This window comes from Oryctolagus cuniculus, chromosome 2 (genome assembly GCF_051225735.1).
Source record: "Oryctolagus cuniculus isolate XC-2025 breed Fujian yellow rabbit chromosome 2, ASM5122573v1, whole genome shotgun sequence".
In the NCBI taxonomy this organism is placed as follows: domain Eukaryota; kingdom Metazoa; phylum Chordata; class Mammalia; order Lagomorpha; family Leporidae; genus Oryctolagus; species Oryctolagus cuniculus.
Window position 1 is genome coordinate 115,647,501 of NC_142868.1, and position 57,377 is coordinate 115,704,877.

The 57,377-nt window shown below is 53.1% G+C and overlaps 1 protein-coding gene across 5 annotated transcripts; it reads right to left on the reverse strand.

Annotated features, from left to right (window-relative positions):
• Nucleotides 1-29,962: 29,962 nt before the first annotated feature.
• ZAP70 (zeta chain of T cell receptor associated protein kinase 70) lies at nucleotides 29,963-56,385 on the reverse strand. 5 transcript variants are annotated; one of them, XM_008253649.5, is made up of 13 exons: nucleotides 56,201-56,385; nucleotides 44,833-45,282; nucleotides 44,241-44,401; nucleotides 36,142-36,280; nucleotides 35,965-36,052; nucleotides 35,838-35,884; nucleotides 35,602-35,665; nucleotides 34,633-34,825; nucleotides 33,988-34,194; nucleotides 31,975-32,167; nucleotides 31,743-31,883; nucleotides 31,544-31,656; nucleotides 29,963-30,373 (listed from the first exon to the last, which is right to left on the reverse strand). In XM_008253649.5, exons 2-13 carry the CDS (start codon nucleotides 45,232-45,234, stop codon nucleotides 30,250-30,252), a joined length of 1,872 nt encoding a protein of 623 aa, XP_008251871.3. In that variant the 5' UTR covers nucleotides 45,235-45,282; nucleotides 56,201-56,385; the 3' UTR covers nucleotides 29,963-30,249. The 5 variants fall into 5 exon arrangements, with proteins under 5 accessions (XP_008251871.3, XP_089182165.1, XP_017195309.3 ...); XM_089326039.1 differs by having other exon boundaries at nucleotides 56,111-56,243; XM_017339820.4 differs by lacking the exon at nucleotides 56,201-56,385 and adding an exon at nucleotides 55,921-56,086.
• Nucleotides 56,386-57,377: the final 992 nt, after the last annotated feature.

The following is a 57,377-nucleotide window of genomic DNA, read 5'->3' on the forward strand; positions in this document are numbered from 1 at the left end:
ACAGCACCACCCCACACCGGCTCTGCCACTGGCACCAGGTGCCCTTGACCTGGGCCCCATCCATGAGCGCACCCTGCAGCAGCAAGCCTGGTACAAGTTCCTTTTTTTAGTTAATCAATGTTCTCATTTGAGAGGCAGAGAGAGAAAAACAGATGCAGATCTTTCATCTGCTGGTTCACTCCCCAAATCCTGTGAACATCTCGGGGGCCAAAGCTGGAAACTGGGAACTCCATCCGGGTCTCCCAAGTTGTTGGCGGGGACACAACCACTTGAGCCACCTGCTGTCTCCCAGGGTGCCCGTTAGGAGGAAGCTGGGATAGGAGCAGAGCTGGGACTCGAACCTAAAACTCCAACCCAGCACTCCCCTGTGGGAGGAAGATGTCTTAGCTGCACCAAACACCTGCCCAGGCAAGTCTTTAAAGGGCTTGAGTTTCGCTAAGTTGGTCCACCCGGGGCCCGATCATTCCTGCTGGCCAGATCTCTATGTCCACAAAGCACCTGCTCCTTTTGCCAGTAGCCAATGTGGGGTTGCAGGTTTTCATGCATCTGGTGCCCTTCTGCAGTTAATCCTCTTGCCCTTGCTCACCTCCCCATTTCTCCTCTCAGGCACACCCACTCCTGCTGGTCACCTGAGTTTCATCACCCACTCCTTGAGCATTCGTTACCAGCTGCCCAGGAACTGGCGAATCTCACACTCAGTGGTTTCCATACCTGGTGCTATGGTTGCAATGTGCTTTGTCCCTGCCAAAAATTATAGTGGAATCTCTTCATTTTAAAACAGCAGAAAGACAACTCTCCCAGAGGCCCACAAGGACCAGGACCAGGGCCAAGGCCAAAGCCAGGAGCTGAGAACTCAATCCAGGTCTCCCACAGTGGGGGCAGGAATCCAATGACTTGAGCCATTGCTGCTGCCTGCTAAGATCTGCATTAGCAGGAAGCTGGAATTGGGATCTGGAGCCAGGACTGACACCCAGGCTCTAGGATATGGAAGGAATGCAGGCATCTTAACCACTAGACTCAAAACCCATCCCCTCATGTTGCCATGTAGAGTGGTACAGAGAGGCTCTGTCTCCCAGGGGTGGATCCTGGTGAAAGAATTACTGTAGTTCCCTCTAGAGTGGACCAGCTGTTGAAGAGTGGGTAGTTCCTTCCCTCCTCTCTTGCACGTGTGCCTGTCAGCGGCACATGCCCACTTGCTTTCCCATGTCCTGCCCTGAGCTGTAACCACTGTGAGGCCTGTAGCAGAAGCCAAGAGGATGGCAGTGCCATGCATATGCCATAGCAACCAGAAACAGACTAAGACTCCTGGGTTTCACAGTCCAGGCAAGCGGCTGCAAGACTCATTGCAAGGACTAAAAGTCGTTTTGTCCCTGACAGTTGTCTCTCTTGGAGAGGGCAAGACCTTCAAGGCAACAGAGCCACCAATGCTGCAACATGGGTTCAAGAACTCAGCCGATGGCCACAGGCAAAAGATGAGCCCAAGTCAAGCACACACCATGCCTAACAGCCACTCTTGTGACCACAGCTCCCTTCTTTAAAGAGATCAAGTTCACCACTCGTACCATTCTAAAGGCTACATCTTGGGGGGCTGGCATTGTGGCATGTGGCAGGTTAAGCTGTATCCTGCAACACTGGCATCCCACATCAGAGTGCTAGTTATAGGCCAAAAGGCAGGCGGTAAAAGGGATAAACAGGCAACCAAGAATTTTATACCCAGCAAAACTGTCCTTGAGGGGTGGGCATTTGGCCTAGCAGCTAATTCACTGGTTAGGGTGCCTGAGGAGCTTATCAGAGTACCTGGATTCAAGTCCCAGCTCCACTCCTGATTCTAGCTTCCTTCTAATGTGCACCCTAAAAGGCAACCATGCTGCATTAAGTAGTTGGGTCCATGCCATCCATGTGGGAGACACGTGTTGAGTTACTGGCTCCCAGCTTGAGCCTGGCCCAACCCCAGCCATTGTGGGTATTTGGGGAGAGAACCTACAGATGGGAGGTCTCTGTATGTCTGAAATCACTCTGTCTGCCTTTAAATAAATAACTGTCCTTCAAAATGAAGAAGTTGGGGCCAGTGCTGTGCTGTAGCAGGTGAAGCCGCTGCCTGGAGTGCCAGCATCCCATACGGGCACCGGTTTGAGTACTGGCTGCTCCACTTCTGATCCAGCTCTCTGCTGTGGCCTGGGAAAGCAGTGGAAGATGGCCCAAGTCCTTAGGCCCCTGCACCCACGTGGGAGACCCAGAAGAAGCTCCTGGCTCCTGGCTTCAGATTGGCTCAGTTCCAGCCATTGCAGCCAACTGGGGAGTGAACCAACAGATGGAAGACCTTTCTCTCTCTGCCTCTCTGTAACTCTGCCTTTCAAATAAATAAATAAATCTAAAAAAAAGGGGGGGGGGGGAGGCAGGCAGGCAGGATCAACAAGAGTTCCCAGTGACTGGTTCATACCCCGGATGCCTGCCATGACAGGGGCTGGCCCAGGGGAAGCTGGGACACAGGCTCTCAGTTGGGGCCTCCTACACGGGTGGCAGGACACACTACCTGAGCCATCACTGCTGATTCCAAGGGTCTGTGGTAACAGGAAGCTGGAACTGGGAGCAGAGCTGAGATGTGAAGCAGGCACTCCAATACTGCATCCATTTATCTTGACAATCCCCAAACTTAGTTTTCAATTTCATATTTACATGAACTTTTTGAAGTACCCTCATACTGGGAACCATTGGTACTTTTCGATATTGGCAGTCAGAAGATCAGTAGGAAAGAGAGGACTCGAACACCACCATAGAGGTAGTGGACCTACAGGTAACTGGGAACATTTCACTCCACAGCAGCAGCAGAGTCCTGTCAAATGCAAGTGGAAAATTCTCTAGGACTGATAGTATGTAGCCCATACAACAAGGCTTGACAAGTGGGAAAACAAGGAAACAAAGTGTCTTTGCCAGTCACCATGGAAGGAAACCAGGAGTCAACAGCAGAAGAACCAGAAAATTCATCAATATGTAGAAATTAAACATATTCTTAAACAACCAACGAGTCAAACAAAAAATCACAAAGTAAATTAGTAAATATCTTGAGATAAATGAAAATAAAAAAGCAAAATCAATGGTAACAATGACTCTCACAGCCATAAATGCTTACATTAAAGAAGAAAGTTCTCCATTCAATGAACCTAACTTGATATCTTAACAAGAAAAAAAGAAACCTAAACCAAAAACTAATAGAAGGGGTGGGCAGCGCTGTGGCATAGCTGGTAAAGCCACCGCCTGCAGTGCCAGCATCCCACGTGGGTGACAGTTCAAGACTTGGCAGCTCCACTTCCGACCCAGCTCTGTGCTATAGCCTGGGAAAGCAGTGGAAGATGGCCCAAGTCCTTGGGCCCCTACACCTGCGTGGAAGACCCGGAAGAAGCTCCTGGCTCCTGGCTTTGGATCAGCACAGCTCTGGCCATTGTGGCCAATTGGGGAGTGAACCAGTGGATGGAAGATCTCTCTCTCTCTCTGTCTCTGCCTCTCCTTCTCTCTCTGTGTAACTCTTTCAAAAAAAAAAAAAAATAAGTAAATCTTTAAAAAAAAAAACTAACAGAAGGAAGGAAATAATATTAGAACAGATGAAAATAATAATTGAAAACAGAAAAACAATAGAGAAAAATCAATGAAACTAGGCATTGATTCCTTGAAAAGATCAACCTAGGGGCTGGCACTGTGGCATAGTGGGTTAAACATCTGCCTATGATGCTGCCATCCCATATAGGCACCAGTTTGAGACCCAGCTGCTCCACCTCCAATCCAGCTCCCTGCTAATGCAGCTGGGAAAGCAGTGGAGGATGCCCAAGTCTTTGGGGCCCTACACCCACGTGAGAGCCCCAGAAGAAGCTCCTGGCTTCAGCCTGGCCCAGCCCCAGCCATTGTGGCCATTTGGGGAGTGAACAAGAGGATGGCAATATCTGTCTCTCCATGTTTCTCTTTAACTCTGCCTTTCAAATAAATAGATACATAAAAAGATCAACCTCAATGACAAACCTTTAGTTAGACTGACAAAGAAGATTCAAATAAATAAAACCAGAAAGGAGAAATGACTATCAATCGTAAAGAGGATTACAAAAGGGGGCTAGCAACAATTTTATACCAACGTTCTCAGATAAGCTAGATAAAATGGACAAAGTCCTAGAAACACACACTCTACTAAGTGAATTGTGAGAAACTAGAAATTCTAAATTGAATGTGACTAGGAAAAGATTCAATCAGCAATCAAAAACCTTCCAAAAAGGAAAGCCAGGAGCAGATGGCCTCACTGGTGGATTTTACTAAACATTTAAAGAAGAATTAACACCAAATACTCCCTCATGCTATTGCTGCAAAAGTCCTGAACAAAACAATAGCAAACTCAATTCAACAGCATGTTCCATGGATTGTACGCCCTGACCGAGTGGGATTCACACCTGCAACGTGAGGATAGTTCAACACATGAAAGTCAGCCGACGTAGGACACCACATTAATGTAACAAGGCAACGCAGCCTCTCCTGGTGCAGAAAGAGCATCTGACAAAATTCAAAAACCTTTGCTAAAAGGTAAAAACAAAAAAAAGTTGCCCTAAGCATGTAAGGCAATGCATATGTTAATTATCTTGATTTAACTGTTCCACAATGTGTGCAAATTTCAAAGCAACACACTGTATACAATATACATCATTTCTGTCAACAAAAGATTAAAAAATACTCAAACTAGCAATAGGAAATTACCGCAATGCGATACACACACGTGAAACACCCACAGCTGACACCCCACTCGGTGGAGAGGAACTGGGGCTTCTCCTCTAATATCAGGGATAAGACGAGGCTGTCCACTCTCACCACTTCTATGCAACAGAGTTCTAGAAGTCCTAGTCAGAGCAATTTAGGCAAGTAAACAGAAGTAAAGGGCACCCAAATGGGAAAACAATATCTGAGACTATATAGTCTAGCATGTTTTTTAAAACCTTTAAAATTCCATCAAAACAAAAACAGCCTTTAAGACTGATAAGCAGGGCCTGGTGCTGTGGCACACGGGTGAAAGCCCCAGTTCGCGGCGCCAGCATCCCATGTGGCACTGGTTCGAGTCCTGGCTGCTCCATTTCTGACCCAGCTCCTGAATGGCCTGGGAAAGCAGTAGAAGGTAGCCCAAGTGATTGAGCCCCTGCACCCATGTGGGAGACCTGGAAGAAGCTCCTGGCTCCTGGCTTCAGATCAGCGCAACTCCACCCAGTGAACCAGCAGATGCAATACCTCTCTCTCTCTGTCTCTACCTCTCTGTATAACTCCGCCTTTCAAATAAATAAATCTTTAAAAAAAGAAAAGACTGATAAGCCACAGCCTGTGACTCTGGGATCCCATATGGGCACTGTTTTTTTTGTTTTTGTTTTTGTTTTTTATTTTTTGTTTTTTGACAGGCAGAGTGGATAGTGAGAGAGAGAGACAGAGAGAAAGGTCTTCCTTTGCCGTTGGTTCATCCTCCAATGGCTGCTACAGCCGGCACACCGCGTCCGGCACGCCGCGCTGATCCGATGGCAGGAGCCAGGTACTTCTCCTGGTCTCCCACGGGGTGCAGGGTCCAAGCACTTGGGCCATCCTCCACTGCACTCCCTGGCCACAGCAGAGAGCTGGCCTGGAAGAGGGGCAACCAGGACAGAATCCGGCGCCCCGACCAGGACTAGAACCCGGTGTGCCGGCGCCGCAAGGCAGAGGATTAGCCTAGTGAGCTGCGGCGCTGGCCGGGCACTGTTTTATGTCCCAGCTGCTCCACTTCCAATCCAGCTCCCTGTTAATGCACAGAAAGCAATAGAAAATGGCCCAAGTGCTTGGGCTCCTGCACCCACATGGGAGATCTGGTTCCTGGTTACAGCCTGGCCAAGCCCTCGCTGTTGTCACCAACTGGGGTATGAACCAATGGATGGAAAAATCTAACTGCACTTCAAATCAATGAATTTTATTTTTTTGAAAATCAAGAGATACAAACAGTTGTGCTCCTACATACTGACAATAAATAATCTTAAAAGGAGTCATAAGATTCCACTTACAATAGCCCAAAAAGTAATAAAATACTCAAATTTAATGAAAAATGTGAAAGATTTTTACACTGAAAACTCAAAATGCTGCAGAGAGAAATTAAAGAAGTCATAGACAAATCAAAGATGACACACATATAGAAAGACATCTGGGGTTCACAAAGTGGAAGACTTCATAGCAGTAAGATGACAACATGAACCAACGCGATCCGTAGATTCAATGCTGATCCCAGTGATGTTGTCAGTAGAAACTGCATCCTAAAACTCTCATGAAACCTCAAGCTACCCCAAATAGCTTGAAAAAGAAAAAAAAGTTGGGGCCAGCACTGTGGCTCAGCAGGTTAAGCTGCCACCTGCGATTCCAACATCCCAAATGAGCACTGGTCCGAGTCAGGCCCATTCCATTTCCAGTCCACCTCCCTACTAATGTACCTGGGAACACAGCGGAGGATGGCCCAAGGCCTTGCACCTCTGCCACTCATATGGGAGACCCAGATAGAGCTCCAGCCTCCTGGCTTCCGTCTGGCCCAGCCCCAGCCACAGCATCCATGTGGGGCATGAACCAGCTCATGGAAGACCTCTCTGTAACTCTGCCTTTCAAACAAGTAAATCTTTAAAAAGGAGGAGGAGGAAGTTGGGTCTCAAACTTCCCAATGTTGAAACTCACTGCAAGGCCTCAGTCATTAAGGCAATGTCCTTCTGGTATAAACTGAGTCACACAGACCCATGGAATGCATAGGGAGCTTGAAATGAATCTTCATGCACGTAGAAGACTTCTGAGAAGGATGCCAAGACCGCTCAGTGGGGAAGTGGCACCCCACGTTCAACAAATGGTGCTGGGATACTGGACGTCCACACGCAGAAAAACAAAGCAGAGGCCTGACTTTACACCATATCCAAAAAGTAACTCAAGGGGCCGGTGCTGTGGCGTAGCGGGTAAAGCCACTGCCTGCAGTGTCGGCATCTCACCTGTGTGAGAACCAGCTGCTCCACTTCTGATCCAGCTCTCTGCTGTGGCCTGGGAAAGCAGTAGAAGATGGCCCAAGTCCTTGGACCCCTGCACTCATGCGGGGGACATGGAAGAAGCTTCTGGCTTCAGATCAGCCCAGCTCCGCTTATTGCAGCCATTTGGAGAATGAACCAGCAGATGGAAGATCTCCCTCCCTCCCTCGTTCCCTCCCTCCCTCCCTCCCTCCCTTTCTTTCTCTCTGCCTCTGCCTCTCTGTAACTCCACCTTTCAAATAAATTCATTAATTAAAAAAAAAGTAACTCAAAATGAATCAAAGACCTAAATATAAGAGCTAACACTATTAAACTGTTAAACAGAAGGAAAAGGCTTCATAACATTGATTTGAATATGATCTCTTTGATCTGACACCAAGCACAGGCAACAAAAGATAAACTAGATTTCATCAAAAGTAAAATCTATTCATTGAGGGACAGTAACAGAGTGAAAAGGCGATTTACGGAATGGAAGCACATTTTGAAAATTATCTCTGTTAAGGGATTACTATCTAGACTGTATAAAGAGTTCCCACAACTCCATGATAACAAAATACAACTTAAAAATGGACAAAAGGGACAGGTGCTGTAGCACAGTGGGTTAGGGCAGCCCAATCCCATTGTTAGGTAGAAATCAGCCTGTGTGTGGGAGAGGGGCCTGGGAGGAATGCAGAGCCCACCTGCTAAGTCCTGCGCAGACCCTGAAACTTCCCAGGTGCGCTCAGCCCTTCTCCCCGGGGAACACTCCCCAGGAGAATTCTCTCTCCTCAGCATAACACCACATAAAACCATCACATCCTTCATCCAAGCGCTTCTCCAGGGCGCCAGGTGGGCTACCCAACCTGTTACATTGGGCAGTAAATCCAAAGGAGGAATTTTCCTAATTGACACTCAGCCAAACCCTTTGTCTTGGAGGAGAAGCGGGGTGGGGGTGGGGGGCGGAGAGAAACCGTGGGAATGACCCGACCCATCCCCTGCAAAGACCGTGCGCTCCACACTCAGCTCTCTGCTGAGCCGCCCACCTGGCCTCCCAGGTGTATCTGCTCCATGTAACCTCAGTTGCCCCAGTCTGAGTGACTGGGCGCTCTCTCTCTGTCCTTTCTGTTCCCACGGATACCCTGTCCCCAGTAAACCTTACTACCGTGCTCTCCACCTCATGCCTGAATTCTTTCTTGCACAAAGAAGAACCCCACACACTCATCTCCGTAAAACCACTGTCAGAGCACCATGTTGAGTCCTAGCTGCTCTGCTTCTGATCCAGCTCACTGCTAATGCACCTGGGCACACAGTGGATGATGGCCCAAGTACCTGGGTACCTGCCACCCACATGGGAGACCTGGGTGGAGTTCCTGGTCAGCCTGGCACGGCCATGTGGGGAGTGAACCAGCAGATGGAAGACCTCTTTCTCTCCCTCTCTGACACTCTGCCTTTCAAGTAAATACAACAAATCTTTAAAATATACATGTGTGTATACATATGTATTTAAAATATATATATTTTAAATCTTTTAAACATCTTTTATATATATATGTATGTATATATTGGGGCCGGTGCAGTGGCACAGTGGGTTAACACCCTGGCCTGAAGCACTGGCATTATATATGGGCGGCAGTTCGAGACCCAGCTGCTCCACTTTCCATCCAGCTCTCTGCTATGGTCTGGGAAAGCAGTAGAAGATGGCCCAGGTCCTTGGGCCCCTGCACCCACGTTGGAGACCTGAAAGAATCTCCTGGCTCCTGGCTTCGAATCGGCGCAGCTCCGGCCGTTGTAGCCATCTGGGGAGTAAAGCAACGGAAGGAAGACCCCTCTCTCTGCCTCTCTCTCTCACTGTCTGTAACTCTACCTCTCAAACAAATATTTTTAAAAACAAGATGCAGCTGGCACCGCAGCTCAATAGGCTAATCCTCCACCTGCAGCGCTGGCACACCAGGTTCTAGTCCTGGTCGGGGCGCCGGATTCTGTCCCGGTTGCCCCTCTTCCAGGCCAGCTCTCTGCTGTGGCCAGGGAGTGCAGTGGAGGATGGCCCAAGTCCTTGGGCCCTGCACCCCATGGGAGACCAGGAGAAGCACCTGGCTCCTGCCTTCGGATCAGCGCGGTGCGCCGGCCGTGGCGGCCATTGGAGGGTGAACCAACGGCAAAGGAAGACCTTTCTCTCTGTCTCTCTCTCTCACTGTCCACTCTGCCTGTCAAAAAAATAAATAAATAAGATGCTAAACTTCTCCCATCATTAGAGATGTGCAAACTGAAACCATAATGAGATGCTGCCTCACTCTTACTAGGACGACTATGACTTAAATAAGAGAAGGGAGGGCAGAGGGCTCTGCTGAGGGCTTGGGAGGCCGGCGGGCCCGTGCGCTGCTGGGGGGGGGGGGCTATAAAGCGGTGCGGCCGCCGTGGAGACCGATGCGGAGGCTCCTCACATAGGAAAAGCAGCATGGCCCGTGAGCCAGCCACCCCACGTCGTCCTACGTACCCCGAAGAACCGGAAACAGGGGCTCCCAGGCGTTTGCACCCATGTTCATAGCAGCGTTACTGGCAGCAGCAAGGTAGAAACCAGCCAAGCGCCCATCAACACGAGTGCAAGAACAAACTCTGATAGCAAAGCACAGAATATTATTTAGCCTCTAAAAACGAAACCGATCCTTGCTAGGAGCGGGTGATTTAGAGACATTATGCTAAATGAAATAAGCCAGCCACGGAAGAGTGACTTTGACACGATTCCCCTTCTATGAAATATGTAAGTTAAGAGGCTCTCACAGCCGGGAGCAGCAGCTCGGGAGGGAGGGGCGAGCTACTGTTGAACAGACTCCGCTGTCCGCTGAGGCCAGGCAAGGAGACTGGAGACAGCGGGGATGATGGTGGTGCTGTATGCAGAACACCCCCAGCAGTCCCCACTCAGCCCCGGACCCCGGGGTCTTTGCTGCAGAAGCCTGCAGCCCTCTCAGGCCCTGAGCTGGGTCTGGGGACTTGCACTGCCCTGGAGCAAGAGCCGGGCTCGCTGTGCACCTCACCACCACCCTCCACTCCACCCCTGCTCCCGGAAGTCCCCTGGGGACCCTGCCCGCTGAGGAGCCTGGGAAGGGCTGGGTCGCTGCCCACAGGCACTCAGCTACCCTGGCCCTGCAAACCGACAGGTGGCCCCACCCTCCTTCACAGGCCCAGGAAGCACCTGGACAGCCCGCCCCAAGCAGCTCCACCTGCAGAGGCCCCCAGGGAACATTTGGGAGTCCCACACATACCCCCACCACCCTGGAAATGCCTAGGCAGCCCTGCCCTCTCCTGCCACCCCAGGTCTCTTGTTTGGCCAGGGGTCCAAGGGGTCAGCCAGGGGGTGCTGTCCATGCTCCTGTTACCCCAGCTCAGGTAGGTAACCCCTGCCCCCTGAGAACATAGCTGGGGGGTTGGTGATGTGGCATAGTGGGTAAAGCCACCTGCAGTGCCGGAATCCCATATGGATGCTGGTTCTAGTCCCAGCTGCCCCACTTCTAATCTAGCTCTCTGCTTTAGTCTGGGAAAGCAGTAGAAGATGGCTCAATTCCTTGGGCCCCTGCACCTGCGTGGGAGACCTGGAAGAAGCTCCTGGCTCCAGATCGGCACAGCTCCGGCCGATGTAGCCATCTGGGAAGTGAACCAGTGGATGGAAGATCTCTCTGTCTCTACCTCTCTCTGTAACTCTGTCTTTCAAATAAATAAATAAATAAATCAAAGAAAGAAAGGAAAGAAAGGAAAGAAAGGAAAGAAAGGAAAGAAAGGAAAGAAAGGAAAGAAAGGAAAGAAAGGAAAGAAAGGAAAGAAAGGAAAGAAAGGAAAGGAAAGGAAAGGAAAGGAAAGGAAAGGAAAGGAAAGGAAAGGAAAGGAAAGGAAAGGAAAGGAAAGGAAAGGAAAGGAAAGGAAGGAAGATGGCTGGGCGGCCTGGCCTGAGGAGTTCGGCCCACAGAGAGCCTGGGAAGCAGCTGAGCAGGTCTCCCCAAGTGGCTCAGCCCACAGAGGCCTCTAGGAGGCGACCAGGTGCCCAGCCCACCAACTGAGGGGCCTAAGAGGCCACTGCGCAGCCCAGGCTGCCAAGGCCCTGAGAAGCAGAGGGTCATCACCCGCTCAGCCACCCTCTAGCCCGGGAAGCAGTTGAGCAGGTCCCGGGAGCAGTCTCCCATTCAGCCAGCAGACACGCCCAGCCCGCTGGCACAGCCTGGCCACTTTGGGACCCTCAGACTGCTGGGCACCCTGTCCTGCTCCCGGGGTGGCTGCGCCAGACCCTCCTGGGTCCACCAGGGTATCCCTGCTCCCACACGATTCATAGAGCCTGGTGGGTGCCCCACAGCCCCGGCTGAGCACACCACCTGAGAGAGCTGCACCCTGGCTCGCAGAGCAGTCCCACGCGCCCTGCAGCTATCACAGATGCTGATTATGAGTGAAGAGGCCAGCACAGCCTCCCGCAGCTCCCCCGACACACAGACAGCCGGGAGCCTTTCACTATGAAAGTGGTAGAGGCACCTTACCCACGTGACACACAGATACCCATGTAGGCACCCCCCAAAAAAACATGGACAAAACAGGCAGCCTGACACCTCCCAAGGAAAGTTAACTTTCTAGCAATCAACCTCAAAGAACAGGAAATCCACGAATCACCTGGAAAAGAATTCAAAGTAAGGATTTTAACCACAGAGTAAGATACAAGAGAATACAGGGCCGGCACCGCGGCTCACTAGGCTAATCCTCCGCCTTGCAGCGCCGGCACACTGGGTTCTAGTCCCAGTTGGGGCTCCAGATTCTGTCCCGGTTGCCCCTCTTCCAGGCCAGCTCTCTGCTGTGGCCAGGGAGTGCAGTGGAGGATAGCCCAAGTGCTTGGGCCCTGCACCCCATGGGAGACCAGGAGAAGCACCTGGCTCCTGCCTTCGGATCAGCGCAGTGCGCCAGCCACAGTGGCCATTGGAGGGTGAACCAATGGCAAAAGGAAGACCTTTCTGTCTGTCTCTCTCTCTCACTGTCCACTCTGCCTGTCAAAAAAAAAAAAAAAGAGAGAGAGAGAGAGAGAGAGAATACAGACAGGCATTTCAACGACATTACAAAATTCATCCTGGGAAGCAGGTGGGTGGCCACACCCAGCCGCTGATGACAAAATGCAACATATTCAGGATAGGAATGAGAGATTCAGGAGACTTAGGAGCAGGCACCACCACCGCTAGCAACTTTGTGAGCGAGTTCAGTGCCTGCCTGAGCCAGTGAGCACAAAGCAGAGCTAGTGGTAGACAGGGCGGGACTGGGAGGCAGGGCAGAGCCGTGAAATTCACACTTGAAGCTCCTGCAGTGGTGACTGCAACCTGACTCCCAAGATTTGTATACAAAGAATAATAATAATAACCACCTGTACTTTCAGCACAGTTATAGGGGAGATTCCAAGATGGCTGAACAGGGAAGAGACATGCTGATTTTGCCCAGGGGAAGAGAGCAGAAGCCAAGCGGAGGAAGTGCACTCCCGGGAGAGAGTAGGAGAGACGTTTGCAGTGGGAATTCTACAGGAAGAAGACGGACGCCATGGAGCAAAGAGCAGATGAGCAGCCGCAGGCGAGGACCCCACCCCGACTCCCACAGCCGAGGGCTGGAGGAGACACCAGATCCTGAGAGCAAGGCGGGGGCAGACTGTGGTATCTGGTGCCACCGCAGATACGACCCAAGGGAGAGCCCTGCCGATTGCGCTGTGGTTGAGTCTGGCCTGGAGTCCCGGGGTGGGGGCCGGGGGAAGAGTACCCACCTGATCCAGTGAAGGAAACACATTTCTTTCTCCCCATCTGCCCACAAGGGCGCCTCGCAACCAGCAGGGAGAAGGCGCCATCTTGGCACTAATAGAAGCTGCAGCTGCTCTTGTTTGCAAGCATGACCCTGGGATTATACCAGAAATAAATCTCTGCATCCCCCACTGACTTTGAGTCTGGCTGGGAGGATCGACCAGGGACGCGGCACCCAAAGGGACTGTGAGGTGTCCCCAGGCTCTCAGCATATCACAGCCTCCAGGGCTCAAACTGCCCAAGCAGAGCACCTATAGACAGCTGGCTCCGGGAACAGCTCTGCTCTCTCCTGGACAGGGCAGGCTCACGGGGCTCAGGGGGGACCCTCCGCGCACCATGACTGTGGGAGCCTTATGCATTGTGGCTGTGGGGATTTGGTGACTGCACCATAGGGCACAGGGTGTAGCTGGGTCTCTGGGCAATCACTGTGCCTGTGGTAGAGGCTCAGAGCTCCCAGACTGCCTTGGGTGGGTCACTGCAGAGGGCTCCATGCGTACACTCAGGGCCACACAGATCCTTTGTGCAGTTCATGTGCCAGCATGGATGAGAGCTGTACCCACTCCAGGCTAACCCTGGGCACTGATCGCCTTGGAAGAGAGGAGGTGAGGGTATGATTACACCAACAGGCATGAGCATCCCCTCTCCCTCTGCTGAGGGAGATCTACCAAGCCCAATGTGGGTGCCACCCTGGATTCTCGCCCCACACTTGAGCACTGACCAGAGGTCCATAGCCCCACCCAGCACTTGCCTCTAGGTATTCACTGAAGGAGCAGATGCTCCACTAAGCCACAGAGCAAGAGGTCAAAGATAAAACCCATCAGAGGAGAAAACCAACCAGTGTTGCCACAATTGCCTAAAAAGAAATGCAGAAATGCAAGAAACAAGAACAAGGAAGACAACATGACTCCCCACAAGGAACAACGGGCGCTGCACAATTAGAATGTGAAGGCAGAGAGATTGATGAAATGACTGAAAATGAACTCAAAAGAGTGATCATAAATTACTCAAACACAGAGAAACAAATTCAGGAGATAAAGAAATCCATCTACAATATGAGTGAGAAATTGCCCTGAGAGATGGAAAATCAAAGTGAAATGTTAGAAATGAAGAATTCAAAGGCCGGCGCCGCGGCTCACTAGGCTAATCCTCCACCTTGTGGCGCCGGCACACCAGGTTCTAGTCCCGGTCGGGGCTCCGGATTCTGTGCCGGTTGCCCCTCTTCCAGGCCAGCTCTCTGCTGTGGCCAGGGAGTGCAGTGGAGGATGGCCCAAGTGCTTGGGCCCTGCACCCCATGGGAGACCAGGAGAAGCACCTGGCTCCTGCCATCGGATCAGCACGGTGCGCTGGCCGCAACTCGCCGGCCGCAGCAGCCATTGGAGGGTGAACCAACGGCAAAGGAAGACCTTTCTCTCTGTCTCTCTCTCTCACTATCCACTCTGCCTGTCAAAAAAAAAATAAATAAAAAATAAAAAAAGAATTCAATATGTCAAATAGAAAATACAGTGGAAAGCCTCAATAACAGACTTGGAGAGGCAGAAGAAAGAATATCCAGGCTAGAAGACAAATCCTCAGAAATATGTCAGTCCTACAAAAAAAAATATAGAAAAACTGAAAACAGGGAGTTGGCACAGTGGCATACTGGGTTGGACTTCTGTCTGAGGTGCCGGCATCCCATGTGGGCACAAGTTCCAGTCCCAGATGCTCCACTTCCAATCCAGCTCCCTGCTGATTACCTGGGAAGGCAATGGAAGATGGCCCAAGTACCTGGGCCCCTGTGCCCATGTGGGGTACCTGGAGGAAGCTCCTGGCTCCTGGCTTCTGTCCGGCCAGCTCTGGCAGTTACAGCTGTTTGGGGAATGAACCAGCATGTGGAGGATCTCTGTCTGTAGCTCTGTTTCTCAAATAAATAAATCTTCAAAAAAAAAAAAAATTAGGGGCCGGCACCATGGCATAGCGGGTTATGCCACTGCCTTCAGAGCCAGCATCTCATATGGGTGCTGGTTTGAGACCAGCTGCTCCACTTCCCATCCAGCTCTCTGCTATGGCCTGGGAAAGCAGTAGAAGATGACCCAAGTCCTTGGGCCCCTGCACCCATGTGGGGGACCTGGAAGAAGCTCCTGGCTCCTGGCTTCAGTCATTGCAGTCATTTGGGGAATGATTAAGTGGATGGAAGACTTTCTCTCTCTCTCTCTTTGACCTCTCTCTCTCTAACTCTGCCTTTCAAATAAATAAAATAAAATCTTTTTTTTTAAAGAGACAAAGAAGGACATCATGTAATGAATAAGGGATCAATTCAACAGGAATGTGACTATAATAAATGATTTTGCACCCAATGCCAGGGCGCCTGGCTATTTAAAACAAATGCTAATGAATCTAAAGGGAGACAAAGACTCCAATACAGTAGTAATGGGAGACTCAAACAGTGCACTGGATCAAAAGACAGAAACAGAAGATCAGCAAAGAAACAACAGAGCTAATCTACACTATGAACTAAATGGACATAACTGGTATCTACAGAACCTTGTATCTCACAATTGAAGAAAACACATTCTTCTCACCAATGCATGGAACTTTCTCTAGGATAGACCATATGCTAAGCCATAAAGCAAGCCTCAGCGAATTCAAAAAAAGTAAAATCATACCATGCATCTTCTCTGACCACAATGGGATGAAGCCAGAAATTAACGACTTAAGAATCCCTAGAAAATATGCAAACAGATAGAGACTGAACAACATGCTCCTGAATGAATAGTGGGTCACAGAAGAAGTCAAAAGAGAAATCCAGGGGCCCCTGCTGTAGCATAGCAGGTAAAGCTGCCACTTGCAGTGCCAGCATCCCATATGGATGCCAGTTCGAGTCCCAGCTGCTCCTCTTCCAATCCAGCTCTCTGCTATGGCCTGGGAAATCAGTATAATATGGCCCATCCTGTACCCCCATGGGAGACCTGGAAGAAGCTCCTGGCTCCTGCCTTCAGATTGGCCCAACTCCAGCTGTTACAGCCATTTAGGGAGTGAACCAGCGGGAAGAAGACCTCTCTCTCGCTTGCTCTCTCTGCCTCTCTGTAATTTGTTGTTTTTAAAGATTTATGCATTTATTATTTGAAAGGCAGATTTTCAGAGAGGCAGAGAGAGAGAGAGAATCTCCCATCTGCTGGTCCACTCCCCAGATGGCTGCAATGGCCAGAGTTGGGTCGACCTGAAGCCAGGAGCTTCTTCTGGGTCTCCCATGTGCATGCAGGGGCCCAAGCATTTGGGTCAACTTTTTTTTTTAAGAATTATTTATTTATTTATTTATTTGAAAGGCAGAGTTACATAGAGGCAGAAGCAGAAACAGAGAGAAATGTCTTCCATCTGCTGGTCTACTCCCCAAATAGCCACAACGGCCGCAACGGGGCCAATCTGAGGCCAGGAGCTTCTTCCAGATCTCCCATGCAGGTGCAGGGGCCCAAGGACTTGGGCCATCTTCTACTGCCTTCCCAGGACATAGCAGAGAGCTGGATTGGAAGTGGAAAAGCAAGACTCGAACCAGCACCCATATGGGATGCCAGCACTGCAGGTGGCAGCTTTACCTGCTACGCCACAGAGCCAGCCTCTCTCTGTAATTCTGCCTTTCAAATAAATAAATATTTTAAAAAAGGAAATCAAGAAGTTCCCATAAGTGAATGAAGATGACAACACGACATATCAAAACTTTTGGGATATAGCAAAAGCAGTATTAGGAGGGAAGTTTAGGGGCCAGCGCTGTGGCACAGCGGGTTAAAGCCCAGCCTGCAGTGCAGGCATCCCACAGGGACGCCGGTTTGAGTCCTAGCTGCTCCACTTCTAATCCAGCTTCTGCTATGGTCTGGGAAAGCAGGAGATGGCCCGAGTGCTTGGGCCCCTGCACCCATATGGGAGACCCAAAAGGAGCTCCTGGTTTCAGATCAGCTCAGCTTTGGCTGTTGTGGTCATCTGGGAGTGAACCAGTGGATGGAAGCCCTCTCTCTCTCCCTGGCCCTACCTTTCTCTGTAACTCTGTATTTCAAATAAATAAAATAAACCTTAAAAAACAGAAGGAAGTTATGACAATTAGTGTCTACATCAAAAAATTGGAATAGCATCAAATAAATCAGTTATCGATGTATCTCAAGGACCTAGATAAACAAGAACAAACCAAACCCAAAATCAGGATGAGGAAAGAAATAATAAAAAATTAGAGATTTTAAATTTTAACTGAAAAGTGATCCCTGTTAGGAATTTGGAAAACATTATGCTGAGTGAAATAAGCCAATCCCAAAGGGACAAATACCACTTGTTCTCCTTGATAGGTGACAACTAACTGAGCACCAAAAAGGAAACCTGTTAAAGTGAAATGAACACTATGAGAAACGGTGACTTGATCAGCCCTCACCCTGACTGTTGATGAGCAACTTAATATGTTATCCCTCTTAGTATTTTTTTTTTTGTTTGCTCTACTTAATACTTTTGGTTGAATACTGTAATCAATACACAATTCTTCTTAAGTGCTGAAACTTAAATGAAAAGTGATCGCTGTTAAATATAAGAGTGGGAATAAGAAAGGGAAGAGATGTGCAATTCGGGACATGCTCAAGCTGACTTACCTCAAATGGTAGAGTTAGAAACATACCAGGGGATTCCAATTCAATCCCATCAAGGTGGCATGTACCAATGCCATCTCACTAGTCCCAGTGATCAATTTCTGTTCACAATTGATCATAATGATAGGACTAAGAGTCAAAGGGATCACATAAACAAGAATAGTGTCTGCAAATACTAGCTGATAGAATAAAAAAGGGAGAGAATGATCCAACATGGGAAATGAGATACACAGCCGACCCATAGAATGGCAGATGTCCTAAACAGCACTCTGGCCTCAGAATCAGCCCTTAAGACATTCAGATCCGGCTGAAATGCCCATGAGAGTATTTCAGGCATGGAAAGCCAAGACACTCTGGGGGGAAAAAAAAACCTAAATGAAAGATCTCCGCGAGTGAGATCCCAGTGGAAAGAACGGGTCATCAAAGAAGGAGGTACCTTTCTCTGAAGGGAGAACTTCCACTTTGACCATGGCCTTGTCTAAATATGATCAGAGTCAGTGAACTCAGGGGGCTTCCATAGCCTTGGCAGCTCATGACAAGAGCCTAGGGTGATTACTTTTGCCATAAACAAGAGTGTCAATTTGTTAAGTCAACAACAGGAGTCACTGTGCACTTACTCCTCATGTAGGATCTTTGTCCTTAGTGTGCTGTACATTGAGATTTAATGCTATAACTAGTACTCAAACAGTATTTTTCACTTTGTGTTTCTATGTGGGAGCAAACTGTTGAAATATTTACTTAATGTATGCTAAACTGATCTTCTGTATATAAAGAGAATCGAAAATGAATCTTGATGTGAATGGAAGGGGAGAGGGAGTGGGAAAAGGGAGGGTTGCGGGTGGGAGGAATGTTATGGGGGGGAAGCCATTGTAATCCATAAAATGTACTTCAAAAGATCAGCGAAGAGCTGCTTTTTAGAAAAATAAACAAAATTGATATACCCATGGCCCAAATAACCAAAAAAAAAAAAGAGGGGGAAGACCCAAATTAATAAAATCATATGAAAAAGAAGATGTAACAACAGATACCACAGAAGTAAAAAGAATCATCAGGAATTACTACAAATAGCTATATTCCAACAAGTTGGAAAGTCTAGAAGAAATGAATAGATTCCTGGACACATACAACCTACCTAAATTGAACCATGAAGACACAGAAAACCTAAAAAGACCCATTACCAAGATAGAGATTGAATCAGTAATAAAGACCTGCCAACAAAGAAAAACCTAGGATTGGGTGGCTTCACCATTGAATTCTATCAGACTTCTAACAAAGAACTAATTCCAATTTTTCTCGAACTATTCAAAGCTATTGAAAGGGAGAAAACCCTCCCAAAACCTTCTATGAGGCCAGCATCACCTTAACTTCAAAACCAGAAAAAGATACGCAAAGAGAAATATATACCAATACCACTGAACATAGATGCAAAAATCCTCAACAAAATACCAGCTAATCGGGGGGCCAGCACTGTGGGCACAGTGGGCTAAGTCTCCATGTGGGGTTCCAGCATCCCATATGGGTGCCAGTTTGTGTCCCAGCTGCTCCTCTTCTGATCCAGCTCTCTGCTATGGCCTGGGAAAGCAGATGGCCCAAGAATGTGGGCCCCCGCACCCACATGGGATACTTGGTAGAAGCACCTGGCTCCTGGATTTGGAACCACTCAGCTCTGGCCATTGTGGCCATTTAGAGTATAAACAGTGGATGGAAGACCTCTCTGTCTCCCTCTCTGTTGTCTCTCTCTGTGTAACTTTTTCAAATAAATAAATAAATATTTTTTAAAATTACCAAGGACATTTTTCTCAGATCTGGCAAAAATGATGCTAAAATTTATATGGAAACACAAGAGACCCCGAATAGCTAAACAATCTTAAGGAACAAAAACAAAGCCAGAGCATCACAATACCAGATTTCAAGACATGCTACAGAGCACTTATAATCAGAATAACCTGGTATTGGCACAAAAATATACATGTGGACCAACGGAACAGAACAGAAACCTCAAAATCAATCTATGCATCTATAACAGCCAATCAATCCCTGAAAATCAATCCCTGTTCAATCTCTGTTCAAAATGACGCTGGGGAAATTAGATCCCCCATGCAGAAGTAAGAAACAAGACTCCCACCTTACACCTTACACAAAAGTGAAATAAAGGCCTTCCAGGCCGGCGCCGCGGCTCACTAGGCTAATCCTCCGCCTAGCGGCGCCGGCACACCGGGTTCTAGTCCCGGTCGGGGCGCCGGATTCTGTCCCGGTTGCCCCTCTTCCAGGCCAGCCCTCTGCTGTGGCCAGGGAGTGCAGTGGAGGATGGCCCAGGTGCTTGGGCCCTGCACCCCATGGGAGACCAGGAAAAGCACCTGGCTCCTGGCTCCTGCCATCGGATCAGCGCGGTGCGCCGGCCGCAGCGCGCCGGCCGCGGCGGCCATTGGAGGGTGAACCAACGGCAAAGGAAGACCTTTCTCTCTGTCTCTCTCTCTCACTGTCCACTCTGCCTGTCAAAAAAAAAAAAAAATAAATTAAAAAAAAAAAAAAAAAAAAAAAAAAGGCCTTCCATAACAGAAATTCAAAGAATTTGTCACCACCCATCCAACACTACAAAAGATGCTTAAGGATGTGTTGCACACAGAAACACAGAAATATGGTCATCACTACAAAAGAAGATAAAGGAAGATAATCTCCCAGTAAAAGATCAAAGGAAATTCAAAGTATAAATTAGGAATATTTTTGGAAAAATGACAAGGCAAGGTCATTACTTATCAATAGTTACCTTGAATGTAAATGGCCTCAACTCCCCAGTTGAAACACACAGACTGGCTAAATGGATTAAAAACAAAACTCATGTATTTACTGCCTACAAGAAACACATCTCACCAACAATCAAAGCAATTTATGACAAAGCCACAGCCAGCACCATACTGAATGGGGAAAAGTTGGAAGCATTCCCACTGAGATCCAGTACCAGACAAGGATGCCCACTCTCATCACTGCTATTCAATATATTACTGGAAGTTTTAGCAAGAGTCATTAGACAAGAAAAGAAATCAAAGGGATACAAATTGGGAAGGAGGAAATCAAACTATCCCTATTTGCAGACAATATGATTTTTTTATATAGGGGGTCCAAAGAACTCTAAGAGACTATTGGAACTCATAGAAGAGTTTGGTAAAATAGCAAGATATAAAATCAATACACACAGTTTGGCACATGCTCACTCGGACTTACCCCTAATGGTAGAGCTAGAAACGTGCCATGGGACTCCAAATCCCATTAAGTTGGCATGTACCAATGCCATCTTACTAGTTAAAGTGATCAATTTAAGTTCATAATTGATCATAAAGATAGGATTAAGTGTCAAAGGGATTACATAAACAAGACCAGTGTCTGCTAATAATAACTGAACAATCAAACATGGGAAGCGGGATACCCAGCAGACTCATAGAATGGCAGATGCCCTAAAAAGCACTCTGGCCTCAGAATCAGCCGTTAAGGCATTTGGATCTGGCTAAAAAGCCCATGAGAGTTTCTCAGGCAGGAAAGCAAAAACACAGTGACAAAAAAAAAAAAAAAAAAAACCTAAATGAAAGATCTCTGTGAGTGAGATCCAGCAGAAAGAAAGAGGTACCTTTCTCTGAAGGGAGGAGAGAACTTCCACTTTGACTATGGCCTTGTCTAAATAACGTCGGAGTTTTTAAACTCAAGAGGCTTCCATAGCCTTGGCAGCTCGTGTCAAGAGCCTCAGGCGATTATTGACTTCATAAACAAGAGTGTCAATTGTTAAATCAACAATGGGAGTCACTGTGCACTTACTCCCCATGTAGGATCTCTGTCCTTAATGTGTTGTACTATGGGAAATAAAAACTAGTATTCAAACAGAACTTTATACTTTGTGAGTCTGTGTGGGTGCAAACTGTTGAAATCTTTACTTAGTATACACTTAAGTTGATCTTCTTTATATAAAGATAATTAAAAATGAATCTTAATGAAGAATGGGATGGGAGAGGGAGTAGATGGGATGGTTTGCAGGTGGGAGGGTGGTTATGAAGGGAAGAACTGCTATAATCCAAAACTTGTACTTTTGAAATTTATATTTATTAAATAAAAGTTTTTAAAAAAATACACAAAAATCAAGAGCCTTTGTATACACAGACAATGCCATGGCTGAGAAAGAATTTCTAAGATCAATCCCATTCATAATAGCTACAAAAAAATCAAATACCTTGGAATAAACTTAACCAAAGATGTCAAAGATCTCCATGATGAGAATTATAAAACCTCAAAAAAAAAAAAAACCCAGAAGATTAAAAAAATGAGAAAGTCTTCCATGTTTGTGGATTGAAAGAATCAATATAATCAAAATGTCCATACTACCAAAAGGAATTTACAGATTCAATGTGATACCAATCAAAATACCAAAGACATTCTTCTCAGATCCAGAAAACAATGATGCTGAAATTCACATTGAGGCACAGAAAACCTCAAATAGCTAAAGCAATCTTATACAACAAAGCCAGAGGCATCACAATACCAGATTTCAAGACATCCTACAGGGCAGTTATAATCAATATAGCCTGATACTGGTACAAAAACAGATGGATAGACCAATGGAACAGAATGGAAATGCCAGAAAACAATCCAAGCATCTACAACCAACTTATCTTTGACAAAGGTGCTAAAATCAATCCCTGGAGCAAAGACAGTTCCAACAAATGATGCTGGGAAAACTGGATCTCCACATGTAGAAGTGTGAAACAAGTTTCCTACCTTACACCTTACACAAAAATCCACTCCAAAAAAAAAAAATCAGTTAAGAAATGGACAAATGACTTAAAAAGGCATTTTTCAAAAGAGGAAAATCAAATGGCCAACAGACACATGAAACTATGCTCATAATCACTGGCTATCAGGAAATGCAAAAATAAAAAAAAAGACCATGATGAGGTTTCACCTCACCCCAGTTACAATGGCTTACATTCAGAAATCAACAAACAATAAATGCTGGGGCCAGCATTGTGGCATAGCAGGTAAAGCCACCACCTGCAGTGCCGGCATCCTACATGGGCACCGGTCAATTCCCAGCTATTCCTCTTCTGATCCAGCTCTCTGCTATGACCTGGGATAGCAGTAGAAGATGGCTCAAGTCCTTGGGTCTCTGCACCTGCATGGGAGACCTGGAATAATCTCCTGGCTCCTGCCTCAGATCACCACACCTCCAGCTGTTGGGGCCATCTGGGGAGTGAACCTGCAGATGAAGAACTTTCTTTCTCTCTGCCTCTGCCTCTCTATAACTCTGCCTTTCAAATAAATAAGTGAATTTTTAAAAAAACAAACAGTAAATGCTGGTAAGGAGGCTGGGGGGAAGGTACCCTAATACACTGTTGGTGGGAATGTGAACTAGTATAGTCATTTTGGAAGACAGCATAGAAATTCCTCAGAAACATGAAAATAGATCCATCATATGATCCAGCCATCCCACTCCTGGACACTTATCCAAATGAAATGAAATCAGCTTACAAAACAGTTATCTGTACCCCTACATTTATTGTCAATTGACATTAGCTAGGATATGGAACCAACACAGATGTCCATCAACCAATGACTAGATAAAGGAAATACAATACATATACACCATGGAATATTACTCAGCCATAAAAAAATAATGAAATCATGTCTTTCACAACAAAATGGATGCAATTGGAAACCATTATATTTAATGAAATAAGTCATTCCCAAGAAGACAAATATTTATGTTTTCCCTGAGTTAGAAGACAAATCTCTGGAAATTTTACAGTCAGACCAAAAAAAAAAAAGAAATTAGAAAACTAAAAAAACAGTGTTGGAGACTTATGGGATACTATCAAATGACCCAACATACAGGACTTAGATTTCCTGAAAGTGTGAAAAGAGAAAATGGATTAGAAGGCCTTTTTAGTGAAAGTAATTATAGAAAACATCTCTAATTTGGAGAAATAAAGGGATTTCCCAGTACAGAAAGCACATAGAACTCCTAATAGATATGACCAAAAAAGATCTTTACCATGACACATTGTAGTCAAACTCTCCACAGTAAAACATAAAGAAAAGATTCTAAAATGTGCAAAAGAGAAATGCTTGATTACTTTCAGAGGATCCCCAGTTAGACTCAAGGCTGACTTCTCATTAGAAATATTACAGGCTAGGAGATCATACATAGTATTCTTAATATATATAGTAAGAGAAAAAACTCAAATCAGAATACGGTACCCTTCAAAGCTCTCATTTATGAATGAAGGTGAAATAACATCTTCCGGAACAAACAGAAATTGAAAGAATTTGTCACCACTCATCCAACTTTAACAAAGATGCTTAAGCATGTGCTACACACAGAAAACAGAAACATAATTATCACTATGAAAGAAGCTGAAGGCAGAAAATCTCCCAGTAAAAGTACAAAGGAAATACAACATATACAATAGGGATGTTTATGGAAAAACGGCAGGGCCAAGCCGGTACTTATCAATAGTCACCTTGAATGTAAATGGCTTTAACTCTCCAGTTAAAAGATACAGACTGGTGAATGGATCAAAAAGCAAAACCCATCTATTTGCTGCCTACAACAAACACATCCCACCAATAAAATACACTCAGACTGAGAGTGAAAAGGATGGAAAAAGATATTCCATGCTAACAGAAACAAACAAAAAAAAAGAGCTGGTATAGCCATCCTAACATCAGACAAAATTGACTTTAACACAAAAACCATTAAAAGAAGACAAAGGTCACTATGTAATGATTAAGAGATCAATTCAACAGGAAGATGTGACTTTTATAAATGTATATGCACCTAATTACAGGGCACCTGGCTATTTAAAACAAATGTTAATGAACTTAAAGAGAGACATAAACTCAAATACAATAGTAATGGGGGACTTCCATACCCGTCTTTCAGCAATGGACAGATCAACCAGACAGAAAGTCAGCAAGGAAACAACAGTTAATCAACACTATAAGCCGGCGCCATGGCTCACTAGGCTAATCCTCCGCCTAGCAGCGCTGGCACACACGGTTCTAGGCCTGGTCGGGGCGCCGGATTCTGTCCCGGTTGCCCCTCTTCCAGGCCAGCTCTCTGCTGTGGCCAGGGAGTGCAGTGGAAGATGGCCCAGGTGCTTGGGTCCTGCACCCCATGGGAGACCAGGAGAAGCACCTGGCTCCTGTCATTGGATCAGTGCGGTGCGCCGGCCAAAGCGGCCATTGCGGGGTGAACCAACAGAAAAGGAAGACTTTTCTCTCTGTCTCTCTCTCTCCCACTGTCCACTCTGCCTGTCAAAAAAAAAAAAAAATTAAAAAAAATCAACACTATAGACCAAATGGATCTAACGGGTATCTACAGAACTTTTCATCCTACAGTTGCAGAATACACATTCTTCTCACCAGTGCATGGAACTTTCTCTAGGATCGACCACATACGAGGCCATAAAGCAAGTATCAGCAAGCGCCGGTCGAGGAATAGGGTTTTTTTAATACTATTTGTTTAACTCTTTACTTAGTATGGAATTCATCATATGTGTATAAAGTTAATTGAAAATAGCTCTCAAGAATGGGAATAGGAGAGGGAGGAGGAAGAGGGGTGGGAGGGCAGGTACAGTGGGAAGAATCACTGTGTTCCTAAAGTGTGCATTTATGAAATGATGAAGCTTGTATTCCTTAAATAAAAGGTTTCTGGGGGAAAAAATTAAAAGAATAAGAAAGGAAGGAGGAAGGAGTGTAGGTGTGTGCTAAGAGGTAGCATAGGGTAGGGTAGGAGGTATCACCATGTTCCTAAATCTGTATCTATAAAATGCATGAAATTTGTTCACCTTATATATATTTTTAAAAATGAGAGAGGGCCAGCGCTGTGGCTCAGGGGGTTAACGCCCTGGCCTGAACTGCCAGCATCCCATATGGGCGCCAGTTTGAGACCCAGCTGCTCCACTTCTGGTCCAGCTCTCTTCTGTGGCCTGGGAAAGCAGTGGAAGATGACCCAAGTCCTTGGGCCTCTGCACCCACGTGGGAGACCTAGAAGAAGCTCCTGGCTTAGGATCGGCACAGCTCCAGCCATTGCGGCCAATTAAGGAGTGAACTACCGGATAGAAGACCCCTCTCTTTCTCTCTGCCTCTCCTCTCTCTGCCTCTCCTCTTTCTGTGTAACTCTTTCAAATAAATAAATAAATCTTTTTTAAAAATGGGAGAAAAAAGAAATTCAGCCAAGAGCTAGAAAAAAGAGAATCAACCGGAGCACAACTTTGTGGTGCCAAGGGTTAAGCCACTGCCTGGGATGCTGGCATCCAACAGGGGTGCTGGGTTGTGTCCCAGCTGTTCCACTCGCACTCCAGTTCCCTGCTAACACACCTGGGACAGCAGGAGAAGATGGCCCGAGTGCTTGGGCCCCTGCACCCGCCTGGGAGACCCAGATGAAGCTCCTGGCTCCTGGCTTTGGCCTGGCCCAGCCCCAGTCATTGTGGCCATCTGGGGAGTGAACCAGCGGATGGACGACCTCTGTCTTTTTCCACCTCTCTCCCTCCCTCCGTCTGTCCAGCTCTGCCTTTCAAATGAACAAATAAATTTTGAAAAGAACCAGCCAGAAATATTGGAGCTAAAGAATTCGATAAACAAAATTAAAATATAGCAGAGAGCCTCAACAGAACAAATCAGGCAGAAGAGAATTTCTCAGTTTGAAAACAAGTCTTTTGCAATAACTGGTGAGACAAAAAATCAAGAAAAAAGAATGCCCCTTTAAGACTTAATGACCACCATTAGGCCGGCGCCATGGCTCACTAGGCTAATCCTCTGCCTTGCGGCGCCGGCACACCGGGTTCTAGTCCCGGTTGGGGCGCCGGATTCTGTCCCGGCTGCCCCTCTTCCAGGCCAGCTCTCTGCTGTGGCCAGGGAGTGCAGTGGAAGATGGCCCAGGTGCTTGGGCCCTGCACCCCATGGGAGACCAGGAAAAGCACCTGGCTCCTGGCTCCTGCCATCGGATCAGCGCAGTGCGCCGGCCACAGCGCACCGGCTGCGGCGGCCATTGGAGGGTGAACCAACGGCAAAGGAAGACCTTTCTCTCTGTCTCTCTCTCTCTCACTGTCCACTCTGCCTGTCAAAAAAAAAAAAAAAAAAGACTTAATGACCACCATTAAAAGCTTCACATTATAGATATTCCAGAAGGAGAAAAGAAAAAAAAATCCATAGAAAACCTATTTAACAAAACAATTGCTAGAAACTTTGCAATAAACACAACCAGGTTCCAGAAGCCCAAAGACCCCATAAAAAAGGTGCAGCAAGCCAAGATCCTGTCTGAGGCATGCTGCATGCAAACTGTCACAAGTCGAGATAGACAATGCAGTTGATCTCGGAACTCGGCTTAGACGCTGCCTCCTACAAGAAGCCTCCAAGGTTGATTCTCTCTCGGCTAGACCAGGAGCCTCTGCCGGGTCCCCAGGACCCCGTGGGCAGCACCATGCCACTGGCGGTGATTCTGGGTCTGTGTCTCCATGACTCAACTATCTGGAGAAGCCACACAAGAGACACAGGAGGAGTGACTATTTGGAGAAACAGGCGTGCTCTGTGTGGTCTCAGAACCATGGAGGAGGAGGAGGTTCGTGCCATTTAAAGCTCGCCAAGAGGCCTGGCTGCCTGTAATGGTAATGAGTGAGCTGCCCATCAGAGGAGGTATGCAAGTGCCCAGGGAGCCCTGGCCGAGGCTGGTCCTCCCTTTAGGCTTCTATCCAGGGTCCAGTGGCCTGAGCTATCCCACGTCCCTCTAACGTCGCATTCTGGCCCAGAGGTAGAGCAGGCTGCTCTTCCCACTGCTGCGGGGTGCCGGTGCTACGAGCCCTGGCCAGCCTCAGGGCCCCACACGCTCCGTGAAGGGTTCCTGGCACACGAGCCCCTCGGGCCGTGTCCCTGGGACTCCGCTGATGCTACAGCTGCCCGGAGAGCAGGCACCTCACAGAGACTGGGGGGGGGGGGGTGTCAAGCTCCATCTGTGCAGTCCCAGGTGCTCACACCTTGCTCAGAGCAAAAGCCCCAAGGCCCCTGTGTGACCCGCAGAGAGCCCCCGCTGCGCAGGGACCACGAAGCCGCCAGGCCCAGTGGCCGGAGCCCCTCCGGCACGGGCTCCTCTGGGAGACGGGGAACACCCTGAGTAGGCTCCCCTCCAGGATCAGCTAGCTAGGCTCCCGGTGCGAGGTGGGTGGGGTCCCAGAAGCCACACCACATGCGCACCCCCCACCCCACCCCGCGGCCACTAGGCTGGGGCCCCCCTCTGCCCACAGGGCCCCTCCCCACTGCTTCCCAGCCAATCCCAAGTGCGTCAGCCCAGCCTCTCAGGGCCTCCGCCTCCTGCCGGAGGCCCCGCCTCCCCTCCGGGGCTGACGCCCCCAACCTGGTGTGTGCTAAGGGATCGCAAGCCACAGGCTGGCCCTGCAGGAGTCACCCCAGAGCTGACAGACAACGCCCCAGGGAAGACAGCAAGGAGACGCTCTGGGCCAGCCACTGGCGACCCGCGCAGAGGGTCCCTAGGCTGACCCAAGCGACAGCCTCCTCCTAATCCCCAACACCCCCAGAAGGCAGAGGAAGGGGAGGACTTCCTCTCCTTACCTCCTAGGGCACTCTCCCGCTCAAACACCCTCTGTGGCTCCCCACTGCCTTCCAGATTTTCTCATGCCTCGCCCTGGATTTACCTTCTCTTTCCAGCCAACCAATCCAAAGAAACTGAAGCACACGGAGTGTAAGCAGCTTGTCCCAAGGGAAACCAGGGCTGAATCTGCAAGCTCAGTACAGGATTTCCTGGTGGACATTAGCAGCAGGGACAGGAAAACCATCCTGGGCATGGCTATATCTGGAGAACCCTACAGGGGGGTATAGGACTTGGCCAGAGCTGCTAGCGGGAAAAATCCTGCAATTGTTCCTGCAGCGAACGTGGTACAGGGACAAACTTGCGGGCCTGGGGATGCGGGAGCAGCCAGAGGTCCTGCTCCAGGCGGGAGAGGAGACCTCCCGAGGTGGGGCTGAAGGCGAGGCCGGAGTTGAAGGACTGAGTCGACCTTGGCTTGGGGAACAGCGCCACCTGGTGGCTCATTGTATAACTGCGCCCTTGGTTCATTCACGATTTACTGTGTGCCTGCGTTTATTCCCAACGCAGGTGACTCCCAGAGTGAATCACTTTTTAAACGCTTCCTTCCTATAAAATACTACTACTTTCAGCAATAATCATGAAATGAATCAAAATAATTGTGTCCACAAAAGAAAGTCAAAATGTATTCACCGCCTGATATATTTTATGCGATAATGTAAATTATTGCCCAGTATGTACATTTTAATAACATTGAAACACCTGCAAACAGCACAGCTTAGGAATCCATAAGATCATACCACGGATGTAATTTCTTCCTGATTCGTTTAGTTCTAAAACAATTAATTTAAAGACAACGTTTGGATTTTAACGCTATTCAAATTCAGTAATACCGTTCATGTATGAACTAATTTGCTCATTTTTCAATTAAAAGAAAAGATCATATCGCATCATTCTCAAGGCCATTGCAGCCTCGCTCTCACAGCAAACGCACAGAGCCCAGCGCTGACGATGCTTGGGGCTCTCTGAATTAACTCGCATGCTGGTTACAACCTTAAGGGACCAGTGGTAAAACACGTGCATTTGAAGCTTAGGTATCAGTTAAGAAAACTCCACCTCGCCGGCGCCGTCAGAGCCAGGTGGTCTGAGCCTGGCGGTCCCAGGGCCAGCCTCCCAGCGGGACAGGGTACTCACACGTCCGGGCTCCCGGCTCTCCTCCTCTCTGCAGCCACCAGCCTGGCCCTCGCGCTCCCACTCTGCGCGACAGCCCCTGCCCGCGTCCCACGGAACGGCCACCCGCACCCCAGCCCCGCCGGCTTCAGGCTGCGACGAAGGAGAAACTCCTGGGTCCAGAGGCGCCTCCGGTCTTGCCCACGCCCACCCCGGGACCTGCGCTGGGGCCTGGGGACGGGGCCAATCACAGCCCAGGATGGCGGGGTCGGGGTGGGGGCGTCCGGCTTCCATTCAGCTCACCTGTTAAGTCCGGCCTGCCCACACCCCAGTACTCCCCGCGTGGGGCCTGTTCTCGGGAGTAGGACCGAGCCGGCACTCGGGTCGCCCGGGGCTGCAGGGTCCAGCTGTGGCTGTGCGGGCCCTGGACGGCTGGGAGGTGCAGCTGGGGGTGGGGGCGGGGGGGGGGCTGGCTGAGAGCAGCAGGTAAAGAGAGTTGAAAACGCACCTGTGCATCTCGCGTGGTCGGCGGGGGCCCGGCGCTCCGTGCAAACTTCTCCAGGTGCACCCAACAGGCAAGCGGCGCCAGCAGGACCCTCGGCCCCGCATCCACCCACCTGGACTCAGTTTCCCCCTTCGTCCTCACAAAGCTGCGTCTGGGGCGGTGCGGTAGGAGAAGCAGCCGCTCTCCGGGGCTCGCTTCTGGGTTCGGCCTCCTCCCACCTCCCACCTCCCACCTCCCATCTCCCATCCCCGGCTGCTGCCCTGCCCGGGATAAAATGAGGGAGCGCCCACGACAGAGAACTGAGTTTATTTTATGACAAACACCTTGCCCCCCCGGCAAGGCCCAGTAGAACGAGGGTTCCCTCCTGACGGGGCCCCCAGTGGATCCCGGGCCAGCACCAGGCCCCCTCCCAAAACCTCCCCTCCTCCCGTGGCCAGGCAGGGGACCGCATGGGGAACGCTGGGGCTGGGGTGTCCCTGGTGGGAGGAAACGACCTGCCGCCGGCCTCAGCTGCACTGCGCGGGTCCTGGGAGCCGGCCGAGGGCCCAGCGGTCTGCAGTCCACGCTGGGCACGAGCTCAGGCACAGGCAGCCTCGGCACCCTGGCCGTCCGCCGGGGCCCCCTCCGCCTTGCTCGCCAGGCTGTAGTAATAGGCCCGCATGCGCTGTTCCACCGCCTGGAAGTCTGGACGGTCCTCCCACCTGTGGGCGAACGCTAGCTCCAGGCCACTGCCCACACCCCCAGAGCCCAGTTTCAGCGCGGGGTGGGCTCTCGGTGGGGTTGCTGGGTCATGGAGAGGCCTCGCGGGGGTGAGGTCCCAGAAGGCACTTGAGTAGCACGTGCTGACCAGAAGGGCTCAGGCAATGGAGGTCTCTGGGCGTCAGAGTCCCCAGGCCGCGCTTGTGTGGGCGCAGGTGTACGGCCAGCAGTCAGACCCAAGACTGGAGTCCTGGGAGTGGTGTGGCGGTGGGAGCTGGAGCTGTGTGGGGGCTACCCCTGCCCAGCCGGCTCTCGGCCCACGGGGGATCGGCTCCGGGATTCCCCACAGGTGCGGGAGATCTGTGGGTGCTCCAGTCCCTTATGTAAAATGGTTAGAGTATTTGCATCCCGTTTAGTTTCAACTCATCTCTAGATGGCTCCTATGCCTGCTACAATGTAAAAAATACTGGGTAAACAGTCCCTATACTGTATCATTTGAGATTAGGGACGGGGAAAGGAGTGTGTACAAGTTCCTGGCACAATTTTGCAAGCCTTATTTCCACCCTGGGTGGGTTGAATCCAAGGGCGAGGAACCCACGGCCACAGAGGGCGATTGTGTCCTGTCGGGCACTTGGGTGCCGGCCTCTCTGGTTGGTGCACCGGGTGCCTCCCCGTGGAGACTACACTAGGATGGACTCCCAGGCTTGGATGCTGTTTGCTGGCTGCCGTGGGTGTCTGGGTGTCAACGCCAGTGTTGGCTGGGGGGCTATCAGATGCCGGGCTGTCTCACACTGCTTCAGTGACAGCTCCACGTGCCTGATGGAGACTTGGGACCACCGTGGGGTTAGCAGGCGGGATGGTGAGTGTTGGGCTTCAACCAGAAGGGGAGGGGAGGTTGAATATATTGAGGGCTCAATCCTGGGAGGATTGACCCGCGCCCTGAGTACTGGCATCAGAGCTGGGTAACAGGTGTGGCGCTGAGAACTGCTGGATCAGTGTTGAGCATTGGCTGGGGGGAGGTGGTAGGTGTTGGGTCTGGGTGTTGGGTGTTGGCCCTTGGGAGCCCTATAGTGTCGGTAGGGGTAGGGGGGCTCAGATCACAGAGGTGAGGGAGGCTGTGGGCTGGGGGAGCGTCCAGGGGCAGCCCAACCACGGAGGCCCCCAGCACTCACTTGTAGATCCAGCAGTCGCTCATGAGTGCGTACATCTCAGGTGGACACTCCGGTGGGCACTCCATCCGCCGGCCCTGCTTGATGAAGTCCAAGACCTCGGGGCCCTTCATCTTCTGCGGAGCCAGGGCCGGGGGTCAGCGTGCGTGGCCAGGCCTCCTCCCCCGCCCGCCACCTGCTGCCCGCCGCTGCCCACGCCTGCCTTGTAGGGCTTCTGGCCGTAGGAGAAGGCCTCCCACATGGTGACTCCGTAGCTCCAGACGTCGCTGCGGCTAGAGAACTTACGGAAGTTGATGCACTCGGGCGCGTACCACTTGAGCGGCCACTTCCCTGCTGAGCGGGCCTGGGGAGGGGAAGATGCTGCTGGGCAGAGCTCAGGGACCCTCCAGCCCCCCGACCCGCCTCTGCCTGGGCATCGCAGGGCAGGGGCGCACCGTGTAGTAGCTGTCGTCGGCACCCAGTGCCTTGGAGAGACCAAAGTCGCTGATCTTGGCGTAGTGCCGGTTGACCAGCAGGACGTTGCGGGCCGCCAGGTCACGGTGCACAAAGTTCTTCTCTTCCAGGTACTTCATCCCCATGGACACCTGGTGCAGCAGCTCGGCCACGTTGCTCACGGGGATCTCCTCCCTGGGGTGGGGCCGGGGGGGGCAGCTGGGAGAAGACAGCCCAAGTGCCCCCTGGGACCAAGCCCACCCGTCTCAGACTATCAGATCAGAGGCCAGAGGAGCACCAGCTGTGTGCCAGGCCTGGGGCTGGGGTCACAGTGCGAAGAAGGCTCCAGGCTGAAGTGTCACCCTATGCTGTGACCCCCCCAAGCTTGTCCCTCAGGCTCCTCAAATGCAGCCAAGGCTGAGCCCCCCCCAGCCACGTCCCATCTTCCCCAGGCGCTCTGCCCTCCATCACCTTTCACTCACAGCAAGCCCCGCAGCTCTGTGGTCAGAAGTGCTCCGGAATCTTCCCACTGCTTCCAACAGCCTAACCAGCCCCTCATCAGCACCGCCTGGACTAGAACTGTCAGCTCTGCCCAGGCCTCGCACAATCTTGTCCAGTCCCCAGCTGCATCAGATCCTGCCCCTCCCAGAGCTCCCCCCTTACTCAGGGCAAAAGTCCAAGTCCCCCTGGTAGCCCACAAGGCTTTGCATCATCTCCCTGCCCACACTCTGTCTCCACTGTTCCCACAACAGTGGGAACTGGAGCCCACCCCAGGGCCTTTGCACAGGTAGTACCCTCTGCTTGGAATGTTCTCCCATGGATCTGTGCTTAGCTGCCCCCCCCAGTCTGCCCAAACCTCCCATTCTCCCTGGGGCTCCCACCCCGGCACGCCCGTGCCCCTGGCCTGCCCTACTCCCTTCTCTCCAGTGCCCCGCTCTGTTTTATCATGATCGTTTACTGCTTCGCTTCTCCAACCAGGGAACAGGGCAGGCATCTTTGCTCTTGTATTTGCTGATGATCCCAGGTGTTGGCACCAGTTACTCCTGCCACAGAGCAACTGCCCAACAGATACCCGCTCCAGGACTGATTGTGAGCAGGGCGCACCATGAAGGCAGGTGCGCCGCAGAGAGCGTGGAGCACTTCAGAGAGCGTGGAGCGGCACAGCGTCCCCCAGGGAGCACAGAGATGCCTGGCCATGAGGGCAGGAGTCCGGAGCCCCAGGCGGCACTAAGAAAAGGCTACAGCCTTTCAGTGAAGGGGCAGAGAGTGAATATTTTCACCTATAGATGCCATCTATGGGCTCTCTTCCGTATTCTTGTGTTTAACCTCTAAGAAATGAACTATAGGAGCTGGCGCTGTGGCATCATAGGCAAAGCCTCCACCTGTGGGTCCTGGCTGCTCCACTTCCAATCCAGCTCTCTGCTGGGCCCCTGCACCCGTGTGGGAGACCCAGAAGGAGCTCCTGGCTCTGGGCTTCAGATTGGCCCAGCTCTGGCCTTTGCAGGCATTTGGGGAATGACCCAATGGATGGAAGACCTCTCTCTCTGTCTCTCCCTCTCTCTGTCTGTAACTCTGCTTCTCAAATAAATAAATGTTAAAAAAAAAAAAAAAACTAAAAACTATAGCACAAGACCAAGCTGCAGGTTGCAGGCTGCTCCAGGTGAGAGACCACCACCCCTGCACTTTCCCAGCAGTGAGGAAGCTGGCCTGAGAGGCTGGGTGCTACTGGTGCAGCCCTCCCTAGCAGTGCCGATGCTGGTCTAAGCCGTTCCGTCTTCAGAGAGCCCCTCGGGACAGGTACTGTTATCGCTGCAGTGATACAAATGGGGGAACGGGGAGCTGGCAGCTCCCCCTTGTGGACACATGTGGGTGTCCCCGAAGTGTGAACCTGCGTGTGGTGTGTGCACAGCCCTAGCAGCAGCGTGAGTGCTGTCCCACCCGGGGCTGCACGGGATGAGCCCCACACACCCTCGCCCACAGCCCCGACCCACAGGCCTGCCCCGGGGGGAACTCACTTCTTCCCCAGCAGGAACTTGTGCAGGGGCCCGCCGCCCGCCATCTCCATGACCAGCATGAGGGCCTCTGCCTGGCACACGCCGATGAGCCGCACGATGTAGGGGTTGTCCAGCTGGTGCATGATCTGCGCCTCACGCATCATCTCGTCCTTGTCCGCCTTCTCCGTGCTGTGCTTCAGCACCTTGATGGCCACATCGATCTGCTTCCTGCCACGATGCACAGCCAGGCAGGACACACAGGGCTGAGCCAGCCCTGTTCCCACGCACCCACCTCTCTTCTCCCCTGCGCGCATGATGCTCACCGCCCCGACTGAGGCCAAGGCATTCACTCCTCCAGTGGTCAAGAAGACAACTCATAGCCAGGGCCCTCACTGAAAACCACCCCTGCCAGTGACAACCTCCCCAGGGTGACCTGGATCCCACCAGCAGCAGCAGAGGCAGGGGCCAGGGGAGGCAGGGGCTGTGCAGCTCAGCCCAACCCTTCCCTGGCCCAGACCTCCATCTGCCGCTCCCCAAGTGCCTCCAATCTGTCTCGGGGAGGCCTCCAACAAGCAGTGTCCTGTCCAAGAGTCTGTCTCTAAGACAGACAGACATCCCAGCTCCCACTGCCCGCCCCCACCCCAACAGCTGCAGGGGTGGCCATACTTGCGCATGCGGTAGACGCCCTGGCGCACGGAGCCAAAGTTGCCGCAGCCAAGTTCGATGTCAGCCACAAGGAGGTTCTCACGCTTCAGGAAGAGCTTCTTGTCCTTGAGCTCCTCGGGGTCGCTGTAGGGGCTCTCATACACGCTCGTGTCCATGGGCATCGGCCGCGGCTTCTCTGGGGAAGCTAGGCGCGCTAGGGACACACACAGCCGTGCAGTCCCGGGCAGAGGGTGGGGACAGGGGCCAGGGCAGGGCGGGCAGGGCAACTCAGCCCCCACACAGCACATGACCCAGCCAAAGGGCACCCGCCCAGAGCACACACAGGCAAGTGAGGGCACACATGTTCGTGTGTGTGTGTGTCCACATGTGCACTTGCTCACGCTGCTGGTCACATCTGTGGGGGCCTGGAGAGCCATGTGCAGGTGGGCTCTGGAAGCACGTGCGACAGTGTCCACGTGTCACCCACAGGGTGCCAGCTGGTGCACTCGCGCACACATACACACACACACGCATACACACATGCACAGCTACAATCAGGTCTGTCCCTGTGTGCACCACAGTCATGCTTGCGACGCCTCCAAAGGTGGGCCCCCGGGTGCACATGTAACCACATATGCTCTCTGTCCACACAAGAGCAGCCACAGCAGAGTCTGCCTGCCCGGGTTCAAACCCCAGCCGCGGGACCTTAGAGACCCGCCCTCCCCTTCTCCTCCACCAAAGCACTGCCATCCATGGGATCCCATGAGTGTGTCCCATGGTGGCCTGGGGTTGTGACTGGCACACAGGAGGCCCTCAGCAAAAAAAACCTGGGGGCCAGGGTCGCGTCCTGCATGTCAGCACACACACCGGGGAGGTGTGATGGCGGAGGCACGCGTGTGCACAGAGCCAGCCAAGTCAGCCCTGCAGGCCTGGCCCCTCCCAGCCAGGGGCCCTGCTTTGCACCCCGACATCTCCACCTCGGCAGCTCACCTGGCTCGGGGGTGTATCCTGGTTCGGGGGTGTACCCATCTGAGTTGAGGGTGTCCATTCGTCTCTGAGGCCAAAGGTCATGGTGTCAGCCATGGTCAGCAGGGCCCGAGCTGGGGGTGCCCAGCCCCTCTTAGTAGACTCCTCCCCCAGAAACAGTGCTGGTGGAGACCCTCTCGTCCTCCCCCACACACCCAGCTCCACCCCCGGACCCCCGACTCTGATGCCGGCTGACTCACTTGGGTGAACGTGGATGGGTGGGCCGGGAGTGTGGGAGCAGCGGTCCCTGGGGGAGCAGAGAGGCCAGTGAGTATGGGGGTGGGGCTCCTGCCCGCCCCTCGCTGGCCCACCCGCGAGCCTGCGCACCTGCCGCGGCACTGGCGCTGGAGTTGGGACACGCCTCCTTCAGGCAGTAGATGAGCCCGTCCGCCTTCAGCTTCAGGTATTCCACCAGCTGCCGGCAGAGGGCGTCAGCGGGGCCTCCTCGCCTCCCAGCATCTGCCTGGGCAGGGTCGGGGGGCACTGGGTGCCTGGGCGGCCTACCTGCCAGAGCGTGTCGAACTTGGTGCCTTCCGGAATGCAGTATTTTCCCGCCTTGTCCTGGCTGATGAGGTAGTGGTACACGGTTTTCCCGTAGACCAGGGACAGTGCGTATGTGCCCTGTTCCTTCCGGGGCCTCAGCCTGGCGCAGGCAAGGAAGGCGTGTCATCCCTACAGCCCCCTGGGTGTCCTCCTGCTCTGCCTCAGTTTCCACCTGACGGGCCCCACATCCCAGAGCCTCATGGAAAAGCAGCAGGGACGGGGAGGCCAAGGTCAGTCCTGCTAACAAGTCAGCGTGGGGGAGGGGAACTCATAGTCATCCAAGGGTCTGGTACGGCCATTCATGGGGAATCGCTGCCCCTCCCACTGCAGCTGCACAGCCCTGCGTGACCACGCACTCAGCCACTCATGGCTGGGCCCTCGCCCGTGGTGGGGGCAGAGTACCACTCCACAGGGGGCACCTGGCCCTCCATGGTTGAATACTTGGCTTCCTGTGCCCAGACACCTACCATCCAATAGAAGACAGCCACCCACAAAAGGCACTCAGGAACCCGCGGGGGCCTAGAAGGACTTCGGCCATTTATGACAGACGCCAAGCCACTCACAAGGGGACACACGGTCTTCAGCAGATAGGCTGAAAGAAAGCCATTTCTACACAAGACCCACACAGGTAACACAGGCCGTGACAAGCTCTCAAGGCGCCTCGTGCAAAGGCAGAAGGGGTGACCCTGTCATCACAGGAGATCGCCCAGCTCTGGTGACACACTGGCCTCCCATGCAATGACACCGCCATTGCCTTCTGCTGGAAATTTGCCAAAGTGAATACACATGTTTTCGATGGCTGGGATGGCAAGTGAGCTCCTCAAAGATGGTGTGGCAAGAGCCCATCCACTCAAACGCACACACACTCAGGCACGCACACACTGGCACCCTCGCAGGAAACCCCACTGGTCAGCATCACTCACAAAGTAGCTTTGTTTGGAGTCAGTGGCACAGTCTGTGCCAGGGTTAAGCGTAGGTTTCCCAGGGAGGAGGGAGGCAGCTGCTCCCGGGGTCTCCGAGCTCTGGAAGCTGTCCCTGGCTGGCGGCTAATCCCTGGGACTGCACCGAGTCACAAAGGGCTGGCTGGCTGGCTGCGGGCAGCGGGGCGAGCCATCAGATGGCCTGCGAGTGGACCCCCTCGAGGTTTAAACTGCAGTGGGGCGTGCGTCCTGCCGCAGCGTTCACTCACTCCGGAGACAGTGGTGAGTATCGCCCACAGGCCAGGCACTGCGGTGAGCGAGACAGAGGTGAGCCCGCCTCGCACCATGGCCCTCCCCAAGGCCAAAGGAACAGGGCAGTGTCCCCCAAGCCACCACAGAGGGCCCGGATAGAGGGACGGCTGTAACCATGACCCGTTCCTGAAAGCCTGTTCTCTAGAGAGCGATGTAGTGAAGAGTAACACAGTTCCCAGGCTAGCCCACACCCGTCTGAAGATACACGGAAGACAGGACACCAGGGTGGGGTGCGATAAGGAAGAACCGAAAGGCAAGGAAGAGAACCCCACAACCAACTGAACAACGAAATGTCCCACAGAGAGGTCACTTCTGTAACCAGACTGCTGGGCTAGCCTTGGGCTATGGCCTCGAGCAACTAGTTCCCTTCCTGTGAGAGGTGAGAAAACCTCCTGAGGGGCACACTCCTAAGTTTCAAACAGGGGCTGGCGCTGTGGTGTAGTGGATAAAGCCGCTGCCTGCACTGCCGGCATCCCATAGGCACACTGGTTCAAGTCCCGGCTGCTCCACTTCTGATCCAGCTCTCTGCTACGGCCTGAGAAAGCAGTAGAAGATGGCCCAAGGCCTTGGGTCCCTTGCACCCACATGGGAGACCTGCAGGAAGCTCCAGGCTCCTGGCTTTGGATCAGCCCAGCTCTGGCTGTTGCAGCCAACTGGGAAGTGAACCAGCTGACGGAAGACCTCTCCATCCCTCCCTCCTTCTCTCCCTCTCTCTCTCTTTCTCTCCCTCCCTCCCTCTCCCTCTCCTCCTCCTCCCCATCCCCCGCCTCTCTCTCTCTCTGTCTATAACTCTGACTTTCAAATAAATAATCTTTTTTTAAAAAAGTTTCAAACAGAGACACGGTGCTGAGCTGCTCACCAGCAAATATGTATCCATGCGTGTGATGTGTGTGTACAATATTGAAAAAGAACACCCCAGTTTTAGCAGCTTCTCCCACCCACTGATGGCATCTGGTTCTCTATCTCCTGAATCAGGGTGCAACCATGGGACTAGCATTGGCCAATAAGACGTTCGTAGAGATAACACAAACAGAGGCTTGAAAAATGGTTGAGCCCTGAGGCCTACCTGCCCACGCGCGCTTTCCTGGTGACCCTGCAACCACCATGGGGTTGAGTCCAGGCCAGCCACCAGAGAAGCCACGTGGGTAAACCAGCTGCCCAACACGTGAATGAAGCCATCCTAGTGCATCCAGCCCCAGTTGGCCTTCCAAGCACCAGCTCAGTCCTAGTAGAAGGGGCAGGCCTTTGGCATGGGAGTGGAGACACCAGTTAGGAATCCACATCTCATACTGGAATGCGTGGGTTCAAACCCCAGCTGCAGACACTACTGATTGCAGCTTCCTGCTAATGTGGACCCTGGGAGGCAGCAGTGATGGCTCAAGTAGTTGGGTCCTCGCCACCCACAGAGGAGACCTGGATGGAGTCCCCAGTTCCAGGCCTCAGACCCCGGGTTGCTGTGTGCATTTGGGGAGCCCAGCAAACAGGAGTGCACTCTCTCAAACACACACACAAATAATTTTTACAAACCAGTAGAAGAACCATCCAGCTGAACTTAGTCCAAACTGACAACCCTTCTAATCAAGAGTGAATAAATGGAGAACCTGCTGCCTCCATCCCATATGAGTGCCAGTTCAAGTCCCGGCTGCTCCACTTCCAATCCAGCTCCCTGCTAATGTGCCTGGGAAAGCAGCAGATGATGGCTCAAGTGCTTGGGACCTTGTACCTGCATGGGAAACCCAGAAGAAGCTCCTGGCTTCTGGCTTCAGATCAGGACAGCTCCGGCCATTGTGGCCATCTGGGGAGTGAACCAGTGGATGGAAGACCTCTCTCTCTATCTTCCCATCTCTCTGTCTGTAACTCTACTTCTCAAATAAATAAATAAAAACCTTTTTTTTAAAAAAATGCCATGTTGGGGACTTGAGAGAAACCCAGAGAAGGAAACCTAGATTACATGGCCAAAGAAAGGTGAAAATGTATTTTATGAAGGAGGGAGTGGAGATGCAGAGACATGTCTATGGCAACAGGAAAAGTGGCAGCAACTCCCTTTGTCGCATCCAGCCAGGGGAGCGCCCCCGCACTCAGGCACCTAGGGTAACGTGCGCACGGGGAAGTGGGAGAGGACTGTGCGTGAGATGTGCAACCCAGTTAGTGACGTCTTAGTGCCACACTGGGGGAGGTGCAGCACCCAGATGAAGATTGATAACATCAGGACCAGCCATCACAACGTGCTAAATATGTGGCCCTCCAGGTATACCAATGCAGGCAGATCCTACCCTCAAATCCACAATCCAAAAGGAAAGAAAGAACTCCAAATCCCATGTCTGAGATGTCCACACCTTCACTATGACACCCCTGTTCCAACCCCATGACAGGCTGCAAATCCCCCCGCCTTGGGGCCGGCGCTGTGGCATAGCAGGTTAAGCCCCTGCCTGCAGCACCAGCATCCCATTCAAGTGTCAGTTTGAGTTCCAGCTGCTCCACTTCTGACCCAGATCCCTATTAATGTGCTTGGGAAAACAGCAGATGGCCCAAGTGTCTGGACCCTGCCACCCACGTCGGAGAGCCAGATGAAGCTCCTGGCTCCTGACTTAAGCCTGGCCCAGCCCTGGTCATTGTGGTTACTTGGGGAGTGAACCAGCAGATGGAAGATCTCTCTCTCTCTCGCTCTCGCTCTCGCTCTCGCTCTCGCTCTCTGTCTCTCCCCCTCTCTCTGTAACTCTGTCTTTCAAATAAATAAATACATCTTTTTAAAAAAATATGCCTGCCTCAACAATTCTCCCTTGGGTAGCCCCCTCCTCTCAGTAACTTTGGTTTGGACCACACGGCTTGCTTTGGCCAACAGGACGTCAATACCAGTACATAAGCAGAGACTTGGAATGCACCTGTGTCTTGAAACGTACCCTCTCTGACCATTCCTGGGAACCCCCCAACCACTGCCACATGGAAGAACCTGGGCTCGTTTGCTGGATGACGACTGCACCCCAGCAGATCACCCCCATCACCCACCTGACACTGACACAACGGCCAGACACTGACACAATGTGAACACGGCCACCCCAACCTGCTCAGTCCCCGTCCAGTTGACTGGAACCAGAAGACCTGCTCAGCTGGGCCCAGATTCACAAGCAGTAACCAGTGCTTCAAGCCGGTGAGCCCTGGGGCAGTTTATTACAGAGGGAATACTAAGTGGGCCAAGTGCAGAGGCTTCCTTTCAGACCAGGAAACAGCCCAACCTTAAGTTGTGCGCAGCAATCCTGGCAGCTGGGCATTATCCGTAATGTGCATTCAAGGACCCCCTTCAAAGCCTTGGCAACATCACCTCATTTTATATCTCAAAGTTGTGAGTATATTGGTCAGCTTTCTGTCCCTGTGGCACATGCCTGAGAGGAGATACTTGGGAAAGAAAGAGGTTTAGTTCAGCTCACAGTTTTGGAGGTTCACAGTCCAAGATCAAGAAGGCCTTCTCGGTTTGGCCAACTGAAGAAGCTGGAGGACAATGATGGACAGCAGGGGCATGGGGAGGAAGGCCCTCATGTGAGCCAGCACAGAGATAGGCCAGGCCCATCCCAGGCCTGTCACTGGCCTGGAGAGAGAAGTAACTCCTAAGGCCACACCCACAGTGATCTAAAGACCTTCCACTAGGCTACCTCCTAACTACGCCAACCCTTAACCCATTAATCATCAACGTTAGACTTTAGAGACCAAGGCCCTAACACATGGGCTGTTGGGGGACCCCGAAACTAAACATATCCAAACTATAGTAGCAAAGTGGAATGGAAACAATTATTTCTTTTTTTTTTTTTTCCACTTTTTTTTTTTTTTTTTTTTTTTTTTTTGACAGAGAGAAAGGTCTTCCTTTGCTGTTGGTTCACCCTCCAATGGCCGCCGCGGCCAGGGCACTGTGGCTGGCGCACCACGCTGATCCGATGGCAGGAGCCAGGTACTTATCCTGGTCTCCCATGGGGTGCAGGGCCTAAGCACTTGGGCCATCCTCCACTGCACTCCTGGGCCACAGCAGAGAGCTGGCCTGGAAGAGGGGCAACTGGGACAGAATCCAGCACCCCGACCAGGACTAGAACCCGGTGTGCCGGCACCAAAGGTGGAGGATTAGCCTAGTGAGCCATGGCACCGGCCTGGAAATGATTATTTCATCAACTGATGGCAGAATCGCGGGGAGGAAGCTGTATCATGTGGGAGGCTTGCAGGCAATCACACACACCTCGCATGAGTGTGGGAAATCAAGGGAATCCCAGTGGGATGGCCCAGGAGAGGGATGGTAGGGATGGCGAGGATTCAGCCAGGCAGGAACTCAGGCCATGAGAAGGGAGCCCCAGGAATTGTCCCCCACAGACCTCTTGAAGGGGTCACTGGATTTCCTGAGGTCATAGGAGAGAGGCCAGGGCCAAGTTGCTCTATACCTTGAGGCCTGAGTGACCTCAGCTGACTTCTAATCAGCAACTGGTATACAAAAGAATCCATGAGCAAATCGGAAAGCATGAGCCCAGCAGGGCTGGCAAACACTCAGCAGAGGTTTTTAAATAGCTTTAAAGATTCCTGGGGCTGGCACTGTGGCACAGTGGGTAAAGCCGCCGCCTGCAGTGCTGGCATCCCATATAGGTGCCGGTTTGAATCCTGGCTGCTCCATTTCTGATCCAGCTCTCCACTACAGCTTGGGAAAGCAGTAGATGGGCCCCAGCACCCACGTGGGAGACCCAGAAGAAACTCCTAGCTTCTGACTTTGGATCAGCCCAGCTCTGGCCATTGCAGCCATTTGGGGAATGACCCAGTGGATGGAAGACACCTCTGCCTCTCTCTGCCTCTGTCTCCCTGTAGCTCTGCCTTTCAAATAAATAAATAATAATCTTTAAAAAGGGAGGGGGTGGCACTGTGATGTAGCAGGTAAAGCTGCCACCTGCAGAGCTGGCACCCATATGGGCACCAGTTCAAGTCCCGGCTGCTCCACTTCCAATCCAGCTCTCTGCTATCGCCTGGGAAAGCAGTAGAAATGGCCCAAGTCCTTGGGCCCCTGTACCCACATGGGAGGCCCGGAAGAAGCTCATGGCTCCTGGCTTCAGATGGGTGCAGCTCTGTCCATTTCAGCCAACTGGGGAATGAACCAGCAGTTGGAAGACTCTCTCTCTCTCTCTCTCTCTCTCTCTCTCTCTGGCTCTCCTTCTCTCTGTGTGTAACTCTGACTTTCAAATAAATAAATCTCTTTAAAAACAAAGATTCCTTCGCAGACAGCCACAGCTGATGCATGCACACACATGCTCACCCACAGGTAACAAGAGCTAACACCTGGTGCATTTTCATATGTGTCAGGTACTGTCCCATCGCAGCACGTGTGCTAATGCATGCACTCTCTATAACAGCTGCTACCATCTCCAGCAGTCAGAGAGACTTGCTTCACACCCTTCAGGGCTCCTGCCTCACTTAGGTCAAAAGCCAAACTCACCTCCCTGCCCTCCTCTCCGCCACTCTCCCCTCCCTCCCTCAGCTCCAGGCACACCTGTGCCACCATAACTGGCCCCCTCTATGTCTCTCCAATGCACCAGATAAATCCCAGCCTCCTGACCTTTGAACTTGCCATCTCCATACAAGGGCCAGGAACACCATGCCACCTGAAAGCTACACCACTCACTTCTTTAAAAAAAAAATTATTTATTCAGAGTTACGCAGAGAGAAAAGGGGAGACAGAGTGAAAGGTCTTCCATTCGTGGGTTCACTCCCCAAGTGTGAACCCGTGGAGCTGCGTCAATCTGAAGCCAGGAGCCAGGAACTTCCTCCGGGTCTCCCATGTGGGTGCAGGGGCCCAAGCACTTGGGCCATCTTCTACTGCTTTCCCAGGCCATAGCAGAGAGCCAGATCAGAAGTGGAGCAGCTGGGCCTCGAACTAGCACCTATATGGGATGCCAGCACCACAGGCGGCGGCTTTACCCACTACACCACAGCGCCGGCTCCAACACCACTTACTTCTCACCTCTTTTGCTCAGTTACTCAAAAGTCACATTCTCAGGGGGCCAGCATTGTGGCACAGCAGGTAAAGCTGCCAGTTGCAACTCCACCATCCCAGTGCCATCAAAGCCCCATACCCTCTGCCTCTGAGTCAGCTCCTTGCTAATGCACCTGGGAGGCAACAGAGGCTGGCCCAAGGACTTGGGTCTCTGCACCCACGTGGGAGGCCTAGATGGAGTTCCAGGCTCCTGGCTTCAGCCTCACCCATTCTGGCTGTTGCAGCCATTTGTGGAGTGAACCAGCAGATGGAAGATTGTGTGTGTGTGTGTGTGTGTGAGAGAGAGAGAGAGAGAGAAACTCTGCCTTTCAAAGAAAGGAAAAAAAATCTATCTTTTAGCAAAAGTCACCTTCTCAGGGAGGCCTACCCCAGCCCTAATCTAGCATCACCTGTCCGCCCCACCTGCACACAGGTACCACTGACCACCCGCTGGCAGAGTCTGTATTCTATCGATTCATCTTTTAGGGGGCAGGCACTTGTGTCTGCTGGGCTCCCTGCTCCTACCCAGCAGGCATTCAGTATACACTTGGGGACTGGAGCCAGGCAGAAGTCCCCATATTGTCCAATGTCCACAGCCAGCAGGAGGCAGACCCGGGATTCCCAGCCAGACCAACAGGCTCTGGAGGCTTTCCAAGTCACGGCCGCTGCTTTGTCATAGAAAAGCCCCTCTGCGAAAGAAAACCTCACGGCCTCGTGCACACCCCTCATGGGCCTCCTGCACACTCAGGTCTGCCCCAGCCCCCAGGAGCCCAGCTCACAAGCCCCAGCTCTCACCACCCGGAAACCACAGGCCGTAGCCCACAGGCCCGACGTACAGAAACTTGCCGTCGGTCTGAGCGCCGGAGTAGAGTTTGCGCTCAGCCTCCTCGCGCGTCAGGCTGCTGTGGTACCAGGGCATCCGCTCGTGGGCTGTCGTGGCAATGAGCTTCTCCACCTGAGGGGCCTGGCTGATGATGGCTTGCTCCAGGGCCTCACCCTAAGAACGGAGGGGCGGGGAGGCTGTAGGTAGGGCCAACGGCACAGCCACTGGAACCCTCTTCCATCACCTGGACCCTCCTGCTCGCCCCACCAAACGCCCCTAGGATGTGTCTGCAGGCAGCTGGGGACAGCCTCCTCCATCTCTATGGCCCCCTCCCCAGTCCATGCAAGGGGTGACCATGTCCCAGATGCCACATTCCAGCTCCCCGCTAAGCGCACCACCCGGTGCAAGTTGTCCAGCCACCCCTTTGACCACCCCATCCCAGGGCGCATCCGTGCCCCACGCAGCATCCTCTCAGGCCCCCTGCCTCCAAGCCCTCTACCCAGATACCGCCCCCAACCGGGCCCCACTCTTGCAGCTTCCAAACACGAGCAGCCCCAGAGAGCTCCGCCCTCCCCATGGCCCCGCCCTGGGCCCCAAGCGCTCACCTCCAGCTTCCACGTCTGGCGCACGTAGTCACGCACCATGGCGTCGCGCAGGCAGTCGAAGACTCCGGGCTGCGGCTCGAGGCCCGATGGCCGGTTGCAGGGCTTGCGCAGGTTGCAGGGCAGACCGTCGGGGTCGCGCGAGTAGAATTCGCAGAGCTCGGCCGGGCCGCAGTGCGCCTTCCCGCCCGCGATGGCGTACGTGCCGTTGAGCTGGCGCTCGATGGGGAAATGGTGGAAGCGCACGTCGTGCACCAGCGACAACACGTAGCCGCCCAGCGAGCGCAGGCACTGGCGCAGCAGGAACAGCCCGTCGGCCATGCCCGCCAGCTTCAGGTGCTCCTCGGCCTCGGCGCGCGAGATGCTGCCGTAGAAGAAGGGCAGGTGCGCCGCGGGGTCCGGCATGGCCGCCGCCGCCCCTCGCAGGCTGAGCGCCTGGCGCCTCAACACACCCTGCGGGTTCAGATCGGACATGGGACGCACGTCAGGGCCTCCGCTGCCGGTCCTGAGCCCGGTCGGTGGGGCCTGGACGTGGCAGGAGATACGCGCACGGAGGGGCCTCTGTGTGGCACAGAGGAGCGTGCCCAGCGTGCAGAGCCTGCCCTGTGCTACAGTCGACCGCAGCTTGCTGGGCACGGAGCAAATGCACCTCTGTCTTTTCAAAGACCTTGTGCAGAAGGGCGGGACACCCCAACTAGTGCCCCCCCAACCTGCACCTGGAGCCGCGGTTCATCTCCCAAGCACGCGTTGGATTCTCTGTTTCAGATGCACTCTAAGGAGCGGGATGGGTATGGTGAACAAACGGACAAAAATAATGGCTACAGAGCCCAGTGCTGTGGCTTAGTGGATAAAGCCCCAGTCTTGGCGATCCCCGCATCCCACATGGGCACCATTCGTGTCCCAGCTGCTCCACTTCTGACCCAGATCCTTACTAACGGCCGGGAAAGCAGAGATGACCACCCAAGTGCTTGGGTCCCTGCACCCTCACATGGGAGACCCGGAAGAAGCTCCTGGCTCCTGGCTTTGCCTGGCCCAATCCTGGCCTTTGCAGCCATTTGGGAAGTAAAACAGCTGATGGAAGATATTCTCTCTCTCTCTCTCTCTTTCGTCCTCTCTATAACTCTTTCAAAGTAAATAAATAAATTTTTTCCTTTTAAAAAAAGAATAATTACAGACGGACGCCGGGATTCTAAAGGAGGTAACACAGAGTGATACTAAGTGAGGGAGGTAGCCATGGCCGGGCTGGGCTCCTGCTCTGGGGCAGCTTGTGAGCTAAGATCTAAAGGATGGGAGGAGCTGATTTTTCAAAAAGCGTGGGAAGAGCACCAGGCAGAGGGACAGCACGTGCAAATGTCCTGGAGCGGGAACTAGCCTTGCTCGTCAAGGAAGCTTCTCTCCTCCCTCTTCCACCGGCTCCCTTCGGCCTCAGCAATTCCCCCTTCCTGCTCTTCTGCTGTCTTAACACAAGCAGAGACCAACCTGAATATCCATCTGCACAGGTTAGGAGCCTCAGGTGTGCCCCCGTGTGGACTGTGACACAGCCGTTAAGCACAGTTGGATGGATGATTGCAGGGAGAAGGAATTAAGGTAGACAGGTCATGAGGATTACTTAAAATGGTCTGCCCTCAACTTCCGGGGGTGATGGTGGTCCTGTGTCTTCATAGGGCTTGGTTACACGGTGTCTGAATTTCCCAAAACTCAGAAAATGTGTGCTTAGGATTTGTTCATTTCATGGTGTTTGATACCCCTTCAATGAAAAGAACCACAAACTATTAAGGATCTGCATACAGAACTGTTTTGTTCTGAAGGGTCCTGATGACTGTGATTGGCTTTGAAAGGCCAAAACACCATGGGTTGATGGGTAGAGGGGAGTGGAGAGACAGACACCATCACTTATGTTCTTCACGGAAGTTCTATAAAGTCATCACAAGTACTAAGTTAGCAAACATGCAACCATCACTCCTCGCAGAAACACAGTTAGTTTCCTGCGAGACTCTGGTCACAGCATTGTCATCAACAATTGATACGTAGCCTGTGTGTTCCGTTGAAAGACGGCTGGTTTAATACACACCGCTGATTCGTTAAGGTTGAATCAGCCCACTGCACTGTAGCTCTTATCTCACCCAGCTGGTGTTTTTTCCCTAGGGCACATCACAGCCTTCTTCCACTTAGGAGCCAGACAGCATGTCAGCTGATGTGTGGGGCCATTTTACCCAGTGAAGTCACCAACAGACAGCATGGAACGTCACAAAGGTGGCGAGAGCCAGTTGTCAGTGCTAAGACGACACTCCCGATGCCTGCACTCAGTAGCAAACTGTTTGGTGAGTCGTGGCTCCACTTCCTTCCTGGGAGGAGCAGGTGATGGTTCAAGTATTTGAGTCCCTGCCACCCACGTGGGAGACCATGACTGTGTTCTGGGCGCAGGCCAGCCTTTGATGTTACAGGCATTTGGGAGGTGAACCAATGTAGGTTCTCCCTCTCTCTCTTTCTCTCTCTCTCTCTTTCTCTCCCCTTTTCAAATAAAGTGAAAGTCAATACATGAACTATAGTAATCAAAATAGGTTTCAAAAAATTTCACAAAACGTGGCACCACACAGGCCAGGGCAAAGACACTTATTGACAGTATGGAAGGAAACAGGAAGGCAGAGTGGACGCTGGGTTCTTCCTCAGCAGGTGACTCAAGGGCTTTGCCGCTCTGTGTGGCTGAAGGATCACAGCCGCACCACGTCAGCACTGAGGCTACAAACCAGCCTCCACACGCAGGGGAACTTGCAAATACGGAATCTATGAATCGTGGGGAGAGAGTGTCGGTGATCAAGGAAATACAGTAAGATGGAAATCAAGGGAGCAGATGATGGGTGGGCGTTAATTCTCTCCACTCTCGGTGTATTTGTAAGTTGTTGGGCAAATGCTCACTCCTCTCTCTCTCTCTCTCTCTCTCTCTCTCTCTAGCAGTTGTTTCTCTACTAAGCTGGGCCTGGCAAGGCCTGGGGCATAAGCAGAAGCAAGCAGGGGTACAGCAGAAGCGTTGAAGGCCAAGGGCATGCAGGGACAGAGAGGAAGCCACGGGAGTGGGATCGGGTGACTCAGGTGGGTGAGGGCAGCTCTCACTGGATGGTTTCTGATGCTTCCGGGAGGGCCAGCGTCTGGGGGAGTCTGAACGCCCCAACTGTTACAGGCCGGCAGGTGTCTCAGCAATGAATAAGGGACTGCAGTTGTGACACCCCCCACCCCCAGCCAAGAAGCAGGTGACCACTCCCTAAGTGTTTAGAAAGAGTCCCCAGGGCTGCCAGGGACTCACTCCGAACCAGAGACACGGAAATTACCACCCACTCAGAAACCTGAAATGAGGCAGCTAAAGCCGTCCTATCCGAAACTGCTCAAAACTGGGAACAACTTAAATGTTTCTCAGCACATGAGTAAACAAACTGTGGTGCATGCCTGCAGTGAAACTGAATGAAAAGAAATGCTAGGGCCGGTGCTGCGGCACAGCAGGTAAAACCACAGCCTGCCGTGCTGGCATCCCACATGGGCACAGGTTCAAGACTCAGCTGCGGCCGGTGCCACGGCTCACTAGGCTAATCCTCCGCCTTGCAGCGCCGGCACACTGGGTTCTAGTCCCGGTCGGGGCGCCGGATTCTGTCCCGGTTGCCCCTCTTCCAGGCCTGCTCTCTGCTGTGGCCAGGGAGTGCAGTGGAGGATGGCCCAAGTGCTTGGGCCCTGCACCCCATGGGAGACCAGGACAAGTACCTGGCTCCTGCCATCGGATCAGCGCAGTGCGCCGGCCGCAGTGCACCGGCCACGGCGGCCATTGGAGGGTGAACCAACGGCAAAGGAAGACCTCTCTCTCTGTCTCTGTCTCTCACTGTCCACTCTGCCTGTCAAAAAAAAAAAAAAAAAAAAAAAAGACTCATCTGCTCCACTTCCAATCCAGCTCCCTGCTAATGCACTTGGGTAGAGTAGTGAAAGGTGGCCCCTTGCACTTGGTCCCCTGCACCCACGTGGAAGACCCAGAAGAAACTCCTGGCTCCTGCCTCCAGATCTGGCCGTTGTGGCCATTAGAGAAATAAACCAGCAGATAGAAGACCAATCTCTCCCTCTCTCTCTATGCCTCTATGTGTAACTCTGCCTTTCAAATAAATATACCTTAAGAGAGAGAGATGCTAATACAGGTCCAGTGTTGTGGTGCAGCAGGTGACACCACCACCTGTGATGCCAGCATCCTGTACGAGCGCCAGTTCAAGTCCCAGCTGCTCCACTCCTGATCCAGCTCCCTGCTGATGTGCCTGGGAAAGCAGCAGAAGATGGTCCAAAGTGCTCAGGTCCCTGCCATCCACGTGGGAGACCAGGATGGAGCTCTAGGCTCCTAGCTTTGACCTGGCCCAGCCTCAGCTATTGTCACCATCTGGGGTGTAAACCAGTGTATGGAAGATCTCTCGATATCTCTGTCTCTCTCTCTCTCTGCAGTTATGGGGAACACATCAGTGGGTGCGAGGGGGCAGGGGAGGGACTGACAACAGTGGGGCAGGAGGGAGCAGGGGGATTCGTCTGTGTCTTGTGGCACTGGCAGTTTCTCAGCTGAATGCGTTTGTCAAATCCCAGAATGCGTCAGAATTGGCCTCTAGTTTTCCAGACGTCCATCAGGCCTCAGTGTCTTTGACTACGCGGGCAAAGGAGCCGGGAGGTCTCAATCCCCTGGGCACTAAGCATGATGACGGCAGCAGAGACAGTTGCCAAATGTCATGTACCCGGCTCTGTCTGTGTACTTGACTCCTGCCCTGCTCACTCATCTGGGCTCAAGGTCGCCCTCGCCACCCAACCCCTGCTGCCTGCAGCACCCAGCACACACTTCCTCGGTGCTGGATCCTCTCACTGAAGGACCCCAGGGCCCCTCCCTCCTCGTGGTTCTCTCTCACAAATGCCCCAGCCTGCCTCCTCCCTCTCTGATGCCTCCTGCTCACACTCCTGCCCCAGCCCCTGGACCTCTATTTGGGTCACCCTGTCTGTGGCTACACTCGCTGTCACACCCACCAGTCCTCTGGCCCAGATTGGGTTGGTTTGAGCTGGCATCACCTCCTTGGATCTCCACCAGCTATTTCTATTAATACAAACCAAGATTTAAATTTAACTCCCAGGGCACCTTGTGGTTGGAGGGGCCCCTCAGGCTTTCTCCACGTGAGCTCAGCTCTGGGGGCTGCAAGCCACTGCTAAGCAATTCTTCCCCAAGGACTCCCTCGCTCTGGAACCTTCCATGGCTCCCTTCTGCCCACGTCACTGGATCTAAAGTCCCCAGCCCCCTGCTGCAGCCCCACTCTGTACTCTGGCCCACGCAGTGCCCTCCACTGGGCGTGCCCCCGCTCCCATCCATCTTCCCAGTCCTGCCAGCCCCTCCTGCAGCCTCAGAGAGCCACTTCTGTGGCGCATCAGGGCACGGGAGGAGGCACCAGGGGGCTTGTCGGGGGACAGCGGGGAAGAGTGGCTGGTAAGGTGGGTCTCTGGGGCAGGAAGCTGTGGCTGGAAACTGTCAGCAACACAGCTTGAGAAACTGCTCCCCACGGCGGCCGCAGGTGCAGCCGGGCTAACCAGAAGCCAGCTAGGACGCAGGCAGAGATGGGGGTGGGGGCTGGCTCTCAGGGCCCAGGAAGAGCCACGAGCCATGACTGGCTCCCTCAGACCCAAGGCCAAGGTGTCCCAGAGGCAGGCTTCCCCTCGCTTCCCACCGTCCCTGTGTCACTGCCAATGACGATGGCTGCTGCACGACACAGCAGGTGGCTCCTAGGCCTCTCATGAGGGTCCGTGCCAGCAAAACAGGAGGCAGAAGGTCAAGGCCAGGAGCGGAGAAGCTGGAGCTTTCTCCACGCAGCAACCCCCAGGCCAGCACGGGCTGTTTGCTCTCAGAAGAGCTGGACCAATCCACAGCTTCCTTCCCAGTGGAACCAGAGACTCGGGCACAAGTCTTGGGATGGGGGACACCAGATCCTTCTGTCCTGAGCATGTCCCTGAAGACCTGCCAGGAGACACAGCCCCTGTGAGATACCCCCAGCCTGTGTCCTGGCCGGGGGGACCCACTTGGGTTTAGGAGTCCCGACTCCAATTCCTCCATCTATCAACCTGTTCTTCCCCCAAGCTGAGCCCCCATGCCACCTTGCACTGATCCCTTGGGCCAGAGAAACTGCTTTGTCCTCCCACAGTGGGCAGCCTGCTGGACACCAGCCTTGGTCTCACAGCCTAGGTCTGGGGAGGAAGGGGAGGAAAGCTTTGACCCCGGCCGCATGTACCTGCCTGCAGTTCCAAGCTCCAGTTCCTCTCTCTGGGCAAAGGCAGCATACGATGACACCGCCAAAGCCAACGACAGGTTCAGAGCGCCCCACGCACAAGGGTCTGCTCTGGCCATAACTCCCACACCTGGCTAGCAGGGCCCTGAGGGCCGGCCGAGGCTGGGAGCCCACCCTGAGCAGAGAAGGCCCCAGTAAACACCCAGAGAAGAGGCTAAGGCATGCAAGCCCGAGCAATCCAACCCCACAGGCCCTGCAGAGGGTCCCTATGCCACCCGGAGCCAGAGACAGGAGACGTCCCCCCAGGCACTGCTGGAAGGGGGTCCCGAGCCCCCTGGCCACACGCCCTCTCACCGAGGCCCTGAAGCTATTGCCAATTCCACTTCCAGGCCATCGCCGGCCCCAGTGCCACCAAGAGAGGCGGCACAGGCATTTGGCCCTGAGCACAAGGCCATCAGGGGCTACACTGCAGGAGACGCGGACAGCAGTCAGGGTAACGGACTGTGCGGTGCCATGGGTGGTTTGTCCTGACCCCAGGAGTTGAGTCTCGCACACCAGGGGGATGTGGCCAGGACACTGAGCTAAGCTCTCGGGACCTCAGCTGGCAAACAGGGCCGGTGAAGGTCCAGACACGGGATTACTGGGGTTCCGTGAGATGAGACCCCCAAGCACCCAGCACGGGGCCTGGCCCACCCTTCTCTCCCACAGCCCTTTAGAGCTCCTGCACTGTGGCACAGCAGGTAAAGCCACCGCCTGCAGTGCTGGCATCCCATATGGGTGCTGGTTCAAGACCCAGCCACTCCACTTCCAATCCAGCTCTCTGCTATGGCCTGGGAAAGCAGTAGAAGATGGCCCAACTGCTTGGGCCCCTGCACCCACATGGGAGACCCGGAAGATGCTCCTGGCTTTGAATTGGCACAGCTCTGGTTATTGTGGCCATTTGGGGAGTGGACCAGTGGATGGAAGACCTCTCTCTCTCTGCCTCTCCTCCTCCCTCTGTGTAACTGACTTTCAAAAAAATAAATAAATAAATCTTTAAAAAAGAAAAAACGTTCAATCCTCACACCAGCCCTCAAGGCCTAACATAACGTATTCATCACCTTCTTGCCCTCACTTACTTCCACCAGCCACACGGGCCTCTCTGTGTCTTGTTCAGGTCCCTCAGACGAATCGGGCATGATCCAACCCCAGGGCTTTTGCACAGATGGTTCCCTCCTCCTGGCTACTTTTCCCCAAACACTCTCAGGTTTCTGCCTAAATGTCACCTCCTCCAGAAGCCCTCCTGGACCTTCCTCCTTAGAGCAGCTTCTCCCTCCCTCCCTCTCTCTGACCCACCTTCTTTGTTCTTCACCACCATCATACGATGCACGATCAGCTCATGGACAGGCTGTGTCCCCTGCCAGGGAACCTGAAGGGTCCCTCGCACACCCCCACCCGTATCAACAAAGCATACAGCCAGTGCCCAACGTGAGGGGACTTCAGGGTGCAAGGAGAGATGGACTTCAAGGGGAACTTTATTTTGGCACAACAATTTTTTTTTTTTTTTTGACAGGCAGAGTGGACAGTGAGAGAGAGAGAGACAGAGAGAAAGGTCTTCCTTTTGCCGTTGGTTCACCCTCCAATGGCCGCCGCGGCCGGCGCGCTGCGGCCGGCGCACCGCGCTGATCCGATGGCAGGAGCCAGGAGACAGGTGCTTTTCCTGGTCTCCCATGGGGTGCAGGGCCCAAGCACCTGGGCCATCCTCCACTGCACTCCCTGGCCACAGCAGAGGGCTGGCCTGGAAGAGGGGCAACCGGGACAGAATCCGGCGCCCCGACCGGGACTAGAACCCGGTGTGCCGGCGCCGCAAGGCGGAGGATTAGCCTAGTGAGCCGCGGCGCCGGCCATGCACAACAATTTTTGAAATTCATGCACAATATTTTTTTTTGACAGGCAGAGTGGACAGTGAGAGAGAGAGACAGAGAGAAAGGTCTTCCTTTTGCCATTGGTTCACCCTCCAATGGCCACCGCAGCCGGCGCACTGAGGCCGGCGCACAGCGCTGATCTGATGGCAGGAGCCAGGTGCTTCTCCTGGTCTCCCATGGGGTGCAGGGCCCAAGGACTTGGGCCATCCTCCACTGCACTCCTGGGCCACAGCAGAGAGCTGGCCTGGAAGAGGGGCAACCGGGACAGAATCTGGCGCCCTGACCAGGACTAGAACCCGGTGTGCCGGCACCGAAAGGCAGAGGATTAGCCTAGTGAGCCGCGGCACCGGCCATGCACCGTATTTTCATAATACGCATTTCCATGAACTTTTTGGAGATTCTTGTGTGCATGGATGTCGAAATTGTTGGCACCAAAATAAACTGATTTTTGAATTGATTTTTGTTTTGTTTTGTTTTTATTTGAAAGGCAGAGTTAAGCCGAAGCCAAGAGCCAGAAGCTTCCTCCAGGTCTCCCACTTGGCCCAAGCACTTGGGCCATCTTCCACTGCCTTCCCAGGTGCATTAGTAGGGAGCTGGATTGGAAGTAGAGCAGCCAAGACTTAAGCCAGCACTCTGATAGGCGGTGCTGGCATCACAGGTGGCAGCTAAACCCACTGTGCCAAAGGCCAGCCCTGACACCCACATAAACTGATCTTTAAAGTCCACTTTCCCATCGACTTTCTGAAATGCCCTCCTCTATGCTGTGATGGGCAGAGACACCTGGGAGTAGCCCTAGTGAAAGGGGAGAGGTAGGGACAGGGGAGGGGAGGGGAGGGGAGGGAAGGGGAGGGAAGGGGAGGGGAGGGGAGGGAGAGGACACCTCCTCCTCCAACCAATACAGAGAGAGGAGGGGACCAGGCCAGGAGAGCCTCGGCCAGGCAGGGCCCACCGCCCAGCCCTGCCCCCATGCCTTTCTCCTGGCCATGTGCTTCTGGCCCCCAGGTTGTCACCCCACCCCACCCCCAGCACCATCCATGATTCCTGCACCTCCCTCCCCAGGTTGGGTCTGGTGGCGCTCTGGGCTCTCAGGGTCTCCACCCTCCGACATCACTGCCTTGATGGCCTTGGACGTCACTGTCTATTTGCTCCTCCATCTCTGGCCAGGCTGAGCTCCCCAAGGCACAGCCTATGGCCACCTGGCTTCCTCCCGTAGCCCCTGACTCCTCTGGGTGCATGTCTGTCAAATGGGTACAGCAACAACAGCTCCCACAGCCCTTCAGGGACACTGTCCATTGCATCTAAGCCCCCCTACAACTCCATTAAATGAGGACGCTTACGCCCCTCCCTCAGCTAAAGAAGCTGAGGCTCCGAGGGGTCTCAAGGTCATGGTCAGTGACCTTGCAAGTGGCAGTCAGGACCTAAACCCAGGTCTCTCTGACACAGCAGCTGGCACCAGCCACCCTAGGGAACATCTACCAGAAGAGCAGGACCCTCAGCTCTTAACTGGGCCCAGGGGACCCCACGTCTCCATCGACCCCCCAAGCTGGCCCAGCAACCTTCGACTCTTGGGGAGACAGGGGCAGGTCCCTGAATCCAGCCAACTCTGTTCTCTGTGTCTGTTGATGGACTAAACAATGTCCCCCCACTCCACACACAGTGAGGCCAGTCCCTCCCACCTCAACCTCCACTGCTTGCGTTCTGTGAGCTGTGTGACCTCAGCAAGGAGCTTTCCCTCTCTGAACCTTAGGCTCCGGGACAAAGAGGCAGCAGTGGGGCCCACGTGAGAGTGATCGACTTAACCCCAATCCTCAATGCGGGGCAGCGGGGACCCACATGGCGGGGCTGGCTGCTACCCCACCAGGCATCTGCAGCAGCTGTAGCGTGCAGAGCCCGAGCCGACCCAGAGCCAGGCAGGACGAGGGGTCTAGCAAGATGCTTAGACGGCACCTGTGTGCCCGGCTCCCTGGATACTATCACTCACCACTAGGATTTGTAGACAGAGAAGCTGAGCACAGAGAGGGCAAGCGATTCTCCCGAGGATGCCCAGCTGCTGGCTCCAGGTGCGCTTCCTCCCTTTCCAGGCTGCCTGCCGGGGGTCCCTGCCAGGGAGGACAGGGCAGGAAAGGAAGGAAGGAGCAGCCCTGGCATCTAAGGATCCTCTGTCCTGGGAGCACTTGACCCTAATGTCTCAGCAAAGCTTTATCAGTCACCTGCTGTGCTGGCCCAGACAAGACAAATGAAGCTCATCTCCAGCTGCTGACCACACAAGCCCCTGCCCCTTGCTAAGCCACGTTTCCCAATAGTCAGGGACCAGGCGCCTCCGAGGTACCCATAGTTTCATCTACGCCAAATGGATGCACAGACAGAGGCTCAGAGAGGCCAAGCCTCTTACCAGGCACACACAGCAGTTGCTCAGAGCTTGAGAGATCCATTCCCATAGTTCTCCAGTCCCCCCCCGCCCCGGGCCTTTAACCTGAGCTCACCTACGAGCGGCTCAGGCCGACCCGGAGCCCCGGCGTGGAAACCATGCGTTGTTCGAGTCCGCAGCCCTGGTGAGCTAGTCTCACGTTCTCAGGGCCAGGGAGCCACAGCTCACATCTGCACCCTCAGAAGCTCCTTCTGCTTCCTGGAGCCACGGAGGCAGCCCTGACAGGGCCCAGCAGGAGGCCAGGGGCCGGGCAGGCAGCCCTGTGGCCCGCTGACCCTTGGGAGCAGAGCAGCTCCCCTAAGAGTGGCCACAGCCGTGTCTGCTTCCCGCTCCAGGCAGACACCGCAGCGCGCAGCTCCCACAGCCCTGCCTGCCGGGGCCTCCCCAGGAGCTCCCCACTCCCAGCTAACGCTGTGTCCTCCTCCACCTGACACAGGCCAGCCAGAGATGGGGGCCAGCTGCGGCTCCACGTGGCCAGACTTACCTGGGGCTGGGCAGGTGGATGCAGAGGAAAATGGGCCGCCTGCGGGGTCTCTGGTCCCCAAACAAGCAGAGCTGCTGTTAGGTGATGTGTCAGGGCCCGAGAGCCAGCCCATGGGCGCCCCCGCCTACACACACACACACACACACACACACACACACACGAGGAGGCCACGCCCTGCCGGGGTTTTCACCTGGGGGGCAGTTCCACTCCGAGGCCGAGGTCCTGGGGTGGCCCTGATACCGGCCAGGCCTGGGCAGCAGGCCCGAGGCCTGCCACTCACCTGGGTGCCGGAGCACTGGCGCCGAGGCCAGAGCAGGGCAGGGCTGCGGGCCGGAAGGCCTGGTGTCTGGGGCGCTCCTGCCAGCAGGCTTCTCTGAAATGCCACCTATTTCCTTGTTGTCAACACAGGAAAGGGGGCCGTTTGAAGTCTGCGTCAGAGTCACAAAGTGCTGTGTGCAAGGAAAATCGCAGGCCGCACGCTCCGGGGCGGGCGGCGGGCACTTCCGGGGCCATCGCGTGCCAGCCCTGGCACCAGGGGTCTGGAGTGGGGGTGGGGAGTGGCGAGGCCAGCGGCAGGCAGGGCTCCTTTGGGGGTGACCTCTGTGATCGCAGCACCTCCCCCGCACCCCAAGCCTGGGAAGGAGAAAGGGGTGAGCCTGGGCGCGGGAGGCTGGGGACCCCCCAGGTTCACTGGCAGCTGGGAAGTACTCGCTTTCCCTGGCCGAGAGCCATCAAGCCTGGCGGAAGCACACAGAGGAATGACTGCTTCACTCCATGGGCAGGTTAGAGTGGGCGGGGGCAAACCCCCGAAGTCGGTGCAGCCCTAAAGGCTCAGGTTCCTCCTGCCGCTGGCTGCCCATCCGTGCCCTCGGCGGGCTCCCAGGCTGCAGGGGGTGGCTGAGTTCAGGGGAGACCACACACCTGGGCCCTGGGTGCACCCCAAGGGGCTCCATGGCGCTCTGGGCTCCCAGAGGAGTCACACACAGAGACAGGGCGTCCCCCAGCACCTGTCCAGTTCCAACGCTGCCCTCACAGCTGTGCCCCGCTGGCCACCGCCTCCTGCTCTAGCCTCTTCCTCAACCTCTCCTCCCTTCGCCCACAGGAGGGTGCTCACCCCCTCAAAACTATCCTCAATAGATGCCTTCCTGTGCCCCGAAGGTGGCGTGGAAACCAGAGACGCAGACCAAGCCTCCTGTCTCCACACTGGCTCCTCTTTATCTGGGTAATAGTGGCAGAATATTCTAGAAGACTGAAGAGAAGCCCAGTGACAGCATCCAAATCACACCAACCCCAGCAGCATTTTTTCTTTAAGATTTATTTATAAGGCAGAGTTAGAAAGCAGCAGAGGCAGAGAGAGAGAGAGAGAGAGAGAGAGAGAGTCTTTCATCATTCCCCAAATGGCCACAGTGGCCAGAGCTGGGCCTGCGGCGGCTTTACCCCGGTATGCCACAGTGCCT

Bases quoted from the DNA above. Each gene is read 5' to 3' on its own strand.
- ZAP70 (XM_008253649.5), bottom strand. From the start codon at position 45,234: ATGCCGGACCCCGCGGCGCACCTGCCCTTCTTCTACGGCAGCATCTCG. The intron at 35,666-35,837 runs GTGAGTCAGCCG...CTTTGGCCTCAG, and splicing joins ACCCATCCACGTTCACCCAA to AGACGAATGGACACCCTCAA. The intron at 34,195-34,632 runs GTATGGCCACCC...GCATCGTGGCAG, and splicing joins GGCGTCTACCGCATGCGCAA to GAAGCAGATCGATGTGGCCA.